Raw genomic sequence first — 72089 nt, 5'->3', positions numbered from 1 at the left:
ATTGAAGTGAGTAGTTAAGAGGAAAGGAACTGGCTATTAGAGAGGAGAGGTATGGAAAGAGATAGGGTTATATTTGTTTACAAGGAGAACAGGAGGAGAATATGAGTGGAGAAGTATAGGGGATAGTGGAGTGTATTAGTGGGAGGGGTAAGAGGAGGTGGGGTGATGAGGAGAGAACTATGATTAGTTAATTGTGCTGAGTGAGAGGAGTATGGGAAGAATAAATGTAGGCATGCTGGGGGAGGGTGGAAATAGGGGGCAGGGTAGGGGAGTGGACTTCTAGTGTGTTAGAGTTTTACTTCCTGTAACATTGCAGAACTACATCCCTCACATACTGTTTTAGTTTGCGTAAGAAAAAAAGCACGTTTCAGCAAATTACACAATTTCTACATTGCCTCAGTATTCTTATATCCATCAAACTAATTGTAGATATATAAGAAAGTGCATATCCATGGTTACAGGTTCTTATTATGCTATTTACAAGCATCTGGTATTTACATCTGGCTGGCTTTGATGCTGTAAGAGTGCAGACTACAATTAAGAATATTTAAACCTATACTTGTGCAGCAATGATCTGCAATCTGCAGACCGGTTGCTCTTTCTGCAAGTAAGTACTGGGGAAATTTCTTGAAGTAGTTTTATAGGGAAAACTGTAGTCCTAAATGTTTGTGTCAATAGAGGACACTGGCAACCACTTCAAACGTGACTTCTTTATTGAGCCTCAAGAAACAGTATATGATTAATTAGTTCTCTGGCTAATCACAGCAAACACAATCATAAGTTTCCTCAATGATTTTCAGCAAAGAATTAGACCAGGGTACTCTCCAGTAAAAGAGGGTGGAAGTGCTGTAATATCTATCTATCTATCTATCTCTATCTATCTATCTATCTATCTATCTATCTATCTATCTATCTATCTATCTATCTATCTATCTATCCATATACCTATCAATATACACAGATATATGTCTTTATACCTTTTTAGCACACATTTATTTGTATTTAGGGGCTTTTCTCCCTCTAGGTCCTCTCTAAAATTATGCTGCATCTATTAGGGATAACCAAGTCCAAAAGCATAGATAAATATAAATAAAATGTGATTAGGTTCTCATTTTTTCATAATACATTGTATAATTCAACAGAAGTGTTATCAAATTCAACATGTATACTTTATTAAAAAGTATTTCAGTGAATCAGTCCACTTCAGCACTATTGTATTACACATATAAATGCAAATTATTGATTAATTTGATGCAATATCCAAAAGAATATATTAAATCACCAACCCAATGAACCAAGACAATCTAGAAAAATTGCACTAGCTTGTTTGGTGGTGTGGGGGCGTTATATCTGCTTTAATTTACATCTGTTTCTTTTTAGCATACTCTTAAATTATATATTTTATTTTAATTTAATGAACAGATTTTATTGGGTAACTATAAGCAAGAGGCAATATTTTGATTGATCTTCTACCTTCAGTAACCTGAAAACACTTTCAAGAAGAACACTGTTACAGTATATTTTCTCACATTGTTTTCAACCTTCCATTTCTTGACCTTTGTGATTAAATGTTTACCTCTGAAAAGCTACAAACAATGGTATTCCCTTTTCCTTACTATAATTTATGATAAGAGGTTACTATGACATAGCATTTAATGAAAGCCCCTCTGGTGTACATTCTTTTTTCTCAAAAAAAGCAAGACAATACAATTTTGCCTCCGCCATGTTCCAATATCATCACTACATTTCTTTGGCCTATCTTGCAAGTGAAACTCATAACTCTTTCTGACATTCCTTACAAAATAAAGTGGAGATTTCAGCCTCTAGCAAAGGTATTTCTTACTGTATCTTTGAAATATTCAGCTATAATGTGTTACAGATGAAAAGGAGAGCAAGAAAAGAATTGATATAATATTACATCAAGCAAAATGGAATTAATCTTTCCAGTTGTTATAATATAATACATTGGTTATCATGTTCAGATTAGACTATTTAAGTATAATTCTGAGGTGAGATGTTAAATTTCACAGCAGTGCAATAATGTGTTATCATTTAGCTTTAATGAGACAGTGTTGGCATGTATATACTATAAGAGAATCAATACTCGATGCCAGCATTTCTGATGCATGTGTTACGACATAAAAAGTGAATGCTTCTATTGGGTGATGGATTTTAAACCACACAAACTGGACATTATCAGTGCAGAATGTCTCTGCAGGCAGTAGTGCCGAACTTGGAAGAGAAATTAATCTTGCTCTAAGTTCAAGTACCTAAAGCAGAAAAATGAGAAGGTATGTATCATGCAGGTCCAGTGAAAGTACAGACACCATGCTGCAAGGCATACTTTACCTCCAGTTAGGCAGCAAGTTGTGCTTAATAAAATAATTACAGAGTTTTTTCTTAATAGTCAGGTTTTGCCATACAATTCCATTAATACAGAGATTTTGTCACACAGTTCCAATATAATATTGCCATGCACTATGTGAGAAACGTAGAAGTTATAAAATAAATGGGTAATGCCATCTGATATTTATAGACAGCTCATTCTGCTGCACAGAATATCAAGGAAAGCATAGACAGGCAGAGAGAAACAGATTCAGAGACTCAAGTAGCTCATCTTTGTTATAGTAAAAAATAGCACAGTATGCAGAGTATACAAATTACAAAATTATATAGAAATGAAGCTACCGATGCAAATGAGAGTGAATGATTAGGGAAAAAAATGTTATAAGACATGGTGGCATAATTTAGAAATGAGTAAAGCAGGCACAGTGGACCATGGTATAAATTACTACCACAGCAAACAGAAGTAAATAACATCCACAAAGCAAGTAAGTCCAAACTTTTATTAAAACAATAAAAGCTCACTAGCACCTCAGCCCACTGGCCAGTGGGCTGAGACACTGGACCATGGTGCTCACTTATTCTGACCACAAGGAATTACCAGTGTACAGGATATTATGATATTTGACAAAAAGTAGCATCTGTACCAGTGTAGCATATCTTACTGTCTGCTATGGGTGTCTTTTTTGACAGCATAGCATGCTGAGGAACTTTGCACCAATACGGATAGCAAGGACAGTGCTTTATTTACCACCCCTTGGTTGAACAGCAGGTGGTGGACTACTTCTTTGTAGATAGGGATACTCTATGGGAGCTTATAGAATTGTAATATCCATATGCAGAATCAAGTGGACACTACAAGTTTAACTATTCTTACTTCATGGACCTTTTGATGACTTACAGGTATCATACTATGAATTTAGCATTTTTAGCCTTGCGTATCCTACAGTAGTATCACAACATTATGTTGCATCATGTGGAAGACTCCAGATAACAGAATTACCACTATGTGAGTGTTTTGCACAATTATTCATGTCTCTAAGTTCATGGGAGCTAACAATTGTCAAAAAAAATTATATATATATATATATATATATATATATATATATATATATATATATATATATACATACACACACACACACACACACACACACACATATATATATATATATATATATATATATATATATATATATATATAATTTATTTATTTATTATAACAAATATCAATACTCCAACAAGATACAGCAAAGGTCTTATCTGCCAGTCCACCCTAGACTGGATCCTAGTATCCCACCCTGCCAATTACCTCTCTTCCTGTACACTGTCTAGCTCCCTGAGTGATCATCTGCCAGCTTATTCCCTTAGAACAAACTCTCAGCAACTAAGAGTACACACTGTAAAATCAGTTAGGAACTCAACAAAATTTTGTCAGCATAAATTCAACAATCTCCTTCATGAAATAAATGGACACCTCTTAAACAACTACTACTTACTGGTGCTTTACTATACTTTAATAACACCTTCCTTCACATGCTGAATGCTCTAGCCTCCATTCGTATTTAAAGAATCAAAAAGGGGCGTGGCCAAGATGGTAATCAGTTAGCAGCACTTTCTCTCAGCTCTCTTACCTCATTACTATTCGTGACAGGAACTTAATGAAATAAGGAACAATTTGAGGACATTTCTACTATTAACTAATTCTTAATACTTTGGAGCATCTACAGAAGACACTTTACTGTTTATTTTTGGATAATTTCTGTCAAATTAACCACTAGAAAGACAACACCACAATCAGCTATACATCATGAGTCATCTCAAGAACTCAATTCAGGACTCTTCTATTAAAAGTTAATTGCATTCACTGCCATGTAAATGTTAGATTACTTTGTGATAAAATGAGCTAACAAGGCTATTAAAATGCTTAGAATTTATTGTTACATGCCCCCTTAAACTAAATGTTTAATTACAAGTATTGGAATTTTTTAAACTAAAATAGAACACTTGCAGGAGTGATTAATCAAACTTTCAGTTTGTGTTATGCTTTGCAGCATTTTGTAGTTGACATAGGAGCAGTTACATTTACAAATTATGCAACCGTGAACAATACATTATAGTCGCGTGAACATTACCTTACACAAGATGGAGAAAAATCATATTTTCCTTCCCGACTGTTCCTCGAGCTGTTTACATGAATTTTAAAGCATTATCCACACCTGGAACATTAAACTCGTTCTGCGACCGTTCTTTCCCTGCCTAAGTTGTTTCTTAAAAGTATGTAATCACAACCTCATAATGCAGAGACGCTAAACACAGAAGTACATTTGCTTTTTACAATATCAGTACTGCTAACCATAAGGGCATGTGAATAAACACTCGTTAAAACACGAACACAGCTATTCAAACTACCTGACACATCAAATAAGAAATTTTACATTTCAGTCATCCTGTACACATTATTAAAACTAAAAAATATGCTAAATGAGGTACTTTTCTGTTGAGCCCCTACCAGTTTGTCCTTTTGTAAGCAGAAATACAAAATGAGCACTTGTCACATATTACTGGAACATGTAAATAGCATTAAGGGAAATAGAAATGTTTAATGACAAGCAGCCTTTTTTGGGTGTATCATATGCATGGATAAATCAGATATAAAAATAGGTAAATTCTCCCAACACAGAGACAGTTGATGGGTCTGAATACTAAAGAGGATACTACAACACAAGTGCAGCAGAAACACAGTTAACAGATCCAATAAAACATTGTTACACCACTACATGTGTTTTGTTAATTATAGATCTGTGTACCAGCATTCAGAAATTAATGCATATACTGCATTTACAGTCAGGCTTACAACATTTCCTTTATGGTGAATTAGCTATAGCAGGCTGTTTGTCACATATGTAGCAAGAGGTTTGATATAGTTAAACTGAGCCAATCAACTGGGTGCTACATAAACTAGTTATGACTAAACTCTAATTAACATTTTTCTTAACCTGATGTTTCAAGTCCCAGCCCTGTTTCTGATTCACTTTGACCAATATTTGACTTAGATTTTTATTTAATCTAAAAGTCATTATACAAGTATCTGTAAGGATATCATGAACATCAGTTCCCAGAGAGTAGCTAACTGAATCTTAAGGTAGCATTTTTTGTGGAAATCTTACTAGCAGCTGTTACAGTCTTTAGATATCCTCTATGGTTGTTTTCAAAATTAGAAGGGCAGCTGCTGTATTCTCGTAAATTATTTATTAGCAGCCACTGAAACACAAACTGCATTGTGACTTAGACACTGTTCCATTAAAAAAAACTTGTTTATCACCTATATATATATATATATACTTTTCACATTAAAACTCGTGTATGCTACTGAAGTACTGGCTAGATACGCTGGCACGGACTGGTGATGGTATAAAGGAAAAGTGCCTTAAATAATTTAATATGTATGTAAACCTCAGAGGTTTCAATTCCTGTTCATTACACTTTACAGCTCTTTATATGGTTAGAACATTTTGTCAATCTTTATGTAGCACTTCATCATTAAACTATTTATATCTGTAATGTAATAGATGCTACCAGTTCCGGGAACATAGCCCCCTTTTCTGTTACAGACAGTTACTAGACATCTGGTTTATGCAAACCCAAAAAGTCAGTCATTTCACTTGTTTTAATGAGCAATTATTATAGATCTGTTTTTAGAATATACTCCATACTTATATACAGATGGAAATATTTATTTAGAAGTATAATATTAAAATTAAGTCATTTTTATGACAAGTATAAGACAAGATAAACATAATTAAATGTTGCTAAATAGTTTAGAAAGAATATAAAATAATGTAAAACCTGAACAAAGTACCTACTCTAAACTCCATATAAAGGTACATCTTTAATAAGAATCAAAACAACTCGATTGTATTAGAATTACATTTAAACTACTACATGATTTTGAAATAATACTGAATGTTAAGTTTGAAGTCTTACTTCTGAATCTTGATTGGAAACTTATATATAAAATAAGAGCAGTTACTGTGTTAAGCATGTTATGAAATTTAAATGTGTAGATAACAATATTTTAATACACATTTTCATATATTTACTTTTTAGCTGATTATATTCCTCTTTTAAGGTATGTAAATAATGTTATACTGATTTAGAGGTTAAGAGAGATTAGTCTAAACACTATTCACAAGGTTAGAAAGTTTGTCTGGGTAGTTTTACTAGTCAAGCAAAGAGGCATTTTACCTCATAGAGATATGGATTATATTATATGATTTGAAATCATAAGATCTTTTATAATGGTTTGGTGTCTACAAGAAATATACAGAATACATATATGAAGAAAGAATCAAAGCATTTCTATTAAACAAAACCAAGGGTCAAAATTGCTTCCCTAAACTCTCATACAATTCAACCATAAAGTAAAATATGAAATGTTTATCTATAAATGTCAATGGTCTGAACAATAGTAATAAGAGAAGTTTATTCAAATATATAAGCTTACATAAGCCACAAATAGTATTCTTACAAGAGACACACTTGTTAGACATAGATATAAACAATATTAATATTAACAACTACACAGTACTAGCAAGCTCTCAATATAAACAAAAGAAAAGAGGAGTAGCCATATTAATCAGTAGTGAAATCATAACTCCCAGGATAATTAACACCTACCGTGATACAGCTGGTATGTTTTGTTTATTGTCTATGGAATTAAATAAGAAAATCTATACTTTAGTAAATTTATACTGGATACCAGGACTTGGACTAGAAACAGTTAAGCATCATTTTGAAGAAATAATCCACTTAGCCAAAGGTAGGCTGATAACAGCAGGAGATTTTAACTGTATAATAGATGACAAGGACACAGATTCAAAAACTACAAGAAAAAAACTGGCTATATCAAAGGCACTTTTAAAATTCACAGACACAATGTGCATAAAATATATAAATTAATTTTCTGACCCAGATTCATTAATTTATTTCTTTTAATCACATAGGCATAAAACTAACTCTAGAATAGACAGGATATACATATCTAATGACTTAATAACAAAAACTGATAAAGTTAAAATAATAAATTGTCCACTATTTGACCATAACGCTCTAGTTTTTGGGATAGAATTTATGCATACAGACACAAATCCCATCACAAGAATACCATCTTACATCACAAAACTAACAGAGTTTAAACATTTTTTTTGAAAAAGAAATTAAAAGATTTCTAGACTTAAACATAACAGAAGACATCTCTGAAATATATATTTGGAAGTCATTAAAACTATATATATATATATATATATATATATATATATATATATATATATATATATATATATATATATATATAGGATGGTATTATCTTGGTACATTAACAAAAGGAAACCCTGGAATAAAGATTTGTTAGCATTACAAAAGAAAGCTGATAAACTGAAGCTGGAAGTTCCAAAAGGAAATGCAGACTTATTTCAGGAACTATTACAAACCAATAGTAAATATGAAGAAATATTACATCATAAGATTATGATTAATCTAGAGAAAATAAATTTAAATTCTTATTCTACAAATCCAAAGCACCAGAAACAATTAGCAAACAGAACAAAAAAAAAGTCAAATCTAAACAAATTAAAGAAATTTATATACCTAATACTAAGAAAAAAGTAACAGATCTGAATAATATTTCGGAAGCATTTAGACAACAATACAGCTCCAATAATTCTTTAAATTGTCAAGAAATACCCACTAAAGATATAGAAAATTACTTTGAAAATAACATTCTTACTAGGTTAACACAAGAACAAATATACATTATAAGCAATTCAATTACTATGACAGAATTGAAATCACAAATTAAAAAACTTAAAGTAAATAAAGTACCTGGCCCAGATAATATATTACCTGAAATGTATAAATTAATCCCTAATCAGGCTATATCCTTACTTTTGAAAGTATATTAAAACAAGATATAAATATCCCTCCCTCCTGGAAATATTCACTGATATCCCCTATACTTAAAGAAGGCAAAGATTAGAAACAATGCCCATCATATAGACCAATATCATTATATTGCATAGATTATAAAATGTTCATGGCAATATATGCAGACAGAATTAAGCACTTTCTCCCCATGTTAATCCATGAAGACCAAACAGGCCTTATCAAAGGACGAAATACATATGACAGCCTTAAAATAATTTTGATGTTAATAGATTATACTAAACAAATACATTTTGATTTCAACATAATTTCTCTAGACATTAACAAAGCCTTTGATTCTGTTAACTGGAACTTTCTAACATTAGTCTTAAAAGGATATAATTTTCCCACAAATTTTAATGCTCTCATCCAATCATTATATAAAGAATCTATAGCATATGTTAAAATAGGATCATATAGATCAGGACCTATACAAATTAAAAAGGGAACTAAACAAGGTTGCCCTTTATCACCAATGCTATTTGCCTTAATAATATAACCTTTTGCAACTCAAATTAGGTCAAACAATAACATTACAGGAATATATATTTACAAAACTTTGAACCTTAAACTACAACGTTTTGCTGATGACATTCTTCTAACTCTTTCAGACAGTAACAAATCTTTACAGGCTTTATTTAATGACATAAAAGACTTTCAAAGTGTCTCAAGTTTACACTTTAATGACAACAAAACAAAAGTCATGTCATGCAATACCGAAAAGAAACATATAAACAAAAAATATTCCAAATTCCTAGCAGAAGGCAACACAATACTATATTTAGGTAGAGATCTTCTTGAAGATTTAACAGACTCACTTATATTTAATTATTAAAAAAATTATTAGATAAAATAGAGCAAACAATATCTAACTGGAACAAATATATATTCACAATGGGAGACAGACTATATCTTATTAAGTCAGTAATTTTTCCCCCAGATATTATATCTAATACAACGCTTTTCTTTGCCACCTCCCAAGTATATCATCCAATGATTTAACAAACTAATACTAAACTTTTGTGGTTCCCAAATAAACCTCAAATTGCTTTAAATAAACATCTACCAAATTGGGAAGAAGGAGGAATTAATCTAACAGACATTGAGACATATATTATATCATTTGTTGTCAAAAATATAACCCTATGGTAAAATACTCATTACCTGCCTATTTGGAAACAAATACATGAACACATTTATACAGAACTTGGTCAAAATCATATAAAAGACTGTTTAACCATCATACCATCTCCACTAGTCTGGTTGTTAAAAGATCACCTAGTAGGGAAAGATAAAAGCAATAAATTGCCTTCAAAATATATAAATATTACCTTAACTTTTAAATAATATATAAACAAAGTCCCACATATTAATTTTCTTGTTTTTTTTCTGACCTTTCCAATAGCCTTTACACCTACTATTCTTGATACACCCCAAACTCAAAAAATAAATATACTAAAGAAAGGTACAATAAACTATTGACATCAACTGGTAGAACAAGGGAAACTGTTAACTAATGATCAAATGATTAACAAATATAATATAAATAATGATTCATGGCTACTTCTACAAAATCTAAGACAATACCTTATAAATAGAACTGAACAAATACAAGTAACAGTCAGGCAAACTGTTCCAGAATTTATTAAATATCTTATTATAATCACAAATAAACATTATCAAGGTAATGGTTACCTGTCTAATAATTACAAACTTATTAAAAAAACAAAAGTCTACTCTGTAGGCAACTACTGGGATTACTATACACAGATAAACAAATACCCTCCTAATGAAGAAGAGAAAAAGATTATCTTAAAATCATCAAAATAATCAACTTTGTCAATATATTGGCAGTTATTCACTTGGAGATATTTAAACAGAAGTTTTTATACACTGCACAAATTAGCCAAATTATTTGCTAGTGAAGATAAATCCTGCAGATGTCAAACTAAAATAAGAGCTGACTGGCAACATATTTTCTATGATTGTAAGTGTCTCACATTGTACTGGAAAAATATTAATTATTTTTTTCAGATTGTCTTCAATGACAATTATCAATTAACAAAATCAATGATATTATTCAACACCCCTATCCCGTATTGTATGCCAAAAAAAGATTTCAAGATACTATGGGCACTGATGGCAGTTGCATGTAAAATTGTCACCATACACTGGAAAAGCACGTCTTCTCCCACATTTAAGGAGTTTAAAAGTCTATCCTTGATGGTTGGACATATGGAAATATCTACACTAAAGAACAGAACAGCCAGACCTACATCACTTTATAACTCGGATGAAAATACTGGAAATATTTGAGAAAATGGACAAAGATTTATGAAATTATTTATCATTCTTCACAATCTACTTAAATGTATTATTGCTTTTTCCTGTATAAACACTAATGTATATAGCTAAATAATGTTCTGATATTTATAGGTTTTAGAATTGTATATATGTTTTTCATTTTTCATTTATGTAATGTCTGACAAAATATCATACTTCAAAATAAAAAAAAAAAAAATTAAAGTAAAAGAATCAAAAAAAACTCATCACTCTGGCTCTCTAATGAACCTAAACACCTGATGGAGCAAAGGGACTTAGCCTGTATAACCTGGAAACAAAACAAAAATAAACAAAAGCATGTTAATTTCAAAATAATATGTATCAAAGTGACAAAAATAATCAACAGGGATGAAAAGCCATATTATTACCAGCTTCAACTCCAACATAAAATCAACCCCAATAAATGTTGGCACTCCTCATCTTCTTTACTTAACCCTGGAACAAATAGAGTGCACATCCTATCACCTGATACCCCTCCATAACAAATAGCCAAAAAATCTTAACACGCACTTCATAAAATCAATATCAGACCTACTAGCTAACACCCCTAATGCTGGAACCCCCCACTTTTCAACCTATTCAGACACCAACCCTAGACCATCAACTACTTCTAACCCTGTCATAAATAACCCCCCTACTCAACCAAATGTCATAAAAACCCCATTCTCATTTCAGCCCATAATCCCTGATACCATTAAGAAACTGCTACAAAAACTAAAAGCCTGCTCTACCTCAGCTGATATTATTCTACCAGCTACCTCAAAGTGGCTGCTAACTCAATTGCCTACCCAATCAGTATCCTTATACACAGGTCTTTATCCAAGTCAGACCTACCATATGGAAACAGTCTCAAATCATCCCCATCCAAAAAGGAAGCAACTGTTTTGAACCATCCAATTTCCATCCTATATCCATCTTGTCACCCATGTCCAAAATTCTCGAGAGAGGTATCCATCAGCTGGTAATGCATAATCTATTGCAAAACAATTTTTTAATGAAAACCCAACATGGCTTCTGACCTAGTCTCACCCCAGCTACAGCCCTATTATCTTTTACAGACACCATGAACAAGGCCAGAGATGCAGGATGATATACAGCCTCAGTATTCCTTGATCTCTTCATGGCCTTTGACACAGTGTCTGACTTAGGCTTCTCAAATAACACAGTAAAATGGTTTCAGAGCTACCTCAAGGATCATAAACAAGTAGTGAGATGGTCCAATGAACTCTCACCCTTTGTCCACAACCCTACTGGTGTCTCTCAAGGCTCCATCCTAGGACTCCTACTCTTCCAAATTTTCACAAACAACCTTTACACTGCCTCTCACTCTGGGACCCTCATTCAATACGCTGATGATGCCACCATAATCTGTACTGCTCAAGCACTACTGGAACTACTTTAAAAAACTCAGCAGTCCTTTACTGCAGTTGAATCCTGGCTAGAAAATGCCCAACTCTTTCTTAATCCAAAGAAGACGAAACGAATACTCTTTCACCCCCAAAACACTCCCCTGTCACTGATCATTTTAACATCCTTGAATCTGATAGCACTGTTATAGAAATAGTGCAGGAAACCAAACTTTTAGGCGTTATCATTGACAATAAACTTTCATTCAACCCCCATATACAGAAAAATATAAAGAAAACTCATCAAAAACTGGAACTCTTATATAGAAACAAACATTTCTTTACTGTAGCAACCAAAATCACCCTTGCAAAAACATTTTTACTTCCCTCCCTTATTTATGGTGCCCTTATCCTAACGAACATAAGCTTCTACCCTAAGCAAGATGGAACAGTGCTACAACAAAGTTGCAAAGTTTTCCATAAACTCTAAATATTACACACATAACTGTAAACCACTCCTAGAATTAAACTGGCTTGAACTCCCCAATCAACTTGCCTTTATTCAGCTATCTGGCTTGCACAACCTTATTTTCAAGCCTACTGCATGCCCTGCACTAGCCAGTCTAGTCATACCTTACACAACAAATCAATCCCTATGATCAGAAGACAAAAATCTTTTTAGCTATCTCAAAACCCACAAGAAAACCAGATCAGTCTCTGTATTCATACTGTCTCTCTACTTTGGAATTCATTACCTCTAGCTACCAGGTCTATGCCTGGCCTAACCTATTTCAAAGCCTCTTAAAAAAAAAATCATCTGAAAATACATGCCACTATTCCTGCATAAAGCCTGCCTAATGCCCAGGTCTTCCTCTTCTTCCACACTAGACTCATCATCCTCTTCTGTCCCATTTCAATCCCTCACAGTCTGCAAGACCCTAAGGCTCTTCTAACTCCTTCTCTGTTTCTGTATCATATCCTTAAGCTACTGCATAGGCTGTATTGCTTCTATTTTTAACTCTCTCACTATCTTTCTGTATCACTGACTTTCTGGCTATTATTTTCCTAACTGAGAGCAACATTCTATTTTTCATGTACTATAACAGTCAATGTCACACATTGAACTACCTAGATACTAGTTTGTGGACACTATCTAAATCATTCATTGTGAGAGTGACTATTATTGTCTATAATGTATATAGACTTGTCTAGATGTGTAATATATATTGTAACATCTTGTAATATAGATTGTTTCTTTCAACTTATTTTTGTATAGTATTTCTAATGTAATTTGTATTGTATTTTTGTATAGTATTTCCAGTGTCATTTGTATTGTATTGGATTATACTGCATTTGTATTGTACTGCATGTGGAGCTTTTCACCCTGGGCCTCTACTGAAAACAGGTTCTGTAGACCAAGTTAGACCACCCCGGTAAACAAATGTCAAAACAAATAAACTGCAGACACATTGCCATCAATGCCCCTTCTGGTTCACATGTTGTATGGTACATCATCAGGAAGTGATTTGACTCCCTCAACTACCTGATTGTTTGCAAAGCCCAGAGTATCACTCATAATGTTTCTGCAGGGTGACTTTCCTGAGGATCATCTACTTGGTAGATGCACGTATAGACTGGTACAGATTCCAGTACATACAGTTATGAAGTAATCAAGCAGTAGGTCACCTATAATGGTGCTACCGGTGAGTGTTGCATGGTATGCCAAATACTCGAACCATGGTTGATAACCTTAGTCTTCAACTCCTGGACCATGGCTGAACACCCTTTTAATACTACATATGCAGAGACACAGACTGTGGTGGAATATGGGGGAATATATTTTCAGTAAAATTAATGAATGCTTCTGCTGCCTTGATGAATCTGGTGGGGCTCTGCAAATATTCACTTGAGACCTGAAGCAAGATATTTGTAGTGTGTGCCCCGTTTCATAACATGGTTGTTTGAAAACAGCTTCAGCAACATTGAAACATCTCAACAGGGCCAACAATACCTGTTGGATCAGTGGCTAAGGATCAAGTCAAACAAGTAAAGGATTATCAGATAGCAACAGGAGGCAATGCAAGGCTAAGATGTATTTAATACATCAAATGACTGTCAACAGTTTGACATTTGTTCCACAACTATAGGCCATGATTCAGACAACACAGAAAATATTTGCAATATCAGACTGGTTATAGGGCAGGCAGGACAAAGTCATTATCATTTGCACCGCACCATCTCAGTGGTTCACAGTGGCAGATGGCAGAAATGCTGACCCTGATTTATATGATAGCATTGCCACCAACTGTCACTGTGTGACAGGTAACAGCAATGCTGTCATATGGATCAGGATTATGGGAGATGGATGTTGCAGTCTTGCCCTCTGGTAGCAGGTTGTAAGGAGTCTGAGATCACATCCTCCAGTGATGTGGTGGAGCTGCCTTGTCTCAGATATTGGCAATGTGCACTGTAGTGGCTTAAAGTCTCAGGGTATGGTGCAGTCTATAGCAGCAATAGGAAAGAATTATGTGGGCATTTGAGTGCACCTGGCTGGGCTGTTCTATGCTAGGAGTCAATATATGTACTATGCCAATAACTTGAATGGCAGCCATGAGTAAGCTTGGTGCTCTCTCTGGCCAAAAGGGATACTGATGGTGCAAAACTATGGGGTAGAAGGTGCACAACCTTGTGAAATTTCCAAGAAATGGAACCTGAGGAATGTCTGTGGCCATATATGTGAGACTTACCACAACAAGGTACAGTGGTCTGTGTACCATAAGCCAACAGTGATACTGTGTCAGGAACAGTCTACATCATGTGCCCAAGCCTGTGGCCACCTATCTAACTTCTAGACTCTTCCATGGTTATGGAAAGCAGGCTCTGTAGATGTAGCATACACTAGAGAACTGTAACCATCTGTCTGAAGGACCAAAGGATGAGGTGTTACCCACCACTGAGTTAAGCAGCACTATCTCTTCCCTATCTCCATACTTCATCTCACTGCCAGGGCACTCACTGTCATCTCACATGCCACACAGGGGCTGCATATCATCCCACAGGACACACAGCATACTTGTCAGCTTCATTATAGTAACAACTGTATATACTTGACTTGGATCTCTGATGCAGACAAACTCTTATTAATGCCTGGTATGGCACTCAGGTCAGAGACAGACCTAAAAGCACAGTTATGTACAGACCTTAATTGCTCTGCCCGGTGGGATTTACATGCATGTCAGAGATGGTGCAGTTTACAGATGCAGTCTGAGCTGGTGATGCCCATATAGGCTGGTTGGATGTTCAGAAATACAAGGCATCTGCAAAACACTGATTTCTGGAGATTTGTTTGACATGTCATGGCACAGGCTGGTATTATTCCGGGGATGTAAATGAGCATGTGTTAGCACTGCTGACTGTGCCATTATATCATCAAACTGTGCAATGTGCATTTTGCCATCATTGTCCACCACAGGTGACATGCTGACATCAGGCATGTGCTGCTAATTGTGATAAACCTTCTACCAGTAGAAACTAAGAAAGCATGAAAACAACATACAAGTGACAGCACTAAAACAAAATTCCTAACTTTTCCATAGTAGGCAATTGTAAATGGTGCCATCTTTAAACACTATATAAGTACCTGTCTACCTTATTGTGCAAAGTGTTGTAGTTGCAGACCATAGGTACAAGTAGTGCATCATACTGTATGGTAATATAAAACCTAATTGCACCCCCTCAATCCTACAGACACTTGTGCACTGGCTTTAGATTTGGTCCCACATCCAGGCCACCACTGTATATCTGGGTCCACTTCCCATTCCTGTACAGGAGCACCAGGAGCTCCTCCATCTCAATGAAGTGCTTACATGTTGCTATTTCACCTCACATTGCTGAAATGTGCTTGGTAATGTTTCATGCCTTTTTCTTAGTGTGCAATATCATATAAGTTACCCTTTGACAAACCTGATGTAAACTCATATAATGGACACCTGCAGAACTGACATGCAACACTTCATTTCAAAAAGGTTTGCCTGCATTACCTTTGACCAGTATGCACATGTAATATATGCAGAAGACCTACAGTAATGGCTCAGTCTGCTTTGTAGTGAACTTTTCCAATACTTCCCTCTGTTGTGGACACATGACAACATGTGTACATCTGTGGGTTACATATGTTGTCACTGTGAATGTGGCTGTGTGTGGATGTCCAGTATGGTTCTATGCTATCCTTCCTTAGGGCCAAAGAACCTCATATGTTGTTCACTTACCAGTCTCTTGTTGTGCTGTACCACTGCACCCCTTCCTGTAGAAGCTGGGTAGGTATGGACATGTTATCACACCCGTTCCTGCAAAAGTGAATTAAGCCACCATAATATTCTTCACTTCCTGTAGCTCCTAACAACATATATTTCCATGTCTCATCCTATGTATATGAGCCTACATGTCTTGTGTAGCATGTCCTGGCATTGCCACTGGCATGTCCCTCACTCACATTTGGACATGGCAGTGTCATGTCATTGTGACATGTTCACAAACTCACATAAACCACTTTCTATGTCCCCATGTTGCTATCATCTACCACTGATGTTCAGTACAGTGCAGAGATATACTACCATGTGTCTTTTATTGCTTAAATAAGCATATTTTAAAGACCACTGCCCTAAAGTAGTAAACTGTTTTATAGTTACTTATATTAGATTGGTTTCTTACAATATTGCAATGTCATTTGATATTTTGCTAATTTGGCTATCTTAACATAGCAGTTACACTAATGAGGGAATATATTGCAGCTATCTCTGAATCACTACCTTAATGAATAGTGCTGTCAACACTAAGCAGTGCAAACCTACTTTTCCCTGACTGTACTGAGGATTTGGACACAAGTACCAACTATCCTTGTGCACAGCATCTGAGCAGCCACCCGGGTCATATCCCACACATAAAACTACCACAGAGAGATGTAACAATACCACAGAGAGATGTAACACTACCACATAGAGATGTAACAGTACCATAGAGAGATATAACACTACCATAGAGAGATATAACACTACCATAGAGAGATATAGCACTACCACAGAGAGATGTAGCAGTACCACAGAGAGATGTAACACTACCATAGAGAGCTATAACACTACCATAGAGAGAGATATAACACTACTGCACAGAGATGTTAAGAACTTCTTAACATTCTATTACCAAGCTATATAAAGGGATCTGCAGTGTCCTGCAAATATAGATCTAAATTAGAAGTATATGAAACATAATTTTAATGCTGATGTGAAGGCTTGGATGGTAGGAGTGCCATATCTTTTATAAATTGCGGTGCTCCATATAATGGGATCATGGAAATATAAAACTTTGTGGCTTGAGTTGAACATACTGTTTCAAAATCTGAGGAAAGTAGTCTCCAGGTACTTCCAAAGAAAGGTCAAGCAAGAGTGTAGATAACACTGAAAGCTCAAAACACTGAAGGTCAAAGCACTGAAACCAAAACAATGAAACTTCAAAATCTTGAAAACTCAAAACATTGAAACTAAAAACACTGAAAACAGATATCATACATATACTGAGTTTAAACAACATAAATCATAGCACTTTCCACCAAGTGTAAACAGGGGGACAAGCCACCCTGCACCCCGCCCCCATGTGGTGGGCTGCACCCCACACCCCCTGCTACTTATATATATCAACTCCAAGATTGCACTTCTAAGTGCAATCTTGAAGTTGCTATATTTAAGTAGCAGGGGGTGTGGGGGCTTGCCCCCCTGCTTACACTTGGTGGAAAGTGCTATGATTTATGTTGTTTAAATGTGTTTTCAGTGTTTTGAGTTTCAGTGTTTTGAGTTTTCAAGATTTTGAAGTTTCAGTGTTTTGACTTATATATATATATATATATATATATATATATATATATATATATATATATATATATATATATATATATATATATATATATATATATATATATATATATATATATATATATATATATATATATATATATATATATATATATATATATATATATATATATATATATATATATATATATATATACGCAAATATTAGGCACTGAACCACAGCGACTGGCGTAAAACCAAGGATTTTATTAATATCCTTAAGCGCTTTTACACATATAGGTTGTGCTTCATCAGACCAAATGAACAAAGCAGTGAAACAAAATATATAAGGTATACATTCTACCAATTCATTCAAAATAACCAATAAAAGCAGCCTTCCAATTAAAGAAACTAAAAACATTACTTTCATTTAAAGAGATGCCTAGCCTTTAATACTGGCTTGATGGATACCTTACCATTCAAGCCAGGATATTTATCAGCCTGCATAGTCAAAATCCAGGAAAGTTCATGACTTTCCATATAGTTCCTAAAATCTCCTCCCCGTTGTTTCTCAAAAACAGTTTCAGTTACTTTAAAACCAAAAATATGCTCTTGCCCGGAGTCCATAACATGTTTAGCTAGTGCATTTTGTGTATTAGAGACATTAATACAATACAAGTGTTCTCTCATACGCTCATACAAGGAGCCGTTTGTTTTACCTACATAAAAGCATTGACATCCCCTACAGTTTGCTAAATAAATTAGGTTTCTACTACGACAAGTGGCATTAACAGAGCATTTATGCTCAATACCTGTGACTGGATAGATAAAATTATTACAGCAATCTATATAGCTACAAAAATTGCAATGACCACATGCCCTCATCCCCCTATATAGACCTGTCAATACTCTTATTAGAAGAGAAATCTCTGTAACACAACTGTCTTGTTCCTAACAATGTCAAGAATGCCATTAACATCACTAGTATAAAAAGGGACATAAATACCCGATTGTCTAAAGCTTTCTCTGCAGGCACATCACCAGTATTCCTAGTAGAAAAGAAAGGATGAGCCTTCCCGCAATGATAAGTAATACTCTCATGTATAGGACCAACAACATTCTTTGTCCTATAGCCTCTTGCTTTAAACTCATCTTCCAGTCTCAAAATATCATCTCTAAATGTATCATCATTATTATTAAGCCTAGATAATCTCATACTCTGACCTTTAACAATATTCTTAAACACAAAGCCAGAATGCATGCTATCACATTGTAGTAGAGTATTCTTTCTACAAGCTTTCCTAAACAATGTAGTTCTAAATCCTTCATGAACATCATATTATAATTTCACATCCAGAAAATCCATTTCATTCTGAGAGAGTTTCCAAGTAAAGGCTAGAAAAGATGTAGTATAATGCAAATAACTGACAAAATCAAAGAACCTGGCTTGGGTTCCCCACCAAACAATAAAAAGATCATCAACAAATCTTTTATATAGCCTGACAATAGATGCAAACTCAGATATAAACACATGGGAAATCTCCCATTTTCTGTAGGAACAACTGGTCTCCATAAATAAAAACGTTATTCTCCAAGACAATCTCCAAAAACATACACAACAGATTGACAGTGGTGGAGTCATAGTCACTATATGTCAGTAAAAACTCCTTAGTCATAGCAATACCCTGTTCATGGGGATTACTGGTAAATAAAGAAACAACATCCATATTCACCAGAAAACAATCCTCATTCAATGACTCAGATTCAAAAAAGTCAAAAAGATCCTCTAAGAATTGTTGAGTATCTTTCAGCGCTTGCTTCTACTTATTTAACACAGGCCTTAACTTCTTTTCAATAAAAATTTAAAATGGCTCAGAGAGTCAACCACCACCTAACACTATCGGTCAAAGCGGCGGATTCAAAGGATCTTTATGGATTTTAGGTAGACCTTGGAACAAGGGGATAAGTCGATGTTCAGCATACAGAAAATCAAAAATTTCCCGTGAAATCAACCAACTGGTTCAGCAGTCATGCAAAGTTGCAAATACTCTTTCTTGCATATCAGTAATAAAACCAAAATCAAACTTAGCATAAACATTCAAGTCATCCAATAACTTAAAAATACTATCATGATAAAAAGTATCGTCCATAATGACTATTGCACCACCCTTGTCAGCATTTTTATGACTATGTCACTATCCCTCTGTAGTTCCAACAAGGCAGCTCTCATCAACATTTAAATTAACAAAATCACATTTCAAATCACCATGTGTGCATACAGTCATTAAATCTTGCTCACACTTCCGATAAAAAGTTTCTAAAACGGAATGCAAATGAGGCTGAAATACACTAGGTTTACAAAACGTAGTTGTATTAGTATTATCCGAAAACATACTTTTAAGCATAACATTTTGTATGTACATTTTAATGTCAATAAGTGTCTCTTGACAAATTTGACTTCTACGCTGGTATAAAAGATAGACCTCGCTCCAGAAGGAATTTCTGAGCCTGAGTTAACGTTTTACATCAGATATTATAGACTATTGAGTTCTCATTTCTGTCCACATACGTTTGATAGTTTGCATTGCTGGATCCTCCATCTGTCTCTGCCATTTCCTCCCTCGGCTCTGGGAATGCGAATGATACTTCTGTTCCTTCCAATGAATGAGAAGAGGTAAAGGGAGTGTGCCTGAATCGCATACTGTATTCTGTGACTTAGGGTGCATGTCAGGTGGTTTATTCAACAACACGGAATTTAAAGGAGAAGCAACATTAAAGCATGAGTTGGAAGCTGATTCTATGGGAGCTTCAACATTGATAGCATTAATATCACCAGCATTGACACACTCCAGCACAGGAGGCTGGACCTCAGGCATTGCAGACGACAGGACATGTTATATACTTCTTATCTTCTAGTCCCTGCACAATGAGTATTGCCTACACAAAAGAGCTTTTCATTCCTTGTATCTCTACTAGAATCTTCAAGTTATCAGGTTACATGACTATTCCAATATCCTATTTGAAAACTTTTAGTATGGTGCCCCTTGTCTTCCTTGCCTCTCTATTTTGGAATGATATACCTTCCCTGATTTAGGAATGCAGCAAATGCAGTGAAGGCTCTTTTAGGAGGACTAAGATTCATCTGGTGGGAAGTGATTTTAAACTCAGCCTCAGTGGGAGGATATTATTATTATTATTATTATTATTATTATTATTATTTTCATTTTTTACAATTTCTTACCCTTTCCATACTACTTTTCTAACAAGCTGCCTTTTCATGTTTTTGTTTTGGATTCCTTTTGTTTTGAGTACAATGCTTAGCCTAACAGCTTTGTTATACTTTTAATAAACAAATAAATATGCAAAGAGTTGCATTGTGCTTGATTCCTACTGGAATAATTTTGAATGAATCATTGCATGCCAAATAGCTATTATTTTTTGTGAATCATTCATCTTTTATATTTAAATCAGTGGACTCACTTGCAAAAGTTAGATGTCTTTTCATATATGACATTTTTTCATCCTCTCATGTTTAATATATCTTTCTATATATATATATATATGTAAATATGAAAAAGAACGTAACTCCCAAAGGATAAACAGTGCCCAACAAGAAATAGCATGGCATGTGTGACATATACCAATAGAGAGTGCAGATCTCACCAAAGAGTAGTGATATGGCAGGCTTTCCAATTGTTAACTAATAGTCCTGCTGTCAATTCTGCATTCCCCATACCTATGCCAGGTCTCCACCTAATAGCCCAATGTTGACAATACCATTACAATTAATTGCTGTAGCTAAGCCCCTCAGTGGAACATAGTTCCATATCTGAGTGAAGCTATTTAGATAAAACTAGGACACCCTAATCTCAGCTAAAACCTGGTCCTTTAGTTTCAGCTTGTCAGTCATTATGGCCACATACTGTACTGGAAAGAAAATTCCAGTTGATACACCCAGTAGGTTCAAAGGTTCATAGGTTTGTAGGCATTTGCTAGGTTAACGACCACAGGGGCCTTTTTTAAGCCTAGCCATGCATCCCAAATCTCTGACAAGTTCTGGTAGTCTTAATAAGGGTAAACAGGGGCTTGGAACATGACACATTTACAAGTAGGGGCCTGGGAGATTAACCATTTATAGGTTGCCTCTGTCCATTAGACATATAGGTGCCAAACCAGGGATGAATTTCCTATTGCCCATCCAATTGTCCAAGTTGCACTTGAATTGGGTTAGGTAGGATCTCTGCTTCACATGGATGGGGAGCCTGTTCCAGAGATGGGGTAGTCTCTGGGATACATACCTGTCTGTCCAGCAGGTCCTATTTATATCACGGGCAAGGTTTAATTCTTTAGAATGGGTAATTCTGGTGCTGTTTGTTTTGTAGATATGTAAGAGGTTCATCAGATTGGTGTCTGACAATGCTGTGTATGCCAGGCATAGAGCTCCCCTTAACAACCTGTAGGAGATAGAATGCAGGGATAGGGCCTTGAAGCAGTCTGAGTAGGACATTTTACTTATGCCCTGTATTCTTTTAGTAATGAACCTCTGTGGATGTTCCAGTTCTTGAATATGTCTGGTTAGGTACATACCAAAGGGCCATTGTATGCAATGATAGGTCTGATGAATGCCAAGTACACTGGAACGATGACTTTCTTGGACCTAGATGCCATAGCTTTGTTTATAAGTTGCGCAACATAAAATTATTTCCTCACTACTATAGACACGTGATGGTCAAAGGGTAGATTACTGTCTATGTGTGCCCCTAAGTCCCTGACTACTGGGTCATCTCTAAGAAGTGTGTTGTCAATATGATAGTTACCAGGGGTGGATGACTTCCTAAAAGATATTTTTTTTTCAAACACCTTTATTGAATTATCACTTGTGACATGGGCAGGCAAATTTACATTCATATAAAAGTAATCAAACTATATTAACATAACAAGCATTATATTTTACATATATTGCTATACATTTATTTATTTTATTTTATTTATTTTACTTTTGTTGACCGGGATAGTCCAGCTGAATACATGTCCATTTTCAGCGGAGGCCCAGGGAGAAAATCTTCAAGGTACAAACAGAAAGAGATTACATGGTTCGTGTTAAACACTGATTACAGACTCTTTATATAAGCAAAGTTATACAATTTCCAAAGTTTAAGAATTCACAAGGTATCATATAACTTAAGAAATATTACATAAATTATTCAATTCCTGCTTTTTTTAAACAAGAAACATCTTCATAAAACCATTGCTTACTACATAGACCATCATTCATTTATATAAATGAAACAAACCATACCAACACAATCCTAGTCACAAGCAATTTATATCACAAACCATACTGACACACTCCTAATTTAAACGTTAAACATCACTTATAATCTGCTCAATCTTTCTCACTCAAACATGACATAAATCATTTAAGTCCTGCTAAGTTTTAGGTCTCATTCGTCCGTTGTATGCATTGTTCCCACAATTCCCATTTTTTACTATGTAGTTTGCTCCTACAATTTTCTAAAGATCTCAATTCCTGTTGTTTTTATCTCTGTTACTATATTCACTACTTCCAGTATAGTTGGTTTAGATTTTCAGTTCCATTTTCTAGTAATTGTTTTTTTTTTGACAGCCAACATTATTAGACACAACCAGGCCTTACCATGTCTAGCCATTTCCAACCCTATAGCATAGCTCAGAAAAATCATCTCAGATTAATCTGCTTACCCAGTGACAGTGCATCCATAGAGAATCTTTAAAGTCCGTCATCTCACTGCACTCCCAGAAAATATGTTCCCAATTATCTCTTTCTTCCCCGTCACAACTCCAACATTTACTGTCTACCTAAGGAAAAATTATTTGGAGTATACTTGGGGTATAAAATACCTATGTAAACATTTCTTGTCAAAAATCCTAAATCTTCTAAATTTTGTTGCATATTTGGGAGACAAACATATACCATCCCATTGTTTCTTTTTTGAATTGCTTATCCAATCTGTCTTCCGAATCCTTTCTAACCTCCTCTGATTGGTTCTTATAGTTATTGTGCAATATTTTATATGCTGTACTAATTATTACTGTTTTAATGGCAGCTTCTATTCTAGATTCTATTAAAAACTCTACCAGTGTTGGTCTTTCATTTAGGACCCCCTATTTCTTTCTTTTTGCCTGTACTCTGATATCAGTCCCTGATAGGGAAGGCAATCTCTAACCTGCAGTCCAAATAAATTCTTGGTGTCTTCCCATTCTTTCATCTTTCCCCCACTAGTTATTCGCTCCAAATACCTTGGTTCCTTTGCCAGTTTTCTCCAATAAATTCCAGCCTCCTCTTGCCTATTGTCTGTATCCCTAATTACAGTCATCCCTATTGGCAGAATCTCCTTTCTCCATTCCCGTGTTGGTTTAGTTCTTAGAATACTTTCTGCTACTTTCTGTATATAGTATTCTGCATGATTATTGCTGTTCTCCTTAAACACCTTTTAGTCCATGGCTCTGACACCAGTTGTTTGTCTGCGTCAGCCCTTCCTGGAGAATATTTGTGTCACTGTGGGATTCAATGACATCTCCTCATTTGGAATCACCTGCAAATTTAGTCAGCAAGAGACCATTGACACTAGCCTTGTGTTCAGAGAAGTAAATGTCAAAAAGGAGTGGTCCAAGAACAGATCCGTGAGGGACTCTACTTGTATCTGGCCTCCTTATAGAGGTGGAGTCCCCAATTCCAGCTTCCTGGGTCCTATCTGTGAGCCAGATGGCTATCCACTGGATGACATACAGGTCTTTACCTAATCTCTTGAGTTTGTCAACAATGCCCGAGTGGAGTATTGTGTCAAATACCTTGGCCAGGTCATGGTAGGCAATGTGAATCATTTTGCCCTCATCCATTGCTTTGATGACCTTCTCAAAGAAGTCCACCAGGTTGAGTAGGCATGACTTGCCCTTGACAAAATGAAACTGGGTTGGGTCCAGTGTCATGAGGCTTACTATATCATTATTGATAATTTCCATGATTATTCTTTCCATGGCTTTGCATATAAGACTAGTGAGACTTATGGGTCTGTAGTTTCCATGGTTTTTAGATTGCCCACCTTTGTGCAAAGGGATGACATTTGCTGTTCTCCATTCATGATGCATGAAACCTGTTTGGAGGCTACATTTAAATAGTAATTTCAGAGGTCCTGATAGGTCATGTTTCATGCTATTTAAAAGGCATCATGGGATATTGTCTGGGCCCACTGATGCAGTGTTCTTGGCCTTAGATAGAGCATTAATGATCTAGTGATAGTAGGGGGACCCTAGTGATAGCAAGGGGAGTTATATTTGATGCTATTTCCTGAGGGAAGGTTGAGGGTGAGAGAGAGGTAAAGTTGGAGCTGAATTTCTCTTTCAGTACATTTGCTATATAGTTGGCTCCATTTACAATGAACTCTGTACACAATTGTGATTTGCCTTTAAGATTGCAGACATAGCTAAAGAATACCTTGTGGTTGTCCATGGCCTGGAAGGCCAGATTTACCTCAAATTTGGCCTTGATAAACTTTATTTGTCCTCTGAGTTGTCTGTTTAGTTTGATGAGAGTGCTTTTATCCTGCTGGGTGCTGCACCTCTTATTTTTTGCCATGATTTCTTTCCTTCTGTTATACAGCTTATTGAGTTTGTGATTCCACCAGGGTGGCTTGTTTTTTGAGTTAATTCTGTACTTCTTCCTGGTAGGTACAGCTGCCTCTATGCAGCTATTAATACACTTGTATAGGATTTCTGTGAACAGTTCTGCTTCTCAGGGTTTATGGGGCTTGAAATTTTGCCAGATCATCACTTAATAGCAGGAAGTCAGCCTTAGAGTAGTTCCTGAATATTCCAGGTTTAGCTGGGGGTCCAGGATTTCTTTTTACTTCAAAGGAGACCATTTTGTGGTCTGCCATTGCCAGTGAAGACATTCACTAGTGAGTGTGCAGCCCTCTCCCATATTAATGAGGACCAGATCCAGTATGGTTGCACACTTGGTTGGTGTGCTGACAATCTGGTCCAGGGAGTTTGTATTTACAAAATTCAGGAATCTCTGTGCCTGTATGTTTAGTGCCATATAGGATTCCCAGTTAATAGTGGGGAAATTAAAGTTGCCCATGAATATGGTATTAGGTTGTATGGTGAGTGTTTATAGTAAGTTTAAATACATGGTATGGATTTCCTGGGTCATAAAGGGGCACTTATAGCTTGCGAGGAAGTGGTATTGGATTTTGCTTATGGTGATTTGAACAGTGAACAGCTCAAGTGCATTGTCCTGTTTGACCAGCATTAAGTATATTTATTTTTGATGGAAATCGAGACACGCCCACCTTTAATCCCTTTCGGCATAGTAGCTGGTCTCAATGTGTGGAAGGCATTATAACCTTCCACTATCAGTGTGCTCTCCTCAGCTTTAAATCATGTCTCAGTGACCACATAGATATCAGCCTTCCCTAGGGCGAAGAGAGCTTCTAGGGAGTGGAGTTTTTGTTTAGACTCCTAACATTGAGCAGTAATGCCTTTACATTTTCTTGGTTTTGATTAGCTGTGTTGGAAGTACTTTCAGTTTGGCATTGCCTAAAAAAGTGACTGAGGAGGAAGACAATGTTTTATCTAATGTTTGAAAGCCTAGAGGGGAGAGGTGAAGGCCATCCCTGGCAAAGCACCATGGTCTGTTTGCCATCTCCTTCCATGCTGAAAAATATTGCGCCCCCTTAGAATGATACCAGAACCTAAGCCAACTATTAAAGTCAGTCATCTTTTGCTCATATTGTGGCATCATCCTTGGAGAAGGTGAAATGCTGCTCAATGCTAGGGTCATACCAGCCTGGGGCACATATTCTAAGACCTCCAGCTGTCTATCTTTATATAGTCTAGGGAGATACATCTCAAGTCATTTACACCCATATAGACTATGACTGAGTCATACTGGTACTTGTGGTCCAATGTTCTGAGTGCGTGCGTAATGTGGAAGATCCTAGCTCCTGTTAAGCAACTGACCATGACTTTTTCGTTACTCAGCCTAGTGTGAGGGACATCAGTGTGTCTCATGATGGAGTCTCCAATGAACAGAATGCTGGATTGTGTGGTGGCTTGCCTTATGGGCTTAGAAGTAAAGGCTCCATGAGATGTGGTTGTATGTGTTGATGTGGGTGTTGTTTTGAAAGTGTGCATTTGGGAATGCTGAGGATATTTATGTGTACTTTGTCTAAGATGTCCTTGGGGTTTAGAAAGGTTAGATTTAAGTGCCTCAGCATATGTGGGTCTGTACATCTGCTTTGAATTGTGTGTGACGAGTGCAGGGTGTTTACCACTGGCAACATTATTGACATTCGAGTACTTTTATGTGAGAGCTTTGCATCCAGTGATATTGTACAAAAACATCTCTCACATAGCATATCAGTTTGTTTGAAAATTAACTGACTGTCAGTAAACATGAAGACATTTCTTCATTGCCTCAGGATGCCCATATCCATCAAGCTGGTAATAGAGATAGTGGGAAAGTTCATATCCATGCCAACAGACCTTTCTTATTGATTAAACAGATGGAGTGAGAATATAAAGCAATGTCAGGAGTATCCGGTTTGCAACTGTAGGACAGTGCTTGTCACGCAAATTAGTTGTCCTAGGTACAGCTAGGTATTAGTGAAATTTCAATCATGCTTTTACAAGAAAGATGCCACTCAAAGTGTCTGTATCTATATAGAGCACTACCAAACAATTGAGGGGAAACAAATAAGTAGACCCTGAAAATTTAAGGATGAAGTATTTAGGCAGATGTTCTGAAATTAGAAACAAATCAAGCAGTACTTACTGAAAACAAAGAATTAGCTTGTCAAAAATGATGAAAAGAGGGGAGCTATGTAAATGGCTACTGCCTGTTTACTACTAGTGCTGATCCACAGGTTCACTGCTGGGATAGAATGGTCCTTTGCTTATTCACTCACCAGAAGCAAAACATCATCACCAATTCCAAGATAAGCAGACCACAGCCTGTTTGGTGATCCACAGTCTTGTCCCAGATGATGCAAGAGTCTGTAGGTTTGTTGTAACCTTTTCCTGGTGGATGCCTTGAATAGCAACCAGAGCCCATTCAGGGATGTCAAGCACAGACACTCACTGCCCTACCAGAAACAGTCAGAAATCAATGCACTCTGCTCCTTCTCTCACAATGAGTAGAATATAAGCATAAATTTAAAGATGTCACCTATGAAGCAGTTATTAGGCTTTCTGGTGATCAGCAGTCTCCAGTTAATAATGTCCCTGTGTTTCTTCTCTCACCAGAAGAGAGCAGAAGCACTAATCCCAAGATGACTACTGAGAGGCAGAATGTGAGCTCTTCTCTGCTCGACCTATTCTCTGCTCGACAATGGCACAGGAAAATAACTTTCTTGGGTGGCATAAGCCAGGAAACCTTGTTGGCTAGGCTTACATAGGCCCTTGGGCCGATAGCCTAGTACCTACCTATGAACCTACGAACCTATTCTCTCAATAATTGATGGTCTTGCAATATATGCTTCAGATTTTTAAAGGTAAGATGAAAAAATGGGTTAATATTCTAAGCATTGCAGTGTACACTAAGCAATTAGATATGAAATAGGGAATAACTTAAGATTTAGCTGTCGAAGTGGAGAGCCACTAATTTTAGAAGAACAAGATAGATTGAAAGGGGATGGACACGTTTTATTCTGGTTCTATAAAATACAGTGGGATGGCCAAAAATTTAAATGGTTGAAGGGGAGTGATTTCACAAAATTATAACTTTGTGCTTACTCACAACACCCAATGAAAGGGAAGAGGGAAGGAGATATGTGGTCAAATTAGCATAAGGGGCAGGCAACTAGAAAGACAGTTGTGTTTAAGAACATAACAGCACCAGATAAGGAGGGAGGGAAAAATTTCTCACAAGAGATACAATTGTGGTCTCTTTCCTAGTTTTAATATGAAATTAAAAGCAGAACACAAGTAAAACACATTGTAAAGAAAACAAATAGCAGTACACAAAATCGAAGAAGACAATAAAATAATACAAAATATAAGAAAGCAAAAGCAAACTAACCTTTCCCTCACAGCATATTGTGGCAGAGTCTGGTTGACCTTTTCCAATAAAGCCCAAATATTATAAGGAGAGGAAAGGAGAGGACGATGCCAAGGCCATATGAATGCATGCATCCATAATACCTTAGTCATTACAAGGATAAGCATAAATTGTTTTTTCTATCATCCACTGAAGAATTGACAGTAAATGATGTTCAAAGTGAAATGTCTGGCACAGATTCCTGCGCAAAGTAGAAGAAAAGCTTAATATCAGCATTTGAAAGATAAGACCCATATGCTTTTGTCTAACATCCCTAAGTGCCTACATTTGCACTGTGAAAACCAATGCATTCTAGATCCAGCAGTCTGGTACCCTCTGCTACAGAGAGTAGATACAAGAGGATTCATTTCAAAAAACAGTCTCTGTACATATTCCAAAGGACAAGAAGCAACCCTATCAAACACTATACAAGTGAAGCTATAATCAGTTATTTATAACACTGCTGAGAAATCAGTGAGTACCAAGACAGAATATAAGATTTAATTACTACCAAAGAAAAAGTCACCAACAACTTGAATTAAAGCTGTCTCAATCCTGTTTTAGCATTTAAAGCTAGACTCTAAAGCATCAAAGAGGTCATGAGATCTAAGATTTTAATACATTTGTGCATGAACAACCTTATCTATAAAATGAACGTTAGAGATAGAAATTCTAAAGAAAGTTCAAATTCAAAGATTTTTTGTTGTTAGAAAATGGTGGTAAGTAAGGCCTCCTTTTAAATACATGGAAAAAAATTCTCTTAAAGAGGACCAAGTAATCATGAGCGGGGCTGGTCCTAGTCAGTCATGGAAAGATTTTGTCAGTCTGGTTAGATTCTTATCCTGTCTGCAAGGTGTAGAGTGTAAAGATGAAACCACATTTATTACCTTGTCTTAAATGAAATAACAACTGTCAACCAAGGGAAATTTAGGTGACTATTAAGGGGCCCTTGTACTCCACAATGATTTAATTATGTGAGCTAGATAGCCTAATGGCAACTTTATCTAAAAAAAAAAAAAAAAAACACAGTGACTGTCATACTGAGAATGTGAAAATGCTCTATAATCAGTGAGACAGGCTGAGCTGCACAAAAAGAACTCAGACAAACAATATAATGCTGTTGAGGACTAAATGGACAAATGCCATGCCTTCTTGTTTGTGATATCTGCCAGGTATGTGTTGTAATGAACATCCAGACTAAAGTGATCTTCACACAGGCATGACTTTCATTAATAATGTTCCACCCATTACCTATACATTAAATAAGACTTATAATCAAATCATGATTCTTGGTGATCAGTACATCTGGGACATATACAGACCATGGCTCCACAGTACCAAAGTACTCAGTACATTGCTTTTAGAAGACATGGCAAGGAAAATCGAATCCTTAACACTGTAATTATAGGCACTTGTCCAGTAAGTATATCAAGATGTTATCATTGACTTTTTTAAGGATCACTACAATTTACTAGTTCAGTACAGAGTGGCATCATTTGTGGAGGCCAACACTGACCTGCGCAAGACAGAGTTCAGACTAAGAGAAAAGTTATCAGCAATGTAGCTAGGGCAGAGGAAAAAGGTGACAGCCTCCCAGGGCACAAAACATTAGGAGTTGTGACTGGCAGATCCCAGTTAGTCTTCCATACATAACGGCATTAGAAATAAATGCTGTTATTGCATTTGTTGTTAGTACTGAAGGCCTGTAGCTCTCAACATGAGGTATAAACTACAGCAAATGTATCAAGCCTTTCTGCTGGATAAAATGATAAACAATTTATTTTTCACTCCACAACTCAGAGAAGAGTTTTTTTTTCCTCAAGTTAAAATTGAAGGAGGTTATCGGATGATACTGATCACAAAAATAGCTAACTATATCTCTGCAAGTTATATCAGAAGGTATGTGCTTTCCAGTTACACAACAGTGTAAGAAACTTCTCTGTGTGGAAGATTTTCAGTCCATATATCTCTAGTTAATCACTGTATATTAATCAGATCAGACAACAGTAGTAGAAGTAATGAACTTAAATTCATCTTGTTTTTGGACCCACTATACTTATGGGTTGTTTTGAGACTTCGGGGATACCACTGAGATTGCTTGTTTTTTTGCTTTCCAGTTACAGCATCAAGTCTGATGAATATCCAAACTTACACATCACAGAAGTAACAACTGGGGCAAATTTGAAACTTTCAGACATGGCAAGAAGTTCCATGACTGGTACATAAGATCTGCCAATGGCCCATGCACTGAAACCTCCTTGAATAACCATTAAAGAGGATCATCTACTAGGATGATATGAAAATACATGCATTTCTGCAGACCTGCTCTGAGGAACAAATTCAAGGATGTTGGTACATCAACATCTTATACTTCATTTCTGCTACAGGGAGCATGTTCAAGGATGTTGGTGCACCATCCTCTCTCTGGCTTACATCATGGGATGGACTAAATCATCTGAACACAGCACCATAAATACTTCCTTGTCTGAGGCCGTGTGCAAACCAGACACCTAGATATCCGATAGCAGCAAAATGGAAACTGCTTTTTTTCCATTTATCCTTGTATTCAATGAATGCCTGACTAGAACAAATCAAGGCAATGTCCGTCTTCCTACAAATCAATCTGGCATTATATAGCATGGCCCCCAAGTTAAGGCCACAGTGGAACAGGTACTGCTTAATTCATTGCTGGAAACACAAACTTGAGGTACCTCATGACAAAAGAGGAATTCCTGTCATAATGGAACTTCAGACTTTTGTGGTGATTGCTCACAATATTCCCCACATATTGCCGATCTTAAGTCTCCTAAATGTTGAAGCAAATGGTGGGGCTCAGCTTGCCAAGACAGAAAGGGTGGATGGTGAGATTGGTTACAAAGGAAAGTCTTGAAATAAAATACCTTTATTTTGTTTAAAAATCATAAAAGCAAACTGCGACATTATTAGGTAAAAAGAAAACTATAAAAAAAATCCCAAAATAATCATAAATATATAATATGCAGGGAAATAAACCAGAGAAAGCATATATGAGTTACTTTTGCATCACAATCAAAGAAATTAAGCAAAATTAATTAATAAGCCAAGAATGAAATTTGTTAGACTTATGATTAACAGTGTTCCATAATCAGTCCTTATGTAAATCAAGTAGTATCCAAAAAGATTCATCATGCACTAGACCACCATTGTAGATAGCATATCTTAAAAATAAAACAATTCTATTGTAATCCAAAGAAGAAGAAAAAAGTGCTCAAAGTAAAAATCCATCTTAAAAAGGATTTAATCTGAGTATAAGATCACTATAACCACTGCCAGACAATGGATTCAGTGGAATAAATTAATTAGACTACGTAATGGTAGATGCCAAATCACCAGATAAAAAATATAAAGTCTCTCAATTTATTAAAATCATCCCAAATAAAGAAACCTTAAAAAGACAGAAAAAAGCATCTCCACAACCACAAATATGCAGGAAAATTATGATTATGGGTCCATTGGTTCATAGATATATACTATGCTATAACCACCGGGGTGTTTAAAAGCTTAGCTGTACAGTCCAACCCAATTGTATCTTTATGTATCATGGGCATTTATTAGGAAGTGTAAGTTAAGAAGTTTCTTGAGGTCATGGGGGTGTATGTTAATTTTGGCATTATTGGCTGCCTTTACCTATTAGAGAAATGGGGGCTAGACCTGGGGTAATTTTCTGATTTCCCATTCATTGGTCAAGGTTAAGCTTAAATAGGGTTAGGGATGGACTCTGCCTCACATGGATGGGGAGCCTGCTCCAGAGCCTTGAGATCCCCTAATACACATATCTGTCTCACCAACATGTCTTATTTATGTCACAAGCAACATTTAAATCCCTGGAGCTAGTGGTTCTGATGCTGTTCATTTTGTGGATGTGCAAAGGTCGATGATCCAAGGATGACTTGTATACCAGTCATAGATTGCCTCTGAGTAACCTGTAGGAAACAGAGTATTGAGATATGGCTTTAAGGTGATCCATATAGGAAAATGTGTATATACCCTGGAATCTCCTGGTAACAAACCCTCATATGCATTCCAAATGTTGCATATGTCTTATCAGGTATATACAAAAGGGAGCATTATACTAAATGAGTGGTCTGATAAGGGCTGAATAAAGCAGCACTATGATTTCCTTTGACCTGGATGCCATGTCCTTACTCATATGATGGGTGACATATAATGATTTTCTTACTAGCTTGGCCACATATTGCTCAAAGGCCAGATTACTGTCTATATATGCTCACAGATTCAGTTTATAATCTCGAAATACTGAAATATCAAATTTCAGTATTTCAAGAGTATAAAGCCGAATTCCAAAATAGTGAAACCCCAGAATCGTAAATCCGGAAATGTCAAATTTGCGTTTTTGGTGGTGCACTACGGGAAGTAGGATGTACTGTGTGCCTGATTTACGTTTTGTATGTGGCTATGGTTGGAGATTAAGGTAAGTGAATATTTTTTATGGGTTTTGGGTAGAGATTTGAGTGTATGTGAGTGTGTTTGGAAGTTTTAGGTGTGGGTTAGGGTAGGTAGGTAAGAGTATGAGCGTGTAAGTGTTAAAAGTAATGGTGTTTGTGCATCTGTGATGTGTGTGTGTGAGGAGACTGTAGTGTGTATTGGTGAGTTTACTGTCTTTTTCTGTTTTGTGCAACCTCAGTTAGCATATATAAGTAGCGGGGATTTGGGGGGTTCGGGGGGGGGGCTTGTCCCCCTGCTTATATATAGGATAGGTTTATTTATTTGTGTTGTTGTGTTTGTGTGTGCTTTGTTTGCTTGTTTCAATGTGGGCAGGCTGGTGTGTGTGTTGTGTGGTGTATGGTATGTTTACATCCGATGTTTTGCATTTCATGGTTTTTGGATTTCATTTTTTTGGCTTTATAGTCTCGAGATACTGAAATTCGATATTTCAGTATTTCGAGCTTATAAAGTGAATCCTTGCTCACAGATCCCTGAATACCAGGTTGTCTCTTAATTAGAGTCTTATCAATGGAGTATATAGCTTGGGTGGCAGTTTTTCTGAAAAGTACTGCACCTCATTTCATGGCATTGAATTTTATTCAGTGACTTAGGCACCAGTCATTTGTCTATGTATGATGTTATGTCATGGAGGGGTGATCTGTGATTGCTCCCAATTTGCAGTCATCTGTGAACTTGGTCAACCAATGATGTTTGATATTAGCCTTTACTTCTGAGAAGTAGATTCCAAATAGGAGCAGTCCAGCAGGGAGCCCTGAGGTAACCCACTGGGTGACCAGTCTCCTAGTGAAGGTGGTATCACCAATCATAATTTAGTGCTTCCTGTCTGTGAGCCAAGTTCAGTGAGTTTGTCAACTACACCTGAGTGGGGTATTGTATTGAATACCTTAGTCAGGTCCAGGTAGGTGGTATGCACCATTTTCCTTCAGCCATTGCCTTGATGACCTTCTCAAAGAAGTCCATCAATTGTACTATGCATGACCTTCCCTTGACAAAGCTAAACTGGGTTGGATCCAGTGTCTGAAGGTTGCCTATGTCCTTTTTGATCATATACAAGATAAATAATTCCATGGCTTTGCATATTAGGCTAGTCAGGCTAATAGGTCTGTAGTTTCCAGGGTTGGTTGATGGTCTACCCTTTTGAAGTGGAATAACCTTTGCAGTCCTTTATTCTAGTGGTACGAAGCCTGTTTTGAGGCTATAGTTGAAAAGTGATTTAAGTGGTCCTGATAGGTCATGTTTCAAACTATTTAGGAGGCATTCCAGGATATTTTCAGGGCTCAATGATTCTGGATTTTTGGCCTTAGACCAAAGGCAAAGACCAAAGACAACACCAGGACCTGCTCCATGTTAATAGTTAGAGGCATATCTTTTAACCAATTAGAGAAAGAAATCTGGACAAATCCACAAATAATTGGGGGACAAATGCCCAAAAATAGGGACATTTTTAAATATTGTACTTACAAATTTAGAAAAATTGATAACATAACCTGTTTTGCATTAGCGTGAATTAATTGAAGGATATTAAGTCTGAAAATCAAATTTCTGCCATTATCTTCTGACTTCAGTCCTCAGTGATTTGCTTGTGATTTGCCAGAAAGCTACACTTGAGAAATGGACCAAATATATGACTCAAAAATCTGGACAGTTGAGAGCTATGATTGGGGTGTGTTATACAGTAGGTACTTCATGGGGGGGGGGGGGTGCAGGAGGGTAGTGAGGATGAAGTTTGAGTTGAACTTGCCAGCCAGCAAATTCACTATGTCACTCTGCTCACTGAAGGATGCACTACTGACCACCAGTTCAGCACACTGGTGTATGCTGCCTTTGAAAAGCTGTAGAAGGCTTTGTGCTGTCTTTAGCCTGTGAGGCTATATTGATCTCATAATTGGCCTTGATGGGCTTAATTAGTCCTCTTAGCTTTCCTGTTTACTTTAACTGCAGAGTTCCTGTAATCATAGGAGTTGTTCTTCCAAATTTTAGCCATGCATTTTTGCCATTTTTTATATACTTTATTAAAGTTAGGATTCTACCAGTGTAGTTTGTGTTAAGAGTTTGTTTGGGCTTACTTCTCGTAGGTACAGCAGCCTCTATACAGCCATTTATATGACTGTACAAGGTCTCTCTGAACAATTCTTTATAGGTTGCTAGGAACTCGGGGATGAGAGGTGCACTGAATTTTGACAAACTATCACTTGATAGGATGCAGTTTGCTTTGGAATAGTTCCTAACTGTTACAGGGTTTGTGGGGGATACCAATTTGATTTTTATTTCAAAGTAGACAGCTTTGTGGTCTGACCTCTCCAGTGAAAAAAATATATAGGTGGGGGGGGGGGGGGGGTGCAGCGCTCTTCCATATCCCCATATTGGGGAGTACCAGGTCCAGTATGTTTGAACACTTGGTGGGTGTGCTCACTATCTAATCAAAGGTATCTGTGTTAATAAAGTTCAGGAACTGTTGTGCCTGTGAATATAAGGCAGTGTATGTTTCTTAGTCTATAGAGGGGTAGTTAAAGTCTCCTATGAACAGAGTATTTTATTTAATGGTGAGTCTCCAGTAGGTCTAGGTATGGGATTCTAGGGACATAGAGGGTGACCGATAGTTTGTTAAGATATGGCATGGGACTTTGTCTGTGTTGATTTGCATGTGGTTGAACTTCAGGGCATCATCCAGTTTAACCAACACAGAGTTATGATTGTTGGTAATACAGATTGAGACTCCAACTTTTGTCCCTCTTTGTGTAGTTGATGGTCTAAATGTGTGGAAGGCACTGAAGCCTTGCACTGTTGGAGTACCTTCTGCGGATTTAAACCATGTTCTCTAACAGCACAGACGTCTATATTCTCCAGAGTGAGGAGAGTTGCAGGGTGTGGAGATTTGTGTTTAGCTCTTCTCTTTGAGCAGTAGCAACTTTAGGTTTTTTGGGGGCTTTATTTCTATGTCAGTAGATTTGTCAATTTGACATTGCCTAAAAAAAGGCTCTAAGGGGGCAGAAACATTTTAGCCAATATTCAGAAGACTACAGGAGACAGGTGCAGACCATCCTTTGCAAAGCAACATGGTTTGCTAAGCATGTCCTCCCATGCTGACAAATATTGAACCCCCCTGTAGAAAGACACCAGAAACTAAACCAATTATTGAAATTAATCATCTTTTGTTTGTACTTTGACATCTTCATTGGTGAAGGGAGAATGCTACTTAATGCAAAGGATATACTTGTCTGAGACACATATTCAGACAGATCAACAATGTTACTCTTCATGTAGTTCAGGAAAGTATATCTCAGGTCATTAATGCCCTTATGGACTATGATAGAATAAGGGTCTATATTATATAGTCGAAGTTTCAAAACTTCGAACCTCACATGAGCGATGAGCAAAGTTCGAAACATCGACTATATAATAAAATAAAAAATAAATACTTACCTTACCACTATGAGCAGTGGGGCAAGTCCCCATGCACCCCCACACACACCTCTACTTAAATATACTAACTCCGAGAATGCATATCAGTGCAGAAAAGGAAAATTTCCCATTATGCGCGTGAAAAGCCATTGACGTTCACCTTCAACCTTTCTGACATTCGATCATATGATGTCGACCATCTATGATTCGAACATTGGAACAGTCGCTCATCTAAATTAGACCCTAGAATAATACTGGTACCTGTGGTGTAGTGACTTGAGTGTCTGTATAATGTGGCAGATCTTGGTTCCAGATAAGCAACTAACTGTTATTTTCTCCTTCTCAGTCTGCTAAGTGGGGCATCTGTGTGTAGTACAATGGCATCTCCTATGACAAGAGTCCTGGGTAATATATTGGGTTGCCTTAAGGTCATTGCTCTTGGGGCTCCTTTAGGTGCACGCATATGTGTGGTGTTTGGAGTTGCTTTTCATGAGTGCTTTAGAAATTGCTGAGGATAAAAATTGCTGTTTATAGGCTTTGGAGGTCTTTGAGGTTTGGAATGACAACTTTTTTAGTGCCTCAGCACAGGTTGCTCTATATGTGTGGTGGACAGTATGTGTGGTGGTTGTAGTGCATGTTCTTGGCCACCTTGTTTGCATGCAAGATTTTTGCTTCCAGTAAAATTATGCATGTGCATCTGTTCTCTCACATACTTTATTTGTTTCTTTAAAGATTAGAAGGTTGTATATGAACATGAAGCAATGCCTACATTGTCTCAGGATGCCCATATCTATCACGCTTCTTAAGACAGAAGTGGCAAACATCACGACACCCCTGCAGATGGACAATAGAGGTATGACTGCTGAATCCTACACAAATGCACTTTATAAACAATTACACGAGTGCATGGATCATGCTATCCCTAACAGAACCAAGATGCTATCCTCCAAAAAAAGGAAGCCAATCTGATGGTCTTCTGCTATAAACAAACTCTACAACAGAATTAAGAAACTGTTGCAAAAAAGAGTAAAATCCACTGATTGTAGGAACTCCATGGTCAGCCTCAGTAAGAAGCTGAGATCCCTCATAAAATCCACCAAAGCTAGTTATGAAAATAAAATTGCCACTGATTCTAAAGACAACCACAAAGCATTCTATAGCTATGTCAGAAATCTCAATGGCAACACTCAGATCTGCTCTGAGTTACAGCACAATGACACTAAATAATACAGAACCAACTGATAGTGCCAACATCCTGGCAGATAGGTTCAGTGCTAACTTTACCCCCCTCTCACCCCCTAAAGGGCCCATCTTTATACCGGAAGAATGCAAAGTTCCTGTAATCACGCCTGCACAGGTAAAAAACTCACTTTCCAAAGCCAAGAACACAGCATTCATGGGACCTGACAACATCCCAGGCTGCCTTCTACATGAACTACAGAATGAACTGGCACCCCACCTAAGCACCATGTTCAATCATAGCCTCACCTCAGGCTTTGTACCCATTGAATGGCGCACCGTGACAGTTATCCCACTCCACAAAGGGGGTGGCCACAACAAACCCCCAGGAACTACCGCCCCATTAGCCTGACGAGCCTCATCTGCAAGGCCATGGAACGTATCATCATGGAACTCATAAACAAAGACATTGGAGATCTCCAAACTTTTGACCTCACACAGTTTGGGTTTGTAAAAGGCAGATCATGTCTCCTAAACCTGATAGACTTCTTTGAAGTAGTCAAAAAAAGCCATAGATGAGGGTAAGGTGGTTCACACAGCCTATCTAGATCTCGCCAAGGTGTTTGACACCATCCCCCACTCTGGAATTATAGATAAACTCACTAAACTAGGTATAAATCCCTATGTCACAAGATGGGTTGCCAACTGGCTTACTGACAGAACCCACACTGTGAAAGTAGCAGACTCCAAATCAGACTTCAGACCAGTGACAAGTGGATTACCACAGGGTTCAGTCCTTGGTCCTCTCCTGTTTGGTATCTACTTCTCTGAAGTACAGGCTAACAGAGAAGGTCTTTGGCTAACTAAATTTGCAGATGACTGCAAAATAGGAGCCATAATCGAAACTCCTAACGATGTGGACATCCTACAAAAGGGCCTCACTGAGACAGATGCTTGGTGTCAAAGACATGGTCTCAAGCTCAATGCCAAAAAGTGCATTGTCATCCCTTTTGGTAAAAACTCTGTACCCATGAACTACCACATAGGCGGTAGTCTACTTAACACCGAAAGTGAGATAAGAGACCTTGGGACACAGGTGGACAGTAGTCTCTCCTTTAATAATCACATTGCCACAGTGGTCAGGAAATCCTTCTACGTTGCACACCTCATCACAAAAGGTTTCTCATCCAGAAAAAAAAGGTCATTGTTCCCCTCTACTCATCACTCATTAGACCCATTATAGAGTACAACACCCCTTTTGGTATGTACCTTACAAGACATCTACAACTACTGGAAAGGCAGCAAAATTGCCTCACAAAAAGGATTACTGGCCTCAAACAGATGCCTTACGCAGACCGTCTCAAAAAACTCCAGCTTTACTCCATCGCATATTGCCTACTCAGAGGTGATCTCTGCCTAACATACAAAGCTATGTCAAACCCAGAGGTGTTGGACATGCTCCCACTTAAATAAATCCCAATCCCTCCAAGCTACATGCTCTAGGGACATAAACCTTGTCATCACAATAAACAGAACATACTGGAGGGATAGATTCCTGTCCCAGAGACTTCCCATACTCTGGAACAGACTACCTATCTATGTCAAACAGAGCTCCTCATTAGCACTCTTCAAGAAAAATCTTGATGATTGGATGGATAATAGGAAATTCACCCCAGGGATCACTTCTGTGGTTCTGCTTGATAGGAGCACAGGAAAATAATTTTCTTGGGTGGCAAAAGCCAGGGTACTTTTTTGGCTAGGCTTGTATAGGCCCTAGGGCCAGTAGCCTAGTACCTGCCTATGAACCCCTGAACCTGATTATGGATACATTTGGAAATGCATACCTATGTTTTCTAAACCTGCATTTTGGTGAGCTACTATATGTCATGGACTGGGTTATATAGAGGTTTCCTTTGGTGGTTTCTGGGGTTTGGCACTAGACTAGGATAAATTTTGTTAAGATTTGATAGCATTTAGCTGTTTAATGTGCTGGGGACAAATTGTAGCAAGACAGGCTTACTTAAGTGCAATACCTTTGCTGGATGGGCACTTAGTATTATGGATATATGGAAACAATGGGTGGGAAAGTGCATAAATAGGCTATGCAACAGACAATAGTAAAAGAAAGTTGGGAGGGAGGGACTTTGGAAGTCATATTACCATATGTGACAGAAGCCAAAGACAAAGATTTTTATAAGACATGTATCTGCAGTGTTTCTCCTCAAGTCTCTGCTGAAAATAGCCTCTGTCCTAGTTGGACTTTCCGGGTCAACAAATGTTAAATAAATAAAATAAATAAATAAAAATAAAATAAAATAAAACCACAACAAGAGAAGGGTGGGAGGGCTGAGAAATAATTCAAACTTTAGCATTAAATTCTATGGATAGAATTTCAGAAACTTTTAGCTTAATGTCTGAGTGGAGTGGGACAAACTCAAAGAAAAGGGAAGAAACCCATACAAGGTAAAAAACGCACTAGAATCCAACTTTAACAGGTATATGCAACTAATAAAACATAATGAAGCACATATCCTGGAGCAGAATTCACAATGCTGTCACTACTGCAATCCCACCACAGACTAAGTTACCAGACTACTGGGATTTAATTTTAAGCAGGTATACGCAGCTATAAAAAGTACTACATCACAAATCCTGGAGCAGAATTCACAATACTGCCACTAGTGGAATCCTACCACAGACTAAGGCACTAGGCTATGCAGAAATATACCAGTAATACTGTTATAAAGGTCTAAATGAGATAAATCTACTTTTGGAAATAAAAGTGCAGTATAATGTATAAACAATGGTAAAACCTTGCAGTGATACCCAGTCTTCACAGAACTACAAGAATAATGTCCCAGAATAAGCTCAAAAGCATGCAAACAGATAACTCGTATGGTTAAACAATGGACAAAAAGCAGAAAGGTACAAAAATATCATCACACGTCACTTTAAGTGCAACTTGAAATAATTAAACAGACTCTGTTCTTCCCTTTTGATGAAAAACTCACTATCCAAAGAAAAGTTCCAGGAAACAAACATTTGCATTATTTATAACAGTATCCTCAGTAAAAAAATGGATCTTTCAATAAACATACAAAAAACAGACTCAAAGATTACTACACACTATTAAACAAATATCTTTGCATAGGATATAAAATTCTTTTATAGGATTCAGAACGACCATGGATACACAGACGGAAAGAAAAAAATGCCATTGAATCAGAAATTTAAGGTACCAAACTGTTGAAACTTGTAAAAGACAACTCAGTCATATTCACCAAACTTTGTTTAAGTACAACAGCCTCAGCAACAATGGAGGAGGAACTCAAATCACATATCAGGAAAGACAAGCCATTTCAAATCTGAAGGAGCCAGGGAGTGTCTTTGAAGTGCTAACAAGGAAACTGAAGAGAATGTTGTCCAAAGTAGGAAAAAGCAGACAATATATACCACAGTTATTTCAGGCTAATAGTCTACAAAGGCTTCAGTGATTAGGACACTATAAAAAACAGACTTTCTTTTTACATTTTCCTCAACACTCGTGTTGGTGAGGTTGGAACTAGACAAATCCCTGTGCTTGTTCATTTTATTTTATTTCAGTGATTAGGATACAGTAACAATATAAATGAAACATGTTTTGTCATTAAAAAGTTACCATTTATGCTCAAAGAGCATCACTTATTAAAAAAATACCTAAAGAAAAAGTGAATAATTAAATCTGTACCCAGAACAGCAAATATTCAAACAAACTGCCAAAATCAGCATTTTGCCATCTGTTGCAAATGACCACTGACATCTTTCATTTAAATAAAGTCAAACATTTTCTATTGCCAGCTCGTCTTTTTGGGTATTAGTAATTTAGCTTTAATGTGCAATGGAAAAGAATGCTTTGAAGTATATATTGAGAATTGTTTTTACAGAAATATGTGATGTGGTGAATGAAAGAGTTGAATGAAGTAAGATCAGTAGAAAGTAAACCTATCACGAAGAATTCCCTTTATATTATACAAAGCATCTCCCTTTTCCATTCAAACACTGCATAGAGGAATGGATCAAAAACCATAAATACACCCCAGCTCTGGTACATCACTTCCTTCTGAAAATGGATAATAAGAAGTGGAATTGTAGTTACTAGGCAACAAATGAATTATCCAATGAAATGTTTAGTTATAATTTATTAAGAAGTGGAATTGCAGTTACTAGGCAACAAATGAATTATCCAATGAAATGCTTAGTTATAATTTATTAATTTAAGAACATAGTTAGAAAATGAGTTTGACAATCTTGAAAACTATTCTAGATATAATAACCTGTGACTAACTGGATTGCCTGAAGAATGTAATCGGTCCGAGTAGATTCATTAAATGAAAAAAAAATACTCGCAGCATAAAAAGATCCCTTCCTCTGAGAATTCTTCTTCTTCTTCTTTCGGCTTTTTCCGGTTAGGGGTCACCACAGCGGATCACCTTGTCCACTCATGATTGGCAGTGGAGTTTTATGGTGTTGAGTTGCCAGCCCGGTGCCCAACCTTCCACAGAAGGCACACACACACACACACTCACACCTAGGGCCAATTTAGAGTGCCCAGTCAACCTACAGCATGTCTTTGGGATGTGGGAGAAAACTGGAGCACCGGGAGGAAACCCACGCAACCACAGGGAGGACATGCAGACTCCACACAGAAGGCACCCCAGCCAAGGATCAACCTCTTGCTGTGAGGCGGCAACACTAACCGCTGCACCACCGTGGCCGCCCATCCCTTCCTCTGAGACTGAAAGAGAATAATGCATTACCACCACATAATAAAGGTGAACCTTCTTAGACATTTCAATACTCAGTTCCTTAACTGTAATGATTAGATGAACAGTTCATGTGTGCATGGGGGGGGTGATTAGTTGAAGAAGTGCTGGAGTGATTGCTAGACTTGTTCTTGTCTATAGCACTGCACTGTTGAATGAGCATAGGCTGTTGTAAAGGCTTTATACCTATGCATTGATGTGGTTTTAGCCAAGAAAGTTATCTGTTTGCATTATCCTGCTGCACTGTTTGTACAAATGTTAACAATGAAATAGCCCTCATATACTGAAATATGTCATGATTTTCTGATGACTATGGATATTCCAAAGGAGATGGCAGGCATGAGACTTCCCCCTGGATCACATTTGCAAAGTTTAACAGATTGCAAAGAAACAGCAATTGCCCCCTAGTGTACCTGTTAAATATCCTGAAGACATAAAAGTATATAGCCTTCTTTGTACTAGACATTTTTCATAAAATATGATAGCTTCCCCTGCATTTTCCCCCTTCTGTCATCAATAATAATAATAGAGTTCCTTGTACTTCCAGAATTAGGAACACTGCATCAGATTTACAGTCTTGTTTAATGGAATCTGAGATGCAAGTCATTTTTTTCTTGTACTTTATGCATCATTTGCATGAATACAATGATCAAGAAAACATTGGGTACTGCAATAAATTATGGACATTTATTTTTGTTTGCAAGACGACAGTGAGCAGAAAGATTTGCTTATGTTCCTGTAGGCACTGGTACCTACTATCTTTGCCCTAGATCCAACACATTTAATATGACAGAAAAGGCTTAATACTCACTTACATCTGAGCACATCCTGAAAAAAAGAAAGATCCTCTGAGATAATAAGGCAAAAATATACCTTACATAATTGGGAAGAAAGCTCTGTTTTGATAATGATTTACATTTCAGCTTCTGGGGGAAAAAGAAAAGTGTAGAAAATCACAGCCCACAATTATATTATTTTTGGCTTCAGATTGTTTTCCAGGAAGATGCCTTGATTTAGGGGGTCAGAAGAAGTGATTTACTTTCTTCACAATGATACCTTTTACTTGCTTTAAGACTCAGTGGAATGAAGCTGCTCAGGTGGCATAGAGGGATACAGCACTGACGATGACCCAGGTGACCAAGGTTCAATTAGGTGCCCAAGTGACTGACAGAGAGGCCGGTGTTGCTATCTTAGGTTTGGTGGGTGGTCCCATGATCATTTACAGTGATAATTCCCAATGGAGGCTGGAAATGACACTTGACAGGCATGCCTAAAGAAGGTAAAGGGGTGGAGAAATGGCTATGCTGTTGCAGAGGTAGGACGCTACACCACACATCATCATTGCATGCCTACCTCCCAGACATACCATGGATACACAAAAGGAGGGGGGATGGGTGAGTTATAAGCAGAAAATACCCCCCCACTGGATGCTCAGATATGCAAAACACCCAGATGCCTAGTCCAATGACAGGCTACAGCACACCAGATTAAGCCAGATGGGTGGAAAGGAAGACAATTAGTAGAGCTGGCTTGGACATGTAATAGGGTGCTTGGCTGGTAACATGAAGGACAGTGGAGAGAGAAAAAAAAAGAATCAAACAAATGAATTTCTTAGGCAGAAATGAGTAAGTGACTTAAAAGGGTACTTAATTTTTCTTCCATATCTCCATACCTTAGAAATCCAACCAAGTAGAAACAGGTGACTTAATGACAAAAGTTCCATCTTGAAAATACTAAAGATTTTGCTTCTGTGCCTCTCAAGACTGTATGCCTTACAGCTGGTTACCTGTGAAGGAAGAACCAAATTAAATAAATTCATTGTCCTTAAAGTCTTTGTTTCCAGGTTTTAATCCATATGTGTGTCTGGGCCCATCTTTAATACAGCATTTATACATTACATTAGCAATTCAGTTGCATTCATACTGCAAATATTAATCTGTTGTTATGTATGGTTACATTAGTATTACATTTGAGGTGGAATGCTGGCAAAAAGAACAACAGTTTACAGGACAATCAATCCTTAATAAATGTTGGTCAGAGATCTGATATAACTCTTATATTTGCATTAGCTGACATGCAGATCACTGTTACCTCGGCACTATCAATACATGGAAGTTAATATTGCTCTACATATTACAAACTCCATCAAAAAAACGCATCAGAAACTTGGGCATCTTTTCCGCAACAAGAAATACTTAACCAACACAGCCCAAAAAACTCTCTTTCATGCTTTACTACTTCCAACACTCCTATACAGCTGTAACATATTCACAAACCTTAACTCTACACTCATTTCTAAACTTGAAACTACCTACAACAAGGTGGCCAGATTTGCAGCTAACCAAACCTACAAGTCTCACCACTGCTTAGTACTTAAGCAACTAGGCTGGCTTGAATTCCCTCACCTGCTCCAACTATATCAACTACAAATCATTCACTCCATCTTCTATCTACCCTCCTTCTGCCCCAGCCTCTCTTCCATCACATCTAAATATTCCCTGCTAGGACTCTACGCAGCTCAAACCAAGAACTATTACACATCTACAAACCCAAAACCAAAATTGAATGTCTTGTCTATAACTATAACCCAGGTACATCCTGGAACCAACTCCCCTCAGAAATAAGGTCCCATCACCATAGCAAGAGTTTCAAATTAACCATAAGAAAATACCTCATAAAAAATGGTCTTGGCACTGCAGTCATCCACCACCCTGAAACCACTATCCTCCAACCAATTTCTCTACCTCACTCTAAATGTATCTCTAACCTTGAACTCCTACCTCTCCCTTCCTTCTTTACATTTGCTATTTAATATCCTCCCACTACTTCCTTTCCCTCCCTGTCTAACCAATCTTGACTCATTCTGCTCCAAAATAACTAACCTTATCAAGTCTGTCTAAAAGGTCACCTCTACTTTACTTCCCTTATATCTTCATCTAACTATCCGTATACTTTTTTTTCGAAACCCTAAAACAACTAGGTACTACTCACATCAAATGATATGTAACTTGGTTTCATAATCTTTTCCAGACTATAAATTTATTTTGTACAAAGCATTTAAAATGATATTGTAACACATATCATATTCTTTTGCTGATTGTAAATTATTGTTGTAAAATTTGTTTCCCTGAGGAGCTTTTCTCCCAGGGTCTCTGCTGAAAATGAGCCAAAAGCTCAGTCAGACCAACCCGGCTAACAAATGTAAAATGAATAAAATAAATAAATAAATAAATGTTGGATATAATCCAGTATTATGATGGATAGATGGCCTTTGACTGCTGTACTGTTAGTATTGTATTGATTTTTGTCTATTATTTTATTATCAGTCCTCTTTCTTCCCTGCACCACTCTGCAGCAAATAATGTTTAGGTTCTTTGTCTATGCAGCATATCTCATGGTAGCAGGCTTAATTATGACTGTGGGTATTAGACATAATATGAGCAAATTTCCTTAATCATCTTTTCTTCTTCCCTTTGAAACAAACAGTTTTCTGAACTTGTTTGTAAAGCATAATGAGCTCAGATAAGCATGAACCATGGCATGTGTACACCCAGTGGGGTTGGTTTTATTGGCCTGGGTGACCAGTAAAGATTTACTTAGGTAAAAAATGTCATGTTTTTCATAAGCCATGTAGCTATAACAATTGCATGTTGTTAAGGGATTATTTGCATATATCTCTTGGACCTCCACTATAGGAGGTTTACAGTATTACACACTGAAGACTATAGCTTGGTTTGATCTTTCTTGTGTTTTTTTCCCCAAATATTCTAGCTGTATGACCTATTTATCCCTTGATTTGCCCAGTATACAATACTTTCATCAACAGACAAGAAGATGTTGATATTAATATGGATATTGATATAGATATAGATATAGATATAGATATAGATATAGATATAGATATAGATATAGATATAGATATAGATATGACAGCTTTCTAATGATACTGGACAGAAGGGATAATCAGTACATTTTCACTTGAATGCAACATTATTAAACAAGTTTTGAAGTTTTCTTTATATAGTTTTAAAACGTGCATATAGTTCACGTATAGTTGCTTACTATATGAAAGGTATCTTTTGTTGAAAAGAAAATGTTTTTATTGAGTTTCTGATACTGTCAACAAAAACTTTGCAATTTTGTCCAGCTCTTAAGACTTCTAAAATCCTTTACAGACATTACCAGAATCTCCTTATAGTAATATAATTCATAAGCGCCTAAAAAAATGGAAACAAAGACATAGAGTCATTGTCTCCTGCACATTTACAACCTATAATATAAGTAATGGTGGTGGGGGGGGGGGGGGCGCTTGTATCCAAATCATGTTTTTTTTTTTTTTGGTATAAATTTTTACCCAATTTCTTAGTAGGCAACCGGAATTTCGTTTTGCTACGAATGGGAGAAACCAACTTAACAAATTAATTATTGTTCATCCAAATATATCCTTAAGCAACCATCTTCCTTCTTAGTAGCGTTTTTGTGTAGGACTTGTTTGGCGTAAATTGGTTCATAGATGAGAAGATACTGTTGTTAGGGTTAGACCACACAGTTTCTGGACAAATTGGGATATACCCATACTTATCAGCGGAACAACTCTTCATAGAGCCAAAATAGAGATTTTAAATAGCGCTGTTGTAAACTTAAAGTTGCTAGAATAAAATTATTTTGTATTACTATGCATTTTTTAAGGCTATGAAGACTGAAACTCAACTGTCTGCCATTATTTAGTGACCATACCTCAGAGATTTGCCAGAAAACCACATTTTTTATGCGAAGCGTAATAAAACTATGAACCGGGAATCTAGAGAGTTGAGAGTTATGATCATATCTTAATAAACATGTTTTTCTCTTATCATATTTGAATATACTTCGTCTTTGTACTAGCAAAGACAAGATAGATTATTATGACATCTGTAAATATTCATAGTTTGTTTTTATTTCATTGACATTTATTTACCGGGAAAATCTGACTGCATACATACATCTCAACCTCCACTTTGCGAAGGACAGTCCCTTTTTGGGCAGTTGTGTCCTACAAAGAAATTGTAGAAAAGGCAAATGTCCTGAGATATTAGGACACAATTATTTCCTATATTTTATGTAATAGTTGCATAAAAGTTATTCTGTATTTGAAACACTTAGATGTTATAAGAAACAGAATACGCAACTAAAATGCTACAAGAATAAGCTTTTATTTAGGCAAAGAAGTGAAGTTCTGTCCTTTGTACTGGCTGTTGGTATGTTTTGGTCTGCCGAATCTGAAGTTTGTACCAAAAATGTCCCACTTTGGGCATTTAAAAAGCTGGCAACCCTAACCTCTTAGCGCAAGAAATCTGGGAAAAACCTAAAATAATGGGGAAAACCCCAAACATAGGCACATATTATAGATATTGTTCTTATAAACTTAGAAAGTTTCTAGAATAAAATGATTTGTGTTAGCATGCATTTTCTTAAGGTTAACCCAGAGACTATCCATGCTATGGAATAGACTTCCCATGCATGTGAAGCAGAGCACATCACTGGCCTTCTTCTAGAGAACTCTTGATGAGTGGATGGGAAATAGAAAATTCACCCTGGGGAATCACTCCAGTGGCTCTACTCAACAGAGGCACTGGGAACTAAGGTTGGGTGGCACAATGCCAGGGTAATCCTATGGGCTAGGCTTGTAAAGGCTCCAGGGCCAATAGCCTAGTGCACACCTATGAACCTATGAACTCTAGACCTCCATGTATTGCAAAGTTGTACTAGGATGCATCTACATGTGTCTGTATTATACAAAGACAGTAGTTATGTTCTGCTTGTTTTAGAATAGATTTGGTGTTCCTGAAAGTGTTTCAGGATTTTCTGTTCTGGTAACATAGATAATAGAATACAATAGTAAAAAAGACAGGTTAACATATGTTTTTGTCAGGATGAGCAATATCTGTATGTGGAAATGCATTGTTTTAGTTTTTAGGGAGAGATGGGCAACCAATTTTCTTTTCTCTGCAGAAAATTCTATTCCATTTCAGGGAAAATTTGCATTCAGAAACTATTATAGTAGAGGCTCAGTATCAGAAAACTGAGTTCATTTGATTTCCTTGGCTGTCATTTGCCTACTTGGTGAGCAAGTCGCTTGACTAGACATTGTTCCCAGGTAACCACTGAAAATGGACCATGTCTCAAGTGGGCCTACCTGATTAACAAATGTACATTAGTATTGTTATTATTATTATTTTTATTATTATTATTATCATGATGCACAATGACATTTCTGAAGGAACGAATATTGTGGCTGACATTCAATTCACATTACCTGAGGGTGGGATATCAGCACGTGGCAAATCACATGCAAACATTGCTGGTCCTGAAGTATGTAAGTTTTATTTAATTCATTTATGAGTGCCACTTTATGCATTTTGGCTCAATCCTGGAAAGACAACAGCAGCCTCATATGTGAATGCTCTCACCAAGTCTTTCAGTTGTACTTTGCAGCTGGCCTGTACAAAAGTGTTAACTTTTGAAATGCTTCTACTATAAATGAATTTGTCTTATCACATGTCCCTCTTTTCATGGGTAAAACCTTATTTGCTTTGCTGTGCCCTGTGTAAGTGAAGGGGGCATAAAATGTCTCATGCATGATAAAAAGAAATATTTTCTAGTTTTCCTCTGTTTTGTGCATTACTGTTATTCTCCAGCTTATACACTGCAAAGTGATAAAATAGTAGATTTATCATAAATTCAGCAACTGTAGGTATATTTTCATTTAAAAACATCTTTTGTTAAAGGTCTCCTATCGTCCTGTCTTGGACGTCTGAAAATATGTTAACCTCTGGTTAATGCAAATGGATCATACAGGTGTGAGTATACTTCAGTGTCTCTTGTGGAGCTTATGTCCACAGATGCTAATCTCTAACCCCTATTTCTGATTCCGGTATATGTGCTAAAATACCACTAGCAGATTTCTTGAGAAATATATAATAAACTAGTTTAAACATTTACTAAATATTCTGCTATAAATTTTTTTGTTGAAATCTTTCCTTTTTGCAAGTTTAATACAAACAGACTACCAATGGGTTCCTATCAAATAATCGAACTTGTACAAGTTCGAACCATATATGGTCGAGACCATAAGTTTGAACTTGTACAAGTTTGAGCATTTCAATGGAAATCTCCATAAGAGGAGGTTTCCTTTCTGTTGAATGAGGTGTGATCTCAGATTTGGTATATTTAAGTAGCGAGGGGTGCGGGGGTTGCATGGGGGCTTGCCCCCCTGCTGACAACAGTTTATTTTGTTTTGCCTTCTTTTTTTTTTTTCATAGTCGAAGTTTTGTAACTTTGAATGGAATGGTTCGTACATTTTGTGTTTGACATTATAAAACTTCGACTATGTGATATAGACCCCTACCAATTACCGCTCAACTGATTATCTTTCCCGAGCAATTGGCAAAGTATCATAGCCGCTATGTGTGTTTGTGGGTGAGGAGATTGGAAGTTAGAACATTCCTTTCTGTTCAGACATAAGTTTCCTCCCACCAGCTTCTGATTTCAGATATGTTAGTATTATTGCTGGAAATCTAGTATGACACTTGCTTCTGATAGTCTGCTACACGAGCACCCCCCCCCCATATGCAAATGCAGTTTACTTGGGAATTAGTAGCTATCTTTTTATTTTACACTACTTCATTATTATTCCATACCATACAAAATAATTGTAGGCAAATGTTACCACTTTTGATAGCAAAACACTTATCAAGGAGACTTCCATTTGACAATCAACACTTTTAAAAGTTTTGCATTTGATCCATAATTGGTCTGTCCCTCTTCTAACCTTAAATAATATGAAAGAGCAAATGTTTTGATCCTGGTTTTCACAAGAGCTTAAGAATATGAGCTCTGTATGTGCAGAAGCATTGCAAGCTGTACTGAGTACCATTTTGACAGTAATTCTTATTTATGTGACTTTGTCGATACCCTTTGCTTTATTCTACTGATCAAGATTTACAGCGATGACATGGAATTTTATTTTATTTTATTTTATTTATATTTGTCTAACTGGGAGTGCACTGATCAGTATTGATCAATTTCAGGCCCACCTTCCAGGTATTAATTATGACCCTCATGTGTAACATATACAATATGAAAAAATATATATATGCTTGAAAAAAAACACAAATTCTTGATTAATGCTTTAGAAAGCAATACTGTGAAAAACTACTCAAGAAGCATATAATATGGAAGTATTTTGGGATTTTATTGGAAATGAGTCCATCTTACTACAGCACACTGCTGTTCCTCGTCAACTTCTGTTTCAGCTTGGAGTTTGGTAGTGAGATTACCCCAAGGACCAGCTGAGCAGTATCATCAGAAATCACTTGGTAAGAAACCGAAGCTATTTTAAACTGTATTCCCTACTGTTTTGCAAATTAGGAGGCAGAAAATTAAAATGCTGAAGTGTTAAATTGTATTGTGCATGCTCAATCCTCTTTATACTTATCAGAATTCTTTTAAAAATACAAAATGATTAAGTAACAATAATGACTTCATTTTCTGGCCAAGTGTCTCTCTTAAAGAAAACATGCTTCCAATAATTAAATTGAAATGATACACATGGATTTGCATCTGTACCTCTTCCATAAGCTGCATCATTTCAATTTAATAATTATGGGTTGCCCTTTACTATGAATCTCATTTTAGCATGCTTCTGCCATTTAAAGATCATCTTTTTTTTTCTTTGCAGGCAAAGCAATACTTTTCAGACTGCCTGTAGCAAAATAAGTATTATTATATCATATGTATAAAATACACAACTAAAATATTAATGTTTTGCTATAGTGGATATATAATAGTCAACATTATCTATTAATTCTATAATACAGCTGCACTGAAAATGCTTGATGGGTCACAAAGCAAACAGTACTCTGGTAGAAAACAATTTCATTGTTTTATTCTCCTAATTTATTCAGTTAGCTATATAAAGTATTTGCAATCCTTTCATGAATATAATACTTCATGACTTGTTTAAAAAGCTTATGGATAGTATTGAAACACTTCATCTCTAAGTGATGTTATCCCACAAAGTGTTAATTTGTTTCTTATATATTTGTTGTACATTTTTGATATGTAAAGTGGAATTCAGAGCAACACACTCACTGTACCTGGCAATGGACTGCATTATTGTGTGTGTGTGTGTGTGTGTGTGTGTGTGTGTGTGTGTGTGTGTGTGTGTGTGTGTGTGTGTGTGTGTGTGTGTGTGTGTGTGTGTGTGTGTTTATATTTATATCTGTAGCTATATCTAGATCTATCTCTATATATGTATACAAACACACACACACGCAAGCGCACACAAACATTCAGATAAGACACTCGGAAATCATATAAATAGCCATATTTCTCTAAAGAATTAAACAAGACACAAAAAGTGATTCTAGATACTTTTGGCCTTGTTGTTTCCAGCCCATTGCTTAGAAACATCACAGTCATTAGGTCAGTCAGTGAAGTACATAACAGACTGTCAGTAATACAGCAGAGCATGGCTAACAAATGGCAAATTACACAGAAAGTTCAACAACTATGGCCTTGTAATTCCCAGGAGTGATTTCTGAATGCAAGCTGTTGATTAATAGCTAAAATAAGCTCAGATGAAATGCAGGTGATGCATTCCTACAGTGAGGAACTTTCTCTCTTAGAGGTGATATGACACAGCTTTCTCCACACATCAAAAAATTACTCGGCCAAGAAAATATAATGTGTTGGTTAAATTTTTTTTTTACTGTTGTAAATGATTTAGCAATTTTGTGGCAACTTTCATAATGCATGACTGTGCAGCAGGTTTGTTTTAAAGGCCTTTAGAAAATAATTCTCACTTTTAGTTTTCAAAAAGGTAAATATTAAATATTATATTACCAGTCATTCTGTGCGGAGTCTGCATGTTCTCCCTGTGGTCACATGGGTTTCCTCCGGGTGCTCTGGTTTCCTCCTACATCCCAAAGACATGCTGTAGGTAGATTGAATACTCTAAATTTGCCCTAGACATGAGTGCATGCATGTGTGTGCCTTCTGTGGAAGGTTGGATGCAGGGCTGGCACCTCGACACTATGAAACTCTGCTGCCAATCACGAGTGGACAGGTGATCCATTGTGGCGATCCCTAACAGGGAAAAGCCAAAAGAAGAAGAAGATATTACCAGTCATGTTGCAATTTTGTTATTGTATGCTTTCAGAAGCCATGTTCTCACTTAATAAGCACATGATGGAGAAAATTCTCGACCATATAGATAATGACAGACTGCAGAACTCTACAGAGATTGTTTGAGATATTTCTTATCTGCAATTGTGCTAATACCACAATTTATAAAAATGTTTAGTACTACTGTTGTCTGAGTGCACAATGAGTGTTAACATAGAAGCTGCAGACATCATACAGAAAAATACAAAATCATATGGTTTTATGCCAAGTCATACAGATAAGCATAAAACCATATGGACTAGTCTGGATGAGAACACTAATACACCTACATATCCCCCTCCACAATCCTTCATCTGCATTAGGCATCAATACATGCACATACACCCACAGCCCCATATTACCACACATACATTCACCCCTCACACACACCCCTCACACACACACACACACACACACACACACACACACACACACACACACACACACACACACACACACACACTCGCACACTTAGACACACATACCCATACCAGCAGATATTTGAGACACTCCTGAGAACATAAACTGGTAATATGAGGGCTGGTCTTCACACTGTCACTATCAAAGCTGTTTTGCTTCTTGCTTTAAGACATTGCACATGAGAGAGAGAGAGAGAGAAATATCTACTCTGCCTATTTGTTAATTGTTGCTGCCCATATCAGTCTATGTTCTGTTATGCACACACCACTCAGCTGCCTGTACATGTGAATTTAGCTTGCGCTACATACCAGATTTATATCCAGCTGGCATAGTGATTTTCATTATGTTAGAATAGTAGACTGGGTTTCAGATATATAGCCTGCAGTACATAAGGTCAGTGCAATAAAAAGTAGGTTAAACGCCTGTTCCATATTCCAAGAGAATCACACAGTACTACTTCAAAAGGGATGCAGTAATGTGACTCAGGATGATAGCTGGTACAAGGTGGTTATACAAGTAAATTGCATAGCATTGAATTACAGCAACAAAATACAGAGGCAACAGAGTTGTCTATTAAGCTATTTTACATTGCAGCTAGTAAGAGGTAGTATTGTGAGACATTATGTGTAAATAAATACCTTTTTTTCACTCAATTTCTCTACTACTCATTTAATTCCCTCCCTTCTTTACCCACTTAGCTTACTCCCTTTCTCAGATTTCACTTAACTCTAACTACTAGTACTCTCCTCTCATATTTACAAATTTTAAAACAATCTCTAATTTTCCCTTTTTTATCCATAGCCATACTTTTTCTATCTCCTGCTCTCTCTATCAACTTCCCCTCTGCTTCTGATTACTGATGTACATGCTTTTGCCTGTAAGAACTAAGATTTGATATACAGTACCTCTATACTCTTTTCTTAAACTCTGAGTTAATTACCATTACTTCCCCTCTATATGGTGAAGTCCTTATGTATTGGAGATGTATGAAAGACTATTTGGTTTTATTGGCTTTTTTGTAAATAACACCTTTAAACTCTCATATTACAATTATGAATCCAAGCATTATAATGCATGCTTATATTACCTCAGGCATACTGTATTGTTTGTAAACATTTTTACGGTGTATGTAATACTTTGTGGAGATTTTACTGCTGAAAAAGGGCACAAACTTAGTCAGACATTCCCGGTCAATAAATATCAAATAAATAAATAAATTGACAGATATGTATTATTTTTTGCTTATTATTCCATGCATTTATTTATTTATTTACAGTAAAATGGACACTAATAAAAGGTGTGAGAAAAAGGAGTAGCATCACAACTCTTCCCACTTTATCAAACATTTGTTACCACCCTACATGGGTTACAAACAGTTTAGTACCACTCTGACCTATTTCAATGAATCAGAATAGCACTGCACTACAGAAAATGGAGTAAAGAACTAGAGTAAAATAACTGTAACCACCATTAAACATGTAAAGCAAACAAAACAGTACCTAAGCATCCATATCCACCAGAACAGAAAAATATAAAAACAAAATTGAATACTATTAAAACAGTAATTGCAATAGCACTGCTTCAGCTACAACAAATAAGGAATACAAAAGATAGATAGCTACACTTTGCATACTAAAAATAATAAATCACAATACAAAGACACAATTAAACATAAGAAATTTATACAGTGCTTGCCTAAATAAAAAGGAATGTCACACAACAGATGGTATAATTACAAGAAAATGTGAAATAATGCCAAATCCAATGAAAAGAAAGATCTGTACCTTTCATTTAAAATAAAAATACAAAGAACCCTCAAAAATTCACCTCAATGCAAAAAAAAAAATCATAACACCCTTCATCAGAAACACTGAAATACAGTAAAAGACATTTTCAAAATATTCCTTGTCCAATAAATAAATTATAGTTGAAATAGAAATTATAATAAAACATGAACAATATTTAAAAGAAATCCCCGTAAAAGAAAGTCACATGTATCTCTAAATAGAAGTGTAACTTCAGCGGACATCCATTGAAACAGTCAGGCAACCATCTTTTCCTTGAAAATAACAATTTTGTAAATTATTTATTCCAAAATCATACATCTTTACCAAGATTCACAAGATGGTATCAAAAGGTAGTAAATGCCTCCCCAAGACAATAGCATAAAATCTTGCAAGAGCTCTACCTCCCACCCCTAATTCCAAAACATGCATAACTTGAAGCAAAAAAATATCAGAAAAAATAAGAAAATCTCCCAAAATAAAATAATAACAATAAACTATAATCTAAGTAATTTAAACCATCTGCTGGACTACCTAAAACTACCCAGAATAATAGATCAAGCAAGACTCAAAAGGTAAAAAATAAATACATAAAAATATTCAAACCACACCCTATCAAAGTCACACCCCACAAATAAATCTGCAGAAGCAAAACAACATTTAATAAAAAAAAACAAAATCTCCAAAATACATAAAAACAGTGACCTGAAGTAACTTAAGCTAGAGCAAACTGAAATCCAAGTGTTAATTTGCAAAGCCACTCACCATGTCTAACTAATATTGCAGCTATTCCATAAAGTTCTATTCTTGCCTTTGCCAATGATTTCTACACCTCATATCATCCAGCCTCCATTAAACAATATGCTGATGACTGAAGCATCATCTGCTCCTCAAACAGTCTCACCCATCTACAAAAAATAACCCAAGAAGCTTTCTTCTCTGTTGAACTATGGCTTAACAACTCACATCTCCTACTCACACCTAAACAAACTAAACTTCACCTCTTTACCCCCAAAACACTCACTGCTAAAAAGTGAATTTAGAATAAATTCACAAAATCATGCCATAATTAAAGTTGTTCCCCATACCAAATTCTTAGGAGTAACAATTGACAAAAAGTTTAAATTTGACCTACACATACAGAACAGTATAAAAAAGCATCAGAAACTAGGTCTGCTCTAAACACAGCCACAAAATACACCCTTGACACTACTTACCTTCTACCCTTATTCCCAATATGGTGCTGATATTCTTACAACTCTTAACATCTCTCCTAAACCAAAAATTAAATCATGCTATAACACAATGGCAAAATTTGCTACAAATGCAGTCTACCACAGCCATTACTGTACAACTCTTCCAACTCTAAAGTGGTTAGAGCTTCAGCAACATCTCAGTACCTTACAACTCTTAACTGCCTATAAAATAATATATAAACCAACTAATTGCCCCTGCTTTAGTTACATACTCCTCAACTACTTACGTAAAACATCCTTTAGATAAGAGAATAAAAAGTTTCTTATTATATAAAAACCTTGTGAATCTGCATGCTATGTCCTGTACTCTCATTGAGTAGCCAAAAAAACACTTCACTTCACCTATAAATATCAGAATGAACCCAAATCTTCCTGCCTTTAAACATGCTATAAAAGAATATCTCACTAAATCCTAGAATTGCTCCTGTTCTCAACCTGGCTAAAAGCTTCCTGTTAACTTCACTTTCTAATAAAGAATCCCCCTGAGAAATGAGGTTTGCAACAGACCATTTTGTCCAGGGACATCTTCAAGTTGGGGGGGGGGGGTAGAGTTGCAGGATTTGGGAGGATAGGGGTAGGATAGGAATGGATGAACTTTGGGAGGAAGTGAGGTAGGGGTAGGGAGGGGCTTAAAGGATGTTAGGTAAGTATAACTGGATTAGGATTCACATTTCGGCGTGAACTTGTTAGTAAGACAGTGTACGCCCATGACGACTGATAGGTATAAGATGAGATAACGTAGGCTTCTAGGTATTGGTTGGTGGCAGCTGGACTGTGGTATGTATTATTTATTTAGTTAGTTAGTTATTCTGTCTTGGTAGGGTACTGTGAATTCTCAGGTTGGGAGGGGTTACAGATCCATAGCTTTGATCCCGGGGTAGGTGGTTACCAAGCTTGAGTGGATAGGTGGTTGGGGTAATCACCTCAGCATCTGTGCAGAGGGCAGTCAGCAGGGGATTGAGTTCCAGTAGCTTTGCAGTTAGGGTCCGTAGTCTGTTAGTTGAGCCGGGTGGATACTTATCTAGTTAGTGTCTCTAATTATAAATACTTCAGCCAAGTAGTACTTTATTTTCCTGGGTGATTTGTATGACTCTATTTCTCTCTGTATCTCCCTTTTACCAGATGTTCGGAGGTTGGCATTGGCATTCGTTGGTGGTAAGAGTGTGGTACAGAATTTTAGCAGTCATGGAGTTTGTCAGAAACACAAATTTCTTTTTGCGGGCTGTAGGCTCAATGTGGGAGGCTTGCTTGTGGTAGCGTGGCAGTCTGCTCATGTGTGGGCTGGATGGTGAGGAAGTGGGAGTGCCCAAAATATGGCACTACTGGTGTTGTTCACGGTTCGCTCTCTCTAGAGCCTTTGGGATCCCAGTAAAGGAAGCAGGACTCTGTTAATAATGCAAGAAAGTAAAATTGTGAAACTTCACTACATTCGTACCACACTGCAGAATTTCCCAGACTTCTCTAGCAAAGATATTCAGTTCTGGTAAGGATGCAGAGTTTAGTACTGGCTGTAGCAGTGAAGGTAGTTGATCATTTCTGTCCTCGTGCAATGTGAAGAGACTTCCCTCGATTGTAAGCAGGAATGACTATGATATCATGGAGTAGTTTGTCATGGTTACGAAGAGGTATTCTCACAGTCGTGCTTGTGGGTCTCCTTGTTTTGAGAAGGGTGTTATTTATGGGTTATCGTTGATAACATCTGTTTTGATTTACGTCTAGTTGTGAAAACGTAAGGACTTGGAATCCCTTCCCAAACTATCTTGCTGTGATATGGAGAGACGTTTGATTAATAGTTGGGAATCGGAGCATCAGTTATCGAATGTTTTGGTATTAATCAAAACTGCTTAGTCTGTAAGCTCTGCAGGAAACAGTTACCCAGGTCTTCATTTACCTGTTAGGAACAGTGACCAGCAGCTTGGGTGCCTTTACACCCTCTTCACCTGGAATGCCAGTGCCTTAGCATTCACACCCTGTCAATCTCAGTGCAGGAAATCTGAACAAAGCCTAAATAATGGGATGGAGGTGGGCAGACAAAGGCCCCAGAAGTAGAGACAGATTTGGTTTCCTTGCTTGGTGTAATGGTGATGCATAACGCATGCTCAGAAGGGTACTGGTTGGTAGAGTTATTAAATGTATTAAACATGGTGAGTGTGGTGGGTGGTCAGTATCTGGCATTTGGTTGATGTTTTGATGCTACGGATGCCGTTCTTAAATTGTAATTTAAAAGGAAAAAAAAAAAGTTCAACCTGGTAATTATTATTCAGGATATCAGAGAAGGCAAGAACTTAAAGCAGACAGGAAAGAGTATGCACTGGAAACAAAGTGAATGGAAAGGGTATTAATGCTTTGGGGTCTTCTGCTAGCTTGTACAGATGAGTTCTGAAAACCCAGACCAATGTAGCCAGTGAAACGGCTTAAGTGGCCATCTTCCCATTGTTTGTGTACATAGCTTATAGATTTTTTTTTTCTCTTCTCACTTTTGCGGTCTCTGAGGGGGTGGAAGAATACCACCAGTGAATGTTGGATCATGGCTGTGGTTTTTAGCACACCAGCAGATCCTATTTTATTTATCTGCAAATGAAGGCTAAGTTGTGGCACAAGTGTTTATGATGCCAGTGTTCCACAAGTGAAGGAGATCTGAGTTTTTTTTTTTTTTTGACAGACCCTTTCAGGGTGGAACTTCGAGGAAAATAAACTTCTAAGACCCCAAGGGAGGGAAATTCCTTTTAATGAGGTACACTTGAGAGATATGGTGGTGTATTCCGGGCTTGCTGTGAGGATCGCAAGCTGCAGGGGATGGGGGACTGGTTAGATTAACTTGGCACTATATCTCAAGACTGCATGGCAGCTCTTGTCCTCACTGTAGTTATTACAACTGAAAAATACTTCAGGTAGTGGCCGGGTAATGGTATCTTTATTTGGGGAGTGAGTTCTGTTTATATAATAAAAAATAAATAAATCAAATAAATAAAAAGTTAAATACAGTAAGGTAGTATGCATACTGTAATGAAAAAAAAAATGCTCCGAAGAGGTTTGTCAGTTACCAGGAAGTTTGGGCCACACTTTTCTACTCCACGAGTATATGAGTGATCCTTCTATATCGTCTTTTCTTCTTCTCTAGCCTCCTCTTCTGGTAAGTAGTTGTTAGTGGCAGTAGGATTCATAGTATTTCCTGTGTGGGGTGGTGTAGAGTAAGTCACAAGTCGCTTTTTGCAGGCTTGGAGTTCTTTGTTAACAGGGCACCCTGCACACACGTAGTATGCTGATACTTCTCACCATCAGGTAGTGTTGCCCTAAGTACAGATTTACACACATGTACTTGCAAATAGGGGCTGGTGTACTGCTGGCAGTAGTTAGTGTGCCCTGGAGGCATTCTGGGTGAGTAGCAGGTTTGTTATTGGTGGCTGGTATCACAGACTGCTAATGAAAAGATGATAATAAGGGGTCTAGATTTTCTTTTGGCACTCCAGAGTTTGCTGCGCATGTTTTGTACACGTCTTGCAACTGCTGATTGTTAGGCTAACAGTTGGGGATTGGTTGCCCTGTTGTTGGGCCCTTTTTTACCAGTTAGTGAGAATCTGTGTATGTTTAATGTTAGTGTTTGGCAGTTTAAAAAGTAGCCATGCTTGTTGGTAATTGGCTTACGGCTATAACCATTTTAAGTACTGTAATTGCTAATGGTGTTTAACTTTTACACTTGTTTACTGTGAATCTTAACACGAGTTGACTTTATTTCCAGTATATTGTGTGTTTTTATAAGTCATGCCACATTGTTAAAAAATAAGCTGTAAAATAATGGAATATTTGTTGTTTACTTCAAATGCTGTGGTGAAATCACAGGAATTGCCTAAGCCTGACTGGTATAATAAAAATATAAGTTAAAAGCTAAGTCGGTATATAACCAATCTCATCCCTTTGTTTTGTTGGCCTTGTTGGAGGAATTCATCAGCTTCCCTGTTTGCTGTTGTCTCTCGATTGGCTGTGTAAGGGGATATTCGGAGGCCTTCTGTGAATGGTGTTTTATGGGTTGGATTTGAATGAGTATGTGACAATGGATGGGTCTGTTTCTTCATTTCATGTCCAGGCAGAAAAAGGGGGATGTGCTGGCATTCTGTTGTGGAGCTGTGGAGGGGTTGGTCGGACAGCCGAGGTTGCCGTGTTGGGCTGTGCTTTTGAATTTCTCTTTGTTGAGTTAAACATATATTTGTAAAGTTATTTATGTTAAAACATCAACAGTAGGTCCTGTTGGATGTATACATGTATTTTAGGCTTTATTTTTGTAACTGGTCAAACTTGTATGTTTATTTATTTATTTTACAGTTTGTTTACCGAGATAGTCCACTGGGCCAAGAAGAACCGTTTTCAATGGAGTCCCAGGGAGAAAAGATCCATGACAACAATATAAGATAAAAACAATACATTCGCATGCATCAGAGAACCTGGGAAGGGTGGAATGTTTGAAATTGTGTTATAGCTTTCAGAGTGTGCCTCATTAAGTGTGCTGTTTTTCTGACCCACTGACACTAATAAAGCATTGTGATAGGGCAACAAGTATGCTATGAACTGTAACAGCTACAGCGTGCATTGTGTCCATTTGTTCTACATTATGTGTTTAGTGTGCCTCATTTGGAGATGCAAGGTTAAGAGCTAGGCAGATGGCTTTACAATATAAGTTAGCTTCGCTTATACAGGGCACTAATGGATGTGGTCTGCAATTGCAAGGTTACCCGGGTTGTGGATATTACTAGGTCCCTTCATGTATGGGGTTTAGTTTAACATATTCAACTGGTAGTTAAGTTTAACTTGGGTATTTGCTAGGGTTATTGGAAGCATAGCTTGAGTCATAGATGTGAGTAGTGGTGGTACATTCCTTCCCGTGTTGGCAGGATAGGTTGTCCTTGAATATAGTGAACACAAACGACCAACTGGAGCCAAGAAACCAAAAAATGTGATCCACAGCAGAAAGAAGGTAAATAAAAGTCCAGTGGATAAAATTCAACGAACAAATTTATTGGATGAAAACCACACAGTAATAAATCCCTCAAGCGCTTTCGCTCAGTGCAATACTGAGCTTTATCAAGAAAACACCATATAACAACTGTTCCTATTTAAATATTTAAAAATAGTCATGTGATCAATTAAATTAAAAATCTAATTGATAAAATACCACCTGCAAGTACTTGGTATTTAAAAAAGCTACATATAAAACCAGTTAAAAAGCCTTGCCAAAATATTTCTCATATATGCAAAGGCTCGAAACATGAACTTCTTGCCAAACATTATTCAACAAAAACAAAACAGAACATTAAACAGATCCTGTTGCGATCAAGATAATAAATGATGGGTACTAAATAAATATAAAGAAAATAAGGGAAAAAATAAATAAAGGAAAAATAATAAATAAATATAAAAATAAAAATAAATATAAAAATAAAAAATAAAAAATAAATAAAAAATAAGAAATGTGTGTGTCAATTCCTGGGTTGTGGATATTACTAGGTCCCTTCATGTGTGGGGTTTAGTTTAACATATTCAACTGGTAGTTAAGCTTATCTTGGGTATTTGCTAGGGTTATTGGAAGCATAGCATCAGTCATAGATGTGAGTAGTGGTGGTACATTCCTTCCCGTGTTGACGGGATAGGTTGTCGTTGAAGATGTCTTGGAATGGGGGTTATGTATTTTAGATGATTTACATGTCTTTTCTTTCTTGCAGATGGAGTCTTGGACTGCTGCGGCTGTAATTTGGAATAGGTGGGTATAAGATGCAGCTTTTTATTTACATTTCAGAGGGTTTACTCTTCTCCTTCTCTTTGTAGATGGTGGTGTGCCAAGTACCAGTGGTGGCGATACACAATGAATTCTCAGATGATGGAAGCAGTGGCAAACGAGGAGATTGCACATGGGGGAGCACCAGTGGGCAACACTACTGATGGAAGTAGGTGGAAGGAAGGTGGCTTTGACAGGTGACAGTCGGGGTCGAGGTTAATGTCGGTTGAAGGACTGGTGTGAAAAAAGGTCATGGTCTTCCAGTAGGGCAGTCACATATGGAATTGTTATATTTTCTTCCCAATGATTTGTTTGTTTGTTTTGGGTGGGGAGCATCAGGACTGGAAGAAGAAGGGAGGAAAAAAAAGAGAGATATTGTACCTACTTTAAAGGTATTTCATTGGTATGATGGTACGCAATGGGGTTTAATAACAAAATAGTATGGCTTGTTTTGTTGATTTCCTAGAATGCCATGATGGCTGTTAAGCTGTTTTATTGCTTATAAGGGATAGTTAGTGTGATGGCGGGATTGCTAGACAATGGGATTTTATGATACTATTTTGGTTATTTTAAGCAGTGAAATGGGGCTGGGATTACACACCATGGTTTGTTCTTGTTTTTGTATGGTTTCAGAGGATGGCGGGCTTTGGGTTGATTGTCCAGTTGAAAGGTGATGATGGGTGAGTCATTAGAATTGTTATTGCTCTGGCATTAAGGAGAGTTCATTTGGTTATTACTGGATTGGGTGGTAAATGGGGTTTCAATTTGGAATGATGGCATGTAATTGACTATGCGTGGTTTTCATAATGCCCTTGAAGTCTTTGTGGAGCTGACATTGGTCATGAAGTAAGGATTATTTAGCTCATGTGCATTGGGTATGCTAGGTTATCTTAACATAGGTGAAGTATTTTGTTTTCAGTGGTTTTGGTAACTGGTTATTTTGTTATGTGATAGGGCTTTAGGAGTTAACTATATCCATCTTGGTTAGTAGGGACGGGGTACACCAAATGATGTTTGGCCAGATGCCTTAATGGTGTTTAGATTGCTGGAAGTGTGCTGCAGAGAGCGGGAACAGCCTGGTCAGGCTGGTGGGCAGAGAAGAGGGGCAGGCTTGTCCTCTTCTGTTCCCCCTCTGATGCTGGATGGTCAATTCAATAAGCTGGAAAAGGTAAGTGAGTGGTTACGCTGCTTGACAAGTACATAAGTAAGCAGAGGAAGCTGCCTATTTGGTTGATGGTATAATGCAATAAATGGTAATGAAAGTGAGCAGGTATGCTGCTTCATAAGTAGGTGAGTGGAGCTATGGACACTGCTTACTGATCAGGATGAGCAAGTTTATGCTGTCCTGTCCTAAGATAATGTTACATGGATGTTATTTCATCTGTATCATGTTTGGTTGAAATTAATGAATATTGAGTAAAATGTATGTTTATGGAAATTTAATAAAGGTCATCAAATGTCATTCGGTGTAATGTGTTTCTTGAAGGGGACCAGGACAAACTTACTTTTCCCATCATTTTTTTCTCCCAACCTCCCAGTATTATCTCGTAGTTCTCTCAGCTTTCTCCTGCATTCTCTTGCTCTTTCTCCCTCACACAACTTAACTTTACCCTCTCTGTCTTCATCCTTTCATTAAGTTTTACTCAAATACTCTTAGATAAGTATAAGGTATATCTATCACTCTGTGTTTCTTAATAATCCATGCATCTGTTTTCTTCACATATGGAATTGCAGTGCTAATACAACTGTAATGTTCGTGTAATTTCTGTTGTGTATTTATTTATTTATTTAGTTAGTTTTTTTTTTTTTTGATGGAGCGGTTCTCCAAGGGCTTCCACTGAAAATGGACCTCTGGACCTAGTTGGACTTTCCTGTTAAACAAATGTAAGTAAATAAATATTGAACAATGATTCAAAATGATTTGTATACAGGTGCAGCCCTCTAAAAGCAGTGAGGAAATGAATGCACGCAGTAAAATACAGAGCATTTACATGGAATACATGTAAATTTCATGTTAGACAAAAGAGATATATTCAACTGTTGAATTAGGATTTGTGTCTTATGACTCCTGTCTTCTGCTATGCTCCTTAATTCTAAAGCACAAGACATTTTGTTATCTTACATACTCCACATTTATCTAAATCTTTACACAATCTATAGCTATAGTGATCTGCATATCTCCAAATGCTTGCCCACTGCAAAAAATGGTTAGGTGGATGGAAATATAGTTGACAACATTGTTTTATACACATATATATATATATATATATCTATATATATATATATATATATATATATATATATATATATATATATATATATATATATGTATGTATATATCTATATATCTATATCTATAAATATGCACACACACATATGCATATCAATATATATAACAATGCTGCCATGCTGTGTGTGTGAGTTGTACTGGTTCTTTTGACTGAATCATTTTTTGAAGATTGCAGACTAAAGCTCAGTTTACTAAATGATGATTTACTGAAAATGTTAAAGTATAGAGAGAATCACTACTAGTGTGCTTTGTGCTTGGATGCAGTGACTGTGTATTTTTTCTCTTCTTGATACTGTTGTGCAACAATAGAGTTAATATATGTATGCGAAGGTATGTGTGTGGCTTTCAGTGTAGGGATTATGCCAATGTACAAAGAAAGTATTTAAAGTATGTTTGGATGTTTTTCAGTCATTTGGTTAACTATGAAACAAGTTTTCAGTCAATTGTGTTTTCATTCCAATTTCTGCAGTCACTTGTGATTCAGTTATTTCTCTCACTGAGTGTGTGTGTGTGTGTGTGTGTGTGTGTGTGTGTGTGTGTGTGTGTGTGTGTGTGTATATATATATATATATATATATATATATATATATATATATATATATATATATATATATATATATATATATATATATATATATATATATATATATATATATATATAGATATATTTATATATATATATATATATATATATATATATATATATATGGTTTACAATCAAAAAACTGAATGGAGATGCGCTGAAGATGGTCACTGAAAAGACGAATGTTCGATTGTCCATGTTGTGAACCCTCCATGTTCGAAAGTTCATATCAGCCATTGCTACTGTGCATTCGCTGATATGAACTCGAAGTACTGCACAAAGATGATGGTACAGTGAGGTTTGGGAAATTCATCCTTTCCTTACTGTAGTGTAGTCTCAGAATTGGAATATATAGTTTCCAGCCCCCCACAGGAGAGGTGCAGGGGGGCTTGCCCCCCTGCAAAAACATGATATGTGCTGTAGGAGTTTCACTTACCTGAGCTCTTATGCACACATCATGTGCTCTGTTTGACAAAAATGTTGAATCTGATAAATTCATTCAACAGATTCGACATTGCGTCTTGTCGTATAATTTTCCTTTTGCGCTTTCCCTCAATGTTACGTACAGGAATATGTTTGTTACAGTGACATTTTGATAGTAAACCTGTATATATATATATATATATATATATATATATATATATATATATATATATATATATACATGGGCCCATGTTATTTCACTGAAAGTTCATTTCATTGTAACTCAAATGGTCAAGCCCATTTGATCTAGAATTCATTACATTGAAAATTAATTTGACTGAAAACACATTTAACAAAAAGAAAGTGAAGATGTTTATAGAATAAAGTAACTAAAAGTATAATTTCTTATCATAGGAGTTATTAGGGAAGTGACTCTAACAGAGTATGCATGGACTGCAATTGTCAGTGTCATGTTTTACCCCATACTTGTGGATTGTGGTTTTGATCCTGCACTGATTAATGTGTGTTGTGTTTTTTTTTTTATTTTCTTCAAGCTTGTGTGATCATGGAGTTAGTATATATATATATATATATATATATATATATATATATATATATATATATATATATATATATACATATATATATTTATATAAAGATATATATTCATATATATATATATATATATATATATATATATATATCAACAAGTAAAGTTGTTGTGAGAAGGGTGCAGGGAAGCTTGCCCTCCTGCAAAAAATATTTTTATGGAATATTTATTGTGAAGTCAAATTAATTTTCAGTGAAATGAATTTTCAATCAATGGACCCGACTGTTTCAATTTTTGCGAACCAAACTTTCAATGAAATGACAAGGACCTATATATATATATATATATATATATATATATATATATATATATATATATATATGTATATCTATATATATATATATATATATATATATATATATATATATATATATATATATATATGTATATATATATATATATATATATATATATATATATATATATATATATATATACATATGATTGTATTATGTATGATCAAACATGCTTAATGTAGAAACTAAAATACCAGCCTTAAGAAGTCTGAAATTTCATAATGTCAGATGTCCTATATGTCAAACCTACAAAAGATCGAGAAAGGACAATCATTTCCTTTCCTGATCTTCACACTAAAACCACCCCATAACATTAGCCTCAAATTTGTCTGAATAGTGGCAGTGTTATTGGAAGGTTTTTCTTTAAGGTAAGATGTAGAGTTAAGATTCTAGGATGGGGCGGTGTTAGGGACAGTCTACACTCATGCTCCACTTTAATAATGGGTGCTAAGCCTAATTCTAACCCTAACCCTGTCCCTTCTCCCAACTCTAACCTTACCCCTCACCCTGAAAAAAAAAAAACTTGTTACACTGCTAATACATAAGACACACTCCGACAAACAAATTTGCATAAATACACACTGCCAAAACGAATTTAGTGTTTTGGGTTTCAGTCTTTTTTAGTTTTGGTATTTTTCTCTTTCAGTCATGACTGTCAATTTTATGATGTTTAGGTCATTTTAAGTACACTGCTTAATGTCCTTCCACACAACATCCGACTGCATTTATATCCATACTGTACAATCAGATGGACGTTAAGTGAAGCCCATAGAAAGCATAGGGTGTTTGCTTAATGTCCATGCCACTTAATGTTCTGTGGGATAGAAGCTATCCTGGATATTAAGTGGTGCATACCTGTATACACACACACACACACATATATATATATATATATATATATATATATATATATATATATATATATATACACACGTGTGTGTGTGTGTGTGTGTGTGTGTGTGTGTGTGTGTGTGTGTGTGTGTGTGTGTGTGTGGGTGTGTGTGTGTATGTGTGCGTGTGTGCGTGTGTGTGTGTGTGTGTGTGTGTGTGTGTGTGTGTGTGTGTGTGTGTGTATGTATACATGTATTTACTTACAGTCAGTATGTACAAATAAGTAAATGTAATAAATATATATTAAATAAATGGCTATCACATCATGGCGTATCTGCATTACATTACAAATATTTCTCTACCTAGACAGTGAAATCAAAAATATATCACAATGCATGATAGAACCTTTGAAATGGGTATACAAATTGGAAATTGATGAAAAATATGAAACTTAAGTCAATAACACACAATGCTGACTTTTACAAAAAAAAATGTTGTCATGGGGGGGTGGGTGGGTAAGCCTCTTGAATTACCCAAACTCAATATCATCAGCAGAATTATCTTCAACCAGCTTTTTTTCCATATTTTGAAGTCTTGCCTGACTGTCACGTTTTGTTTCTGCAGTCATTCTGTCATTTTGCAGGTTGTCCAAATTCCTTCTTTTCTTCTTCTTGTCTGTGTCTAATCCTTTTTACCAAATCTTCTGCTTTTCTGCATATGTGCCCAAACTACCATAATCTGTTCTCTTTGACCTTCTCTGCAATTGGAGATACTTTGGCTTCTGCTTTTGTATCATCATTTATTTATCTATCTGACATTATCGATCCCACCACCCATCTCAACCACTTTATAGCCATTACTTTTATTTTCTTTAACAGCTCTGCCTTCACTACCCAGGTTTCTGCACTATGCTGAACTACTGGTTACACCACCATTTTCACTCTTTACTTTTAAGCTTCTTTTCTGTGACCTACTACCCCTGACATTCTGTATCACTTGGCTACAGCCCCTATGATTGTATATTTGACCTCCTTATTCAGACACCCCTTCTCCTCAGCCTCACCTCCAAAATTCTTGAAGCGTTTTACTTGTTTCATATTTTGCCTTTCCCCTTCTGATTTCCCCAAATCTGCTGCCATGTACCTTCAGTTTTGCATTCCATTTCTCCATCATTTGCTGAAATTTCTGATCAGAGTCTGCTTGTAATGTCACATCATCTGCATACATCAGCTTTGTTGGTCTGTCCTCTTCAACCCGTTTGCTAATGTAGTCAGTCACCAATTAGAGCAGCAGGGGTTTAGAGCTAAAACTTGATACACAGCCACTCCCATGAGAATCCCTCTGTTAGTCCAAACATTATTTGTACTTATGTCATTGGATCTTGGTACATAACTTGTGCTAGTTCTACCAATGTTTATGAGACTTTGAACCATCATAGGACTACTCAAGTCATTTTTCTTGCAAATGGAATCCCTTAAAACTACTCCTTGGATGAAGCTGTCCACTTTTTTAACTCCACTTTCCTTAGTATTTTAAATTCTCTGGCACCCCTTAGAACAGAATGCATAAAGTCTAACATATCCCCATGGCTGACCACAAATACTTGTGCACTACTAAAAAAAAAAAAAAGACAAAGCATATAAAATTTGGACTAAAACTAAACATCAACCAGACCTCCAGAAATATAAAGAACTTAGAAATCTTGACAAAAGTCACATAAATAAAGATAAGAAAAACTTCTGTAATAATCCATCTTCTACCTTTAAATCCAATCCTAAAAAGTTCTGTCTCTCTGTAAATCAAATACTACACCCAGGTGCACTAGTTTCCCCTAACTATTATCCTGACAAAACACATGAGGAAACTGCCTCTATATTCAACAACTACTTTATATACTTAATATCAAATTTACTAAATCAAGACACAAACCATCCCACCAACAATAATAGGCGTAATAGCTCAAACTCTTCCATCAATAGTAACCCTACCACTACCTTCTCCCTCAAACCTGTCTCCACTGACTATATTAAAAGTCTACTATCTAAATTAAAACCTCGCTCCACATATGTAGACATTTCCTCCACATTCCTTTAGACTTCTGCTGATGTTCTTTCTTTCCCAGTTTCTATTCTAATAAATTGCTCTATCACGGAATCCACAGTCCCTTCCATCTGGAAGCAATTTTACACCCTTCCAATACACAAAGGAGGAAACTCCATAGATATAACTAATTTTAGACCCATAGCCATACTCTCACACCTCTCCAAAATTCTGTAAAAATGTGTACACAATCAAGCCTTACACTACCTTCTGCAAGAAAATCTAGTCGCACCTACCCAACATGGCTTTTGTCCCAAGCACAGCACTACTACAGCTTCCTGTCTTTCCTAAACTCTGTATCACTAGCTAGAGACAGTAACAAACTTATTTCCTGTCTCTTCATTGACCTCTCCAAAGCCTTTGATACAGTCTCTCATAAACTCCTTTTCCTCCAACTAGCAAACTTACACTTCTCTCCATCCACCATATATTGGTTTAACAGCTATCTCTCTGATAGACTCCAATCAGTCAAATGGCTATCAGCTTTCTCCCCTCTTCTTCCTGTTAAAATGGGTGTTTCACAAGGCTCCATCCTTGGGCCACTTCTTTTTAACATCTTTACCAACCTTCTCTGCTCTTCCTGTCCTGGATCCTCAGTGAAACAATAAGCAGATGATTCTACACTTAGCACTATTGCCGAATCACCAACTCAACTAAAATCACACACACAGTCCTCTTTTAACTCTGTAGAAAACTGGCTATCTGAAAATCAACTTATCCTTAATCCAAAGAAAACCAAATTACTACTCTTTCTCCCTAAAAACCTTAACCACATAAAGTCTTCCTTGTCCATATTGTCACAAAATAATACTCAAATACAGGTGGACACCAGTACAAAACTCTTAGGTGTTATTATTGATGATAAACTAACCATTGATTTGCACGTCAATAATTGTATCTGAAAAACACATCTCAAGCTAGGTCTCCCCTATAGAAACAAGAAATATCTTACCAAAACAGCAAAACTAACCCTTTCAAATGCCTACCTCTTACCCACTTTACTATATAGCTCCCAAATTCTCACCAGCCTCAACATTGGACTTCTAAACGAGTTAGGAACAACTTATAGCAGGATTGCCAGATTTGCTGCCCAAAATTCTTACCAGTCCCATCACTGTCTCTCACTAAAAGAACTAAATCAGCTAGAATTACCTAACCTGCTTCAGTATAATCAGTTTCAGATTATTCACTCCATTCTCTACAAACCCTCTTTCTCTCCAACTATCTAATTTCTAATCTCTCATTACCTACCCACTAGATTACTCCACAGTTCTGAACAAGGCCTACTAAAAATCTACAAACCAAGGACCAAAATCGGTCACTTAGTCTATAGCTTTAACCCTTCCAAGGCCTGGAATAGCCTACCACTAGATATAAGATCCCTTGAACATCTCAATCAATTCAAAACCACTACAAAAGATACCTTCATGAAAAATGGACCTGATAATGTAATTATGGCCCGTAAACACTCCCCCATAACCTTCTATTTCCCCTTCTCTCTTCCTTCCCTTCAATAAACAAACGTACTACTTTATCTTCTCCACTTGCTACATCACTGTACAAACACAATTAGTAAAATATTTCAGCTATGTAGCGATTGCACTATTATGTGTATAATATGTAATTATGAAGGTATCCCACTGATGAATGCATTTCTATATGTATTTCATTTGCCACAGTGTAATGTATGACACTGTAATGCAGTAATGTGTGGTACTGATGAATGTATTCTATATGTATTCAATATGTAAAATTTCTATTTTTCTGTTGGAGCTTTTCTCCTCGGGCCTTCGCTGAAAACGAGCAATTATAACCCAGTCGGACAAACCTGGTCAGCAAATATAAAATAAATAAATAAATAAAATGTTTTCTCCAAATCAAGGAATACCCAGCAGGACTCATCCCTCACCTCTGATTTCTTCTCCACTATCTGTCTCACTGAAAACATCAGATCACTTATGCTATGTCCTGATCTGAATTTAAATTGCATATCTTCTGTCTTACTTTTTACTGTTCTACATATTTGTTTATCAATAATCCTGCCCAGCAGTTTCATGCAGTATGACAGAAGTTTGATACTTCTATAATGACCAAAATTGTGAATGTCCCCTCTGTTCTCGTACACCCTACACTGGTAATGGGATGCTTTCCACCAGTCAAAAACTGTTAGGAATAGGAGTATGTGACAGCACAGCTCGTTTCAGGTTTTCTTCCTTCAGAAGCTGCTAGATGTGCTTCTCCCATTTGCCTTTGATGTCTCATAAACTGGTGAGTAGGTTGTTGCTGGCATCCCTTTTGAATTGTGTCTGATGACTATCTTCTTTATCGTTCTGTATTTTCCTTGCTGTCTGATAGGTTCTTTGTGATATGTTTTGAAGCTCTTTCAAGAAGCATTAAACTAAATAATGTCACACACTGTAAATTTAACAGATTTTAAAATAACTATTATTCTACTACAGAAACAGCAAAACAGCATATCACAATTACCAGCAAAACTGGCTGAGAACTCATTCGTAATCAAAGCACTGGAAAGCATTTTACGGATTTACCAGAATGTTGAAGATTTTTTTTTTAAATGTCTGGATTTTGCTATGCAAGGTATATGTGTTTTTAGTTATGTTTTATTTAAATAATTCTGACTAAAATGTGTTTCTGACTTTTATAGATGTTAATAATGGTTACATTTTCTAGTGGTTGTGG

Source organism: Protopterus annectens, chromosome 6.part0 (assembly GCF_019279795.1).
Source record: "Protopterus annectens isolate FY-2018-M chromosome 6.part0, PAN1.0, whole genome shotgun sequence".
NCBI classification, from domain to species: Eukaryota; Metazoa; Chordata; order Ceratodontiformes; family Protopteridae; genus Protopterus; species Protopterus annectens.
The sequence above is the reverse complement of the archived record's forward strand: the minus strand, read 5'-3'. Positions refer to the sequence as shown.